This window comes from Mytilus galloprovincialis, chromosome 4 (genome assembly GCF_965363235.1).
Source record: "Mytilus galloprovincialis chromosome 4, xbMytGall1.hap1.1, whole genome shotgun sequence".
Classification (NCBI taxonomy): domain Eukaryota; kingdom Metazoa; phylum Mollusca; class Bivalvia; order Mytilida; family Mytilidae; genus Mytilus; species Mytilus galloprovincialis.
Window position 1 is genome coordinate 20,245,914 of NC_134841.1, and position 72,089 is coordinate 20,318,002.

At 31.2% G+C, this 72,089-nt stretch overlaps 2 protein-coding genes and 1 long non-coding RNA gene across 6 annotated transcripts in view; 1 reads left to right on the plus strand and 2 right to left on the minus strand.

Annotated features, from left to right (window-relative positions):
- Nucleotides 1-1,334: 1,334 nt before the first annotated feature.
- On the plus strand, nucleotides 1,335-12,725 carry LOC143071579 (uncharacterized). Its single transcript, XR_012976920.1, has 4 exons — nucleotides 1,335-1,591; nucleotides 4,335-4,352; nucleotides 8,666-8,875; nucleotides 10,457-12,725. It is a non-coding gene; the product is annotated as an uncharacterized LOC143071579 (long non-coding RNA).
- A 7,531-nt stretch (nucleotides 12,726-20,256) lies between these two features.
- Nucleotides 20,257-41,510, minus strand: LOC143071580 (mucosa-associated lymphoid tissue lymphoma translocation protein 1-like). Of its 4 annotated transcripts, none has more exons than XM_076245979.1 (13): nucleotides 41,492-41,510; nucleotides 35,958-36,229; nucleotides 34,061-34,212; nucleotides 33,549-33,732; nucleotides 31,383-31,489; nucleotides 29,278-29,391; nucleotides 28,299-28,695; nucleotides 27,819-27,920; nucleotides 26,980-27,095; nucleotides 26,234-26,377; nucleotides 24,631-24,803; nucleotides 22,146-22,220; nucleotides 20,257-20,520 (listed from the first exon to the last, which is right to left on the minus strand). In XM_076245979.1, the coding sequence occupies exons 2-13, from the start codon at nucleotides 36,152-36,154 to the stop codon at nucleotides 20,395-20,397; spliced, it is 1,887 nt and encodes a 628-aa protein (XP_076102094.1). In that variant the 5' UTR covers nucleotides 36,155-36,229; nucleotides 41,492-41,510; the 3' UTR covers nucleotides 20,257-20,394. The 4 variants fall into 4 exon arrangements, with proteins under 4 accessions (XP_076102094.1, XP_076102095.1, XP_076102092.1 ...); XM_076245980.1 differs by lacking the exon at nucleotides 41,492-41,510 and adding an exon at nucleotides 40,029-40,148 and having other exon boundaries at nucleotides 22,146-22,211; XM_076245977.1 differs by lacking the exon at nucleotides 41,492-41,510 and adding an exon at nucleotides 40,029-40,144.
- A 3,813-nt stretch (nucleotides 41,511-45,323) lies between these two features.
- The window catches only part of LOC143071582 (mucosa-associated lymphoid tissue lymphoma translocation protein 1-like), a 28,845-nt gene continuing 2,079 nt past the window's right edge, over nucleotides 45,324-72,089 (minus strand). Inside the window, exons 2-18 of the mRNA XM_076245981.1 lie at nucleotides 67,215-67,400; nucleotides 64,625-64,788; nucleotides 63,634-63,817; nucleotides 62,973-63,088; nucleotides 62,346-62,381; nucleotides 61,807-61,964; nucleotides 61,000-61,108; nucleotides 60,410-60,445; nucleotides 59,972-60,100; nucleotides 59,258-59,413; nucleotides 58,016-58,406; nucleotides 57,047-57,142; nucleotides 56,415-56,530; nucleotides 55,413-55,565; nucleotides 54,115-54,281; nucleotides 50,796-50,882; nucleotides 45,324-50,387 (exon numbers count right to left, since the gene is read on the minus strand). Of these exons, the coding sequence (XP_076102096.1) occupies nucleotides 50,238-50,387; nucleotides 50,796-50,882; nucleotides 54,115-54,281; nucleotides 55,413-55,565; nucleotides 56,415-56,530; nucleotides 57,047-57,142; nucleotides 58,016-58,406; nucleotides 59,258-59,413; nucleotides 59,972-60,100; nucleotides 60,410-60,445; nucleotides 61,000-61,108; nucleotides 61,807-61,964; nucleotides 62,346-62,381; nucleotides 62,973-63,088; nucleotides 63,634-63,817; nucleotides 64,625-64,788; nucleotides 67,215-67,387 (2,421 nt within the window). The 5' untranslated portion in view covers nucleotides 67,388-67,400 and the 3' untranslated portion in view covers nucleotides 45,324-50,237. The remainder of the gene's footprint in view (nucleotides 50,388-50,795; nucleotides 50,883-54,114; nucleotides 54,282-55,412; nucleotides 55,566-56,414; nucleotides 56,531-57,046; nucleotides 57,143-58,015; nucleotides 58,407-59,257; nucleotides 59,414-59,971; nucleotides 60,101-60,409; nucleotides 60,446-60,999; nucleotides 61,109-61,806; nucleotides 61,965-62,345; nucleotides 62,382-62,972; nucleotides 63,089-63,633; nucleotides 63,818-64,624; nucleotides 64,789-67,214; nucleotides 67,401-72,089) is intronic.

Here is a 72,089-nt window from a genome sequence, read left to right on the forward strand (position 1 = left end):
CTGGTATTTTTCTCTCTTTTTTTGACATGACATAGTTAGCTTATTTCTGTCGAATCAGTTTGAATATCACTCCGGCGTCTTTTTTATTGTTACTTTTTTTCCACCTTTATGATGCGCATTTATTCAATAACGAGAAAGACCATATTGAAGAGACTTTCACCAATAATTGCAGATATTTAAACATGACATGTTATTTGTAAGTCCGTCCAGATATTTCTAAATAAAGGGAAAACATGTCCCATCATTGATGTATTTGATTTGACCTCGTAATAAACTTGAAATCGTACTGTATAAATATTTGATGGACAGCATCTGTTTTATTCAGATTCCCTTGACTTAACTCTTTCAAAAGACGATGTTATACTTGTTCTTATTTGGTAAATATATATAATTTTCTTTTGATATAATATTTATCAAAGGTACCAGGATTATAATTTAGTACGCCAGACGCGCGTTTCGTCTACACAAGACTCATCAGTGACTCTCATATTAAAATATTTATAAAGCCAAACAAGTACAAAGTTGATGAGCATTGAAGATCCACAATTCCCAAAAGTCGTGCCAAATACAGCTTAGGTAATCTATGCCTGGGATAAGAAATTCATAGTTTTCGGTGGAATTTCCGTTTTGGAAAAATATTTTACAAGATAAAAAAATTGTCAAACATTGATCTGTGGATATTCCTATAGGCTGATAATTCCTTTGAATAAAAAATCATAGTGAAAAAATGACGTTGTACAGGTAAATGTCTTTCGTAATACATATATGTATGATTTACCGCTTTTGACCACCTGTCGTTAAAAGAATTGAAACACAGAATTTTAAGGTTTCTCGGAAAATTATTCTAATATTTCAGCTTTTGCTACGAGCGGAATATGATCACTGATTTTTTTCTTTTGATCTTAAGATGTTATATACTGATTGACCACTGTAATAACTGATACTACTAATTCCAATACCATTTTGTGAAAATGCATTATAAAACGAGTTTATCTGTCTCCTGATTAAAGACGTCTTACATTTGACTTTCTGTGAGGTTCTACCAAAGGTGAGTACCATACAGACCGTAAAAGTAGGGTAAATTTCCTAATGTCAATAAAACTTTTTTAAATTATAAAAGATAACTTTGCTTTTGCGGGACAATTTGTGTCTGACGTTCCCGTATAATCAACCTATTCGTATAGCAACGGGGATAAAAAAAAACAACTTTATTTACAATGTATATCCGTAGATTAGAACGTAGATTACTTCTAATGTGTAGCTTTAACAAATTAATTTATAAAGCCGTATTAGGGAAATTGGCACTACGTACTGGCACTGTATCATTTTCAAACTATGCGAAGCAACACAATTGGTTTATTTTGAATCTAATTTCCTTTAAATCTATTTTAGAACAGTTCAGAAACCAGTTGATGTAACGAACGATTTACAGAGTACAAAAAATGGAATGTAGTGACGTTAAAGCCGCTGAATTTTCTACAACACTATAATGTTAAACACTTGATCCTGTCTACGAAAATGAATTGGAGATGTATTGGTATTGTTATGACAATTATTCTATCTATATCGACACTTTTCGTTACCTTAATTTGTGAGTAATTGTTGTATTTTGTTTACTTTCATTTGGGTCTTGAATGCAATGCATTGATTTATTTTAACTGCGACTTTGAGAGGAAGAACAGCATTAAGAGTATTTATTATCGAGAAGGTGTAATAATTGTTCTCAATGAATCCCCCTATTCCTACTCTTGTTTTATCTCCCCTACCAGGTTTTTCAGATACTTGGTAAACAAACTTTTATTTAGAAAGGTAACTGAACAAAGTTGTATGAATAATTGACTAGATAAACTGAAAAAAAATCATAAAAGGATTTACTACCAACAAATAGACTAAATGTTTGTGGGATTTCTTTAATTTTCGCCCAAGGATTAATTGGTACATAGCAGTAAGATAGACATGACTACTCTTGTTAATGGCCCGATCATGGATGACGGATGACCTGTGGTCCTCCGCTTCACCCACGTAGCTCATACCTTCGTATTGCCTTGCTTTGCGCTTGGTGATCTCCGAATAATCTTAGTTTAACCCCATAGATTAAAATTCATATCTATCAATTATGCTATTTAAATGCATCAGTTTACTAAGTGACTGGGTTGAATTGCACTTGAAGCACCTAATCAGACTTTGTAATTAAACGAGAAAAATACTGGGGTTCCCAAAATTTGATGAATCAGCTTTCTGTTTCTTGTGTGTCATTCCCTTAGATAATATCTAAGTACAAATGACCACCTTGCATAACAAAAACGACAAATTTATAGCTGTTTAGATAACAAAACTGTCTGAAACAATAAAATGTTTCCAAGAGAGAGTTCAGTAAAAATAAGAATGCACGACAATCTAGCTTCCAGTGTATAATGTCTAACCAAGAATGTGCCGTAATGCTAACAAACAAAGGGAAAAATTTATTGTAAACTGTATTGAGAGTAAAATATCCATCGCAATTAATGTAGAGCTGATAATGGCTTTGATTTATTGATATTTTTTCCAAATTGATTCATACATTTTTACACAAATAATATGTATGTATCAATCATCTAATCTTACAACTACAGGGCGGTTCTAACAGATATTTGGGAATTCAATGTGTCGCCGAATATTAAAAACCAATAAGAATGCAGAGTGTTAGCGCATGACGGTTTCGATGACATTCCGTTTCTTAATTATTAATTCATTCATTCAGTATACTTTTAAAGCCGGAACTGTTAACTGCAACATATATGCATACATTAATCTCTCCAATAGAGATTTAATATTTCGCATATTATACATTAATCTCTCCAATAGGGATTAATTATCCAGTCAACTTAATTATATATTAATCTCTCCAATAGAGTTTAATTATTGTAACAAATACTGCAACACTTATCTCTCCAACAGAGACTCTGATCAGTAATACAGAATCCACTTATTCATTATATTGCCTGATAACAGTCGTAAACAGGTTAACGTGAGAACCTTAAGATAATGTCTATGAAAAACAGACACATCAAGTCTCGTGATGAAATCACCCATTATTGCATACCAGAAACACAAGAACTTGAAAGAATAAATAAACATCTTCTAAACTTAAAAAGAATGTAGTAGATTAAGCTATATCACAATATTCGCAATTTAATATAAAGAAAACAGAAAGATGATTCACTGAGTGTCGTGCCCCAGAATTTTCGTTTATTTTTATCATGTTGCTGTAAGGCTAGGGTACCTGATGAGGATAATGCCTAGGTAATATAAAACCTAAACCGAAACACCAGGTGAAATTACATCATCAAATCAATTATTTCTTACAAATATCTATGCGTATATGATTTTACTATTGAAGTAATAATAAATAGATACTTGCCTACATGGTTTGGTTCAAAACGAAACTAATTGTTATATTGACAGACTATTTCAAATATTCAAATACATGAAAATAAACTATATATGTATTGAATGATACGATAGGTCACTGATTCTCTGAAGATATATACTGTTACAAAAATAGAAGAGTGTGTCCTAGAGATAATATTGAGATGTTTGGATTGCTTAAGGACTCGTTATTCAACATCTCTGAAGATTTATGTTGTTACAAGAAAAGGAGAATTGTGTCTTAGGAGTTGTATTGAGATATTTGGATTGGTTAAGGACTCGTTTTTATTTAAACCGAATAAATCTCAGCATATTTTGTTAAGTAAACACGATACCATGTTTCAAGGTCATACCAGACTATTGTTTTCTTGCTGTCTAACTGTCCCTCATAATGTCCCAATCAATCAATCTCAACGATTTTAATTACAAATATAGGGTTAACTTTGATTTAGGACATGCAATTCACGATTTATTTTTCAAGTGATTTAATTTAGGAAAGAAGTTCTGCAAACTGTTTAAAGGCGTTCATATACATAATGTTGAAACATTGATTTGCATTGAAAGCTTGACTTCTTTTTAAATTGTATTTTTGAGTTTACTTTACTTTAAAAACTTGAATATTCTGCGACTTTCAAGCAATGGTTACAGTTTGACTGAGCGTAGATTTGCATGGCGGGTGATGCATTGATAGCAAAACATATTAATTGTGTCGACGTACCTGGTCTCGCATCTTAAAGAGTTCATATGATTACCTGTTCTAACTCAACGTATAAAATCTGATTGTTGGTGAATTCATTTGACTAATTTATTGACGTATACAAATCAAAATTTTCAGATCCCATCATCGTATTGTAGCACAAACAACATCAAGAAAAAATAGATGCATATGCATGTTCTAACATAAATATTCATTCTATATATTTCAGGTTTCAAATATGTTTATGGTAAGTACAAACACGTTGGGAATATGCTAGACTTGTTTTGAGCTTGCTTTTGCTGTGTATGTTTCTTTTTTCTTTTTTTTTAAGCTTTTTTTTATTGGTACTTTTCTTCAATTTCCTTATTTTATGCAGTAAAACCTGTTTGAAGAAACCATATAGAGGAGAAATAAAACGTGTTCTCATAAGACAGATGGTCTTTTTGTACAGGTTAAATCTATATAAAATGCATTATAGAGGGACATATATACACTTGGAAAAAAGTATTGCAACACCTTGAATTTTTAAAACTTGAAAAAATCAGCCTCTTTTTTTGGATGGAATATGATAAAATATTTGTAAAATAATATTGAACCATATAGTTTATGGTATCTATTTACCGGATTTGTAATCACATAAGCAACACGACGGGTGCCAATGTGGAGCAGGATCTGCTTACCCTTCCGGAGCACCTGAGATCACCCCTAGTTTTTGGTGGGGTTCGTGTTGTTTATTCTTTAGTTTTCTATGTTGTGTCGTGTGTACTATTGTTTTTCTGTTTGTCTTTTTCATTTTTAGCCATGGAGTTGTCAGTTTGTTTTAGATTTATGAGTTTGACTGTCCCTTTGGTATCTTTCGTCCCTCTTTTATGATAACATTGGCATTTAAACGAACAAAAAAATGAATGAAAAAAAAATGTTTTATCTAACCACAATTTTAATAACAAAATGAACTTTTTTTGTACAAAAAAATGCATTTTACAACTTTTACTGTAGTCGAGCTTTACAATGTCAGACATTTCAAACTTAATCTTAAGATTGTTCACATCATGGTTGATCGTTATACGCCAAAGAATTAGTACTTTGTGAGTAGCCTCCATTCAAACGGATAAGGGCCTCTTAACGCGTTCTAATTCCTGCCATTAATCCACTAATTTGTTTCTAAGGTAGCAGCAACCATATCTGATGAAGATCATTGTTTATTTCATGACGTGTTTGAACTGGGGTGTCCTTTCGCGTACTTTACGCCCAATAGTGTCCCATATATGCTCAATATGCTTCAAATCCGGGCTATGATCGGGCCAAGGAAGATGAACCGAATTCCATTGGAACAATGGATCTTCCTCCACAATGCTAATTTCCAATTTTGGCGAGCTCTGCACTTCATTTGATATGGACAACTGTGTGTCTCTTCGTAAGCAAAGGTCCCCGAAATGGTCTTATCACACGATAACCAGTACCGATGAGTCGATCTCGAACAGTTCTTGTTTAAAGGCTCCTGTATGGCCACCACTCTCTTTTTTTAATTGTATTGTATGCAATGGGTTCATTCTGACCAACCTTCATTATGCTCGATTTTCCCTAGCAGATGGTATAGGGGGTCTTCTTGATCTCGGAAGGTCTTAAACATCGTTTGTTGCCTGATTTTTATTCTCAAAACGACTTTCAGAGGAATAGTGGTGACCAACAATGCGTGCAGTTGTCACAGCGACATACCTACTTTTCTTATGCAGATAATCTTTCATGTTGCTACAGTTAAGAGTTGTGGATGACCAATTACATGGTGTCAATCCCTTAACTTTATAAGCTTGGTTATCTAAAGTGTTGAAAACAATGAGGATAAAAACATCTGTTTTGTTGTTTACGGGTCCAGTAGCTGCATATGCAGATCAAAACTTTTAGAGTCAATATTTATTGATTAAACATGGGTGATATGTATATAATGTTTAACTAGTTCTATTTCAACAAATTATATCACAAAAAAATAAAGAGTGTTTTTTCTAATTTCAATTTCAATTTGGTGTTGCAATACTTTTTTCCATGTGTATAGTTAAAGGTCTTATAATCCAGTTCTTTTATTAAAAAAGTAGTTAAACATTAAGAAAGATTGCCTTGCATACAGAATGAAGTGGATGATCATTTTCCATCATTAGTTTCATGATATAAGACTGCTGACATGGAAGCTATCATACCAATTGGTAAAGGTACCATTGCTGGTGGACTGATAGTTACTGAGGGTATTTCCATCCGAATAGCCAGTACTTTGATACTTTTGTACTGGCATGAAAATATGTATTTTGAAGTCATCCCTTTGAAATGTGTTGGTTGATCATAACGGAATATCTATGTCACAAACTACCATGCTTATGTTGAATTTGTCTTAACCACAATTCTGCTCTCTGTTACATGATTAAGCCATAATAAAATCAACCGTACTAATTCTGTTGCACCAGATGCGCATTTCGACAAAACATGTTTCTTCAGTGATGCTCGTGGCCAAAATATTTTGAAATCCAAAGCTTATATAAAAGATGAAGAGCTATAATCCAAAAGGTCCAAGATATATAGTCAAATTCGTGAAAGGAATCAGAGCTTTGCACGAGGGAGATACTTTCTTTAATTTATAATAATTTCTAATATTTTGTAACAGCAAATTTTAATAACACAAAAAAATCCGTATTTTCATGCCAGTACCGAAGTACTGGCTACTGGGCTGGTGATACCCTCGGGGACTAATAGTCCACAAGCAGAGGCATCGACGCAGTGGTAGTAATAAAATCAACGGTACTAATTTTGTTGCACCAGATGCGCATTTCGACAAAACATGTCTCTTCAGTGATGCTCGTGGCCAAAATATTTGAAATCCAAAGCTTATATAAAAGATAAAGAGCTATAATCCAAAAGGTCCAAGAAATATAGTCAAATTCGTGAAAGGAATCAGAGCTTTGCATGAAGGAGATACATTCCTTAATTTATAATGATTTTTAATATTTTGTAACAGCAAATTTTAATAACACAAAAAATCCGTATTTTCATGCCAGTACCGAAGTACTGGCTACTGCCTTGCACAACTTTTTGGAATTTTGCGTCCTCAACGCTCTTCAACTTTGTACTTGTTTGGCTTTAAAACTATTTTTATCAGAGCTTCACTGGTGAGTCTTTTGAAGCCGACACTCGAGTCTGGCGTATTAAATTATAATTCTGGTACCTTTGGTAACTATTGTAAGACTTATTACCGGATTTATATTTAAAATACCATTGAGACGGATGCCACATATTGAGCAGGAAACTGTTACCCTTTCTGGAGCAATTGCGTATACCCAAGGTTTGTTGGTGAGGTTTGTGTTAAATCTCTTGTTTTCTATGTAGTTACTTGAATGTGCTCCAAGGAGTTATTGTTTAAGATTGACATGAAATAAAATTGATACGTTTTTGTATGTCCCATGTTGATCATTTTTTTCGTGTTTTCGAAATATTAAGGTTTTTTACACAAAGCCATAATTAGCCTAAGCTTTATTTGTCAGAACTTTTCGATGGTCGTTTGGTGTCCAATACTCTACAATTGTTGTTAATTGCCTTCAAATTATTTCTTGACGTCAGCGCTACTGATACTAGTATATACTAAGATAGACGAAATACATGTCTATCGAATCACATTATAAGCCTGATTTTGCTTTACAAGTTTTGAAACAACTAGCCCGTTGCTTATGCTGCTGGATTTTTCGTATTCATCAACAAGAATCATTTTACGTTCATTATCAGTAAATCTAATGTTCTTAAACTATACACTATTTAAAACACTTAAGTTATCTACGTCATGCATGGAAAGCTGTGATTAGCACTATCTTTTTGATTTCTATGATTGTATCGTCCTCTGACTTCGTATTTGATTTTGCGTTCAAACCATTTTGATCATTCATAAGAATCTTCATTTGATAAGTTTCTTGATAAACATGATAAAGTATTTGCTTTTATTGGAATAGTTTTTCTGCCAAACTAAAGTGAATCAATTCCTGAATATTTGAATCTGCTGATCTTTACAACCTAGATATAAAAAAAAAGATGTGGTATGATTGCCAATGAGACAACTCTCCACATGAGACCAAAATGACACAGAAATTAACAAATATAGGTCATCGTACGCCGTTCAACAATTAGCATAGTCCATACAGCAAAGTCAGCTATAAAAGGCCCCGAAATGACAATGTAAAACAACTCAAACGAGTAAACTAACGGTCTATTCTATGTACATAAAATGAACGAAACACAAATATGTAACAGATACACAAACAACAACCACTGAATTACAGGCTCCTGAATTTGGACAGGTAGATACATACAGAATGCAGGTTTAGCGCAATATGTTAAAGGAATACAATCAACGTTCTTGTCAAAAATTACTTTCCTATCATAAATTATTAAACATAGTTCAAAAGCTTATATTTATATATGGAGATCAAAGATGTCACCCCACTGTCTTCATTTAAGCTTATGCCCTAGTTCTGATTGATATAACATATGTTTTAGAAAATAATTGTTTTCTATAACATATGTTTTTAGAATACCAAAAGAAAGACGATCAATTAGCAGAAGATATGTTAAGAATATCTCGTCAGTTAGAAAGTTTATCAACAGAAATGAGAACTTATTTTCCACAAACAGATGGACAAGAAAAAACTGAAAAGTGCAACAATGATTATCTTTACTATATTCTTCAATACGAAAATAGGAGACTTAAAACTGAACTTCAACATGCAACTGTCGAAAAAGGTAATATATAGTTATGTTGACTTATCATCGTGTATAAAGAAATAAATTTTGTGAACCAAGTAAAGAAATATTAACCTCATATAAAAATAGTTCAGCGTTGATTGTCGAAATTTTCCAATATGGTAATGATATATTTATATATTAATACGATAAGAAGTAAACGTTGGTGCTCCTACAAGTGATGACTGATGGACGAACCATTAAAATTTATGTGTATTCTGCTCTTCGTTAAACGTCTTTCCTGTTCTGATGACAGTTAATATTATACATTTTCTGTAAAATGATGAAAATAAAGAAAGAATTCAATATAAGCATTCGACAACGACAGATATTTGTGTTAATATTGTAGAAAAAAGACACCGTTGACATCATATTATCCCCTGTAAATATCTTTATGCTAAGCTTGCTATAGAACAAGGTTTAACCCAACGTTTGCATTGGAAAATGTTTGTTTGAAGTTTAAGGATATGACGGTTGTTTCCTTTTTTTTCGTTCTGTTAGTTAATACAAGTAATGTTTGATTATGTCATTTTTAATGAACTATAGTTTGGAGTATTTTGTAATACCTTTTAATTATTTAGTTATGTAAACTAATTAAACCCATGAGCATTGAACATTTTTAAGAAGCTACCAGGAGCATCTTATCTTGTGTTTTGTGTTTGTTCTATTTGTCTCTCAAAGAAAAAACGAATTAATATGTGTTTTACTGACGTTTTCAAAACTGGAATTGTAGCATACTTTTTATATATATAAAGCATCTCTGTTTGAATCAACATATATGCTTAAAATAACAATTCAACTTCCAGATGAGTCATAAACTTGAAACAAAAACACATCACTATTAAACCAGTTTTTTATCCTAACATCTATTTAACAATACATCATTAAGTCATGTAAGTCTTAGGGTTTAATTACACACTATCCACTGCTGTAAGTAAAGTGCTGCTTAGACCGATTGCTTCCAACCAATTAATATTAGTTATATTTTTAGTTCATCAGAAGCTGCATTTTCCTGCACGAATTAAAATCATACTTTATTGTCTGAAAATATACTTAATACTTACTAGTATTTCTCTTATTAAATGGCAATTTAACCCTTTCAGAACGCATTGTATAAAAAAATATCAACGTGTGGTTGCCGGTGATCGCAGAATATGATTGATGAGTGTGAGGGTCATAACCTTTATAAGCTCTCTTATTGAATAAATAAATGTGAACAGGTGTCAATGAAATTGACAACTTTGTAGAATGTTGAAGGCACTCAAATGGGATTTTCGTTTAGCAAAAAAAAACATTTTTTTAATCATTAAAGAAACAGATTCTTACAAGGTCAATCGTGAATTGTCGGATTTATCTAATCTCGATAGGTAAATTATGAATTATAAAGTCCTCGACGAGGCTTGACTTTAAAATTAAAATCTTAACTATCTCCATGGTAAAAATCCAATAATCCATTGCTATCAACGTAAGAAGCTATATCAGTTTAGCAAACTTGTGTTTAGAAATCTTTAAACAAAGAACGATACATTTACATGAAGTATGTCATTTTATGACGTTTTATTGTGGTCTGCATTTTTCCAGATACAATTGCATATACAAAAGCCAATATTAAAAGAAACAAGAAAGAAGACAACAACGAACACCTGAGATTTATTTGTCTCTCTGCTCTCAGTTCAAACACCCATATGTATGAATGGGTTTTCGGAAATAGAAGTCTAACTTTTGGTAGTTCAGATCAGTTTGATATCATTATAACTTTTCAACTATTATATCCAGAAATTACTGATGATGGTAAAATACTATTTGAGTTTGGTTTGACGACGGCAACGATTCTTTTACTTTCTGATTGTCCAAATATTGTTATCAGAGGTCAAAGATGTGACGAGGATCTAGGAATATGTCTATATGTACTAGAAAATGAATTTATAAAACTGGAAAATGGTATTTTTGAACTAAGTTCAGAATATGTACGAGGACAGCTGACATTGAAACTTCATAAATCTCATTTTGTCGTGATGTCTACCCATAAAATTATCCATATATCAAAGATACTCAATATTTCTAAAGATGTGAAACTGTGGCCAGTATTTACATTCTACAACGTACATCTTATTCATATATCACACACAATTGTGTCCGAAGATGACATAAGCTTCAATAGAACAACAGTTGATCCGCATTATTCTATTTCTGAGGACAATTACACTATTTCAAACTGTAAATTCCAACCCAACAAGATGTGTCTTTCGTATTCTGATGTTGGCCGAATTTGCATTCAAATTGCATTTTACCTTTTTACTGTAGCTTTTATCTGTTTTTTTATTTTAAATACTTATGTATTCATTAAGTCATTGTAATATCACTGGGGTAAAGCTGATGACCGTAACAGCATTCACGGTCATCCCAAGATGTCGGATGAAAAATTAGGTCAGTATCTGTATTGTCTGTTATAGTGTTTCTATATCATTTTCTTTGCAAATCATACATTGATACGATGTAAATTTATAAAGATTCACACGGAAATCACAAATTACTACCGAGAAATGTGCATGAAACAGGAAATTCGATTTGAAAAAATTGCTCAGATGACCGTAAATCACAATCTAGATGACCGTAACCAAATCAGCGATTCATAACAAGGATGACCGTAATTGGTTGAAAGATGACCGTAATTGGTTGAAAGATGACCGTAATTTGTAAAGGATGACCATAATTTATAAATGATGACCGTAACTTTTAAAGGATGACAGTCAATTCTAAGGAATATCCGTATTTATAACTATTTTTTTATATCAAATAATTAATCATGTTGGTATATTTATATGAGAGAATTATCCTATGGGTAGAAGAAAATAAGACGTGCTTCAAATACATAGTTCACCATATGTATCTTTTTTACGGTAGAGGGTATATCTATACTATTAAACGAGAAGACCTCATTTTGGGTGTCGCTTCTCTTCTTTCCACAATAAATTGATCAACACGCCTCTGTTTCCTATATGTACAGTGCATAGTCGCATTTGTCATCCATTTATATGATTATTCAGATTGAGTTATTTTGGGAGAAAAACGAGAAAAAAGGCATCCGGATATTATCCCGTCTTTGGACGAAATTTTAAGTCAGATTAGACTTCCGGTTTGCGTTTTTCTGTATACTTTGAACATACATATACTACGAATAAAGTGTATTTTAATTATATCTGCTATCATTTTCAAGTTTACTATCCACGGCGGTCACAGAGTTTATTAAATGGAGAGGGTCTGTATACTATATCAATTGACCACCATGGATCGATTAGTAAACTTGGAATTGAAAGTAAATACACTTTATTTATTTAGCAATGAATGTTCATAATATACAGATAAGCGCTAAAATTATTCATGTGAACTTTTGATACCTTTTCTGAAATTCTCCAGTCATTAAATCTTTTACAAAATTCATTTATTACAACAACAAAAAAAGATGTGGTATGATTGCCATGTTGAGAGAACTCTCCACAAGAGACCAAAATGACACAGAAATTATTAACTATAGGTCACCGAACGGCCTTTAACAACGAGCAAAGCCCATACCGAAAACTCAGCTTTTAAAGGCCCCGAAATGACGATGTAAAACAATTCAAACGAGAAAACTAGCGGCCATATTTATGTACAAAAAATGAACGAAAAACAAATATGTAACACATAAAGAGAGACATATAATACTTTTATATGTCTCTGACATAAACAAACGACAACCACAGAATTACAGATTCCTTACTTAAATGTTCATAACATACTAAATGTATGTTCGTATTGAAATTGATAGAAAACCAAAAATTGGGAATTTTGGAAATGAAGAAGGGGGGATGGGATAAAAAAACATTTTCCTGTCCCCAACAACCTTTGACTTATGATACATTTGCTGAAATTCTCCAGTCATTCAATATTTTACAAAATTCTTCCAATAATATTTTACATACTTTAAACTACGGTCTGAATGCCCGCGATTTCGCGGGTGTGTTCTAGTTTTTTTTAAAAGAACATACAACAAGACATGCACATGAACAAGAGGGGAAAACATGCAACAAAAGCGCGATTAAATGACACCTTACAAGTTTTATATTTAAAAAAATGCGGTGCACAGCCTCCAACTACAAATCAAAAAATTTGTTTTTATTTCTGGGATTCTTTTCACGGAAATGTAATAAATACACATTTTTGAAAATGCCAAAGCTTGTACACCCATTGATATTATATCGTCTTTGATTGGTCTCCTATTTTGTCTTGCAAGTAAAATAACAAAAAATGTTTTTAAAATACTACGACCAAACTTGTGACGCTAAGCTCGGACAGCATAAAAGATCCTTAAAATAGTCTTGTACGAATAGCGTATCACAAGGGGGAACCTTGTCAATTTGTATATACAGAAATGTTATTTATTTATCAATACAAATTAACATTTTAAGCTGCTTCTCTGGAGCCATACACAGGGCTCGATTACTGGATATTCGTATGTTTAATTAATTATAGTTTATGCTCCATTTACGGGAACTATTTTTTCTGGTCTGTGTGTTCGTTCGTCTGTCCGGCTTCAAGTTAAAGTTTTCGGTCGAGGAAGTTTTTGATAACGTTGAAGTCCAATCAACTTGAAACTTAGTACACATGTTCCCTATGATATGATCTTTCTAATTCTAATGCCAAATTACAGTGTGTACTCCTTTTCACGGTTCATTGAACATAGAAAATGATAGTGTAGATTGGGCAATATCCATAATGCGCCTCCAACTGAGGAACGTACACATTTATTCTTAGGTCCTTTACTTTCAAGATCAACACAAATGGTTAAACTCAGTCACTTGTTAAAAACTGAAACATGTCGAATATCACTACACAGAGATTTTTTTTTACACAAAAGTTACAAGTGACTAAGTTTGACCATTTGTGTTGATCTTGAAAGCAAAGGACCTTAGAATAAATGTGTAAAAACTATAAAGTAATTTTGTGTATTCAAAGTATTAAATTTGCAAAGAAATTATTGTGCGAAAAAAGGGACTTTTCACCATGAAGAGCCGCATTACGAAAGGATTTTCCGGGTATGCTAATTTACGGGAAAATGAATCACACTTCGTACTCCGAAAATTTAACCACATATGTGAAAATGTCTCAGCTTCGAAACAAGCCATCATTCATATACAAGTTTACGATAGGGACTGAGCTACAGAAGAAAACGTTACCATTATCGCCTATGGAGAAACAATTGCGCATATTGCCCCAGATGAGGCATCCGTGTACTAGGGACACATTCGTGTTTCTTCAACTTTTCGTCGTATCGCTGTCAATTTGTACTAAAGTTTTAACGTCCATATCAATAAATATTTCATTGTTTACGATAAATATGCAATTTACTATCATTGTCATGAACTTAAAATACGGCAAATAGTTATAAAGAAATTGATGAAACATATGTATTTCCTCTAACTGAGACAAACTCAACAAAAAGCTATGAATATAAATGCGGATATTTCTTAGAATTGACAGTCATCCTTTACAAGTTACGGTCATCTTTTTACTAATCACGGTCATCCTTGTTATATGTTACGGTCAACTTGAAAATATTTTGATGACGATTTTCGGTCATCTTAGCGATTTTTTTTTAATCAAATTTCCTGTCTCATGCACATTTCTCGTTAGTAATTTGTGATTTCCGTGTGAATCGTTTTTAAATTTACATCGTATCAATGTATGATTTGTAAAGAACGTGATGTAAAAACACTTTAACATACAATACAAATACTGACCTATTTTCCGTCCGCCATCTTCGGATGATCGTGAATGCAGTTACGGTCATCAGCTTTACCCCAGTGAATATGATCTTTATCAATACTTGTTTTACTACCTTTAAATTATTAAGGCAAGTATTAAATGTTAAGAAGAAGCTGTCCTGTACCAAGTCAGGAAGATGGTCATTGTTATATATTGTTCGTTTCTCTTTGTGTTGCATTTTAACGTTGAGTCGTTTGTGTTTTCTCTTATTTTTGAGATATTGAGATAAGACGTGGCACGGTACTTGTCTATCCCAAATTCATGTATTTGGTTTTCATGTTACATTTGTTATTCTCGTGGTGTTTTGTCTGATGATTGGTCTGTTTCTGTGTGTGTTGCGTTTCGATGTTGTGTCGTTGTTCTCCTCTTATATTTAATGCGTTTCGCTCGGTTTTGGTTTGTTACCCCGATTTTGTTTTTTGTCCATGGATTTATGAGTTTTGAACAGCGGTATACTACTGTTGCCTTTATTTAAATGTTAAGAAGAAGCCGCTGAGCCAGCCAACGTACTTTTCTTGTTTTATTGTTACAGACAATAATATCATTCCACTAATCTTACCTTGTTTTATTGAAGAAAATTGATTGAGGAGATTTAATCATTGTTACTTCTTTTGGCTCAATCACAAACTAGATATATTTCTAGTTAAGTAGACATTTGGTTTTTTTTTTAAGAAATGTGTCTCTACGAACCATTTCTTTCAATGATAAAATTGTCGTTGTTTACTTTATCATTCAATAAGATAAGATACCACACTGGTACATCATTTCTCTCAAACATTGCACAATATAGACCGGGTACCTTTGGTAACTAATTACAGCACTGGTTCGATGACACTGCTGGTGGACGTTTCAGTCCATTAGTCAGCAGTTCTGTGTATACCTGAATATTAGTTATATGGTAATTTTTATAAATTAACTGTTTGCAAAAGAGGGATGAAAGATACCAGAGGAACAATCAAACTCATAAATCGAAAATAAACTGACAACGCCATGGCTAAGAACGAAAAGGACAAACAGACAAACAATAGTACACATGACACAACATAGATACTAAAGAATAAACAACACGAACCCCATCAAAACCTAGGGGTGATCTCAGGTGCTCCGGAAAGGTAAGCAGATACTGCTCCACATGTGGCACCCATTGTGTTGTTTATGAGATAACAAATCCGGTAAATAGTCTAATTCGGTAGGGCACATTCATGAAACTGTATCTGTTGTATCCTGTATGCAATGTATGAACTTATCGAAATACTAAGGATTTTCTTACCCCAAGCAAATATTTATATTAGACGTATTTGGCAGGTTTTGGGGAGTTTTGGGTCCTCAATGCTCTTAAACTTTATACTTGTGTGACTTTTTAACTATTTTGATCTGGGCGTTACTGATGTAGACGAAACGCGGTTCTGACGTTTCAAATAATGTTGGTCTCAATGCTCTTCAACTTGGTACTTTATTTGGCCTTTTTAACTTTTTTGGATTCGAGCGTCACTGATGAGTCTTTTGTAGACGAAACGTGCGTCTGGCGTATATACAAAATTTAGTCCTGGTATCTATAATGAGTTTATTCGATACTCTCCGAAATCCCTCAAAAATAAAGATGTTTATCAAAATTTAACCTTTCGGTCTTAAAAGTCAGTATTTACCACAATTTTGACATCAGGGAACATTTTAAAATGCATATAAAACTTTACTTACTTTTTCAATACTTGTTGGAATCCATATATAACCAGATGCTCCGCAGGGCGTAGCTTTATACGACCGCAGAGGTTGAACCCTGAACGGTTAGGGCAAGTATGGACACAACATTCAAGCTGGATTCAGCTCTAAATTTGGATTGTGATTAAATAGTTGACACAGCATAGGTTTCTGACACAGAATGAATGTGTTCTAATGAACTTAAAATTTTTGTTTCTCTTAGAGCAATTCACTATGCTGTTGAATATTAATCCTCTCAAAAAAATGTTTGAAGAAATTTTCTTTTTTATTTATGAAATTTCAAATGAGAAAAATTGAACCCAATTTTTTTAATCACATCCCCCTTTCCCTTATTCCAAAACTAATCTCAATTAAAATTTCTAATGGAGTTTGCAACAATAACTACTCATTTAAATACATCATAAAATATTAAGATGTAAAAAAACTGCTTGTTATCACTGAATGGTAAAGATTATTTTAATTTATCAGTTGGTAGTAAAAAGTGAATATACATTGTATATTGTATATAACAAAGATTTAAGTTGATTCTGGACAAAGAAAGATAACTCCAATTAAAAAAAAATCTTGCTATTGCACAATATTTTGCAATTAGATATTTCTTGCTTACTATTCTGGACAAAGAAAGATAACTCTAATTAAAAAAAAATTTGATATTTCACAATATTGTGCAATTAGATATTTCTTGCCATTGCGCAATACTGTGCAATTGAAAAGACTTGCTATTGCACAATACTTAATATAATAATTTTAGATCCTGATTTGGACCAACTTGAAAACTGGGCCCATAATAAAAAATCTAAGTACATTTTTGGATTCAGCATATCAAAGAACTTCAAGATTTCAATTTTTGTTAAAATCAGACTAAGTTTAATTTTGGACCCTTTGGACTTTAGTGTAGACCAATTTGAAAACAGGACCAAAAATGAAGAATCTACATACACAGTTAGATTTGGTATATCAAAGAACCCCATTTATTCAATTTTTGATGAAATCAAACAAATTTTAATTTTGGACCCCGATTTGGACCAACTTGAAAACTGGGCCAATAATCAAGAATCTAAGTACATTTTTAGATTCAGCATATCAAAGAACCTAACTGATTCATTTTTTGTCAAAATCAAACTAAGTTTAATTTTGGACCCTTTGGACCTTAATGTAGACCAATTTGAAAACGGGACCAAAAGTTAAGAATCTACATACACAGTCATGACAGTTAGATTCAGCATATCAAAGAACCCCAATTATTCAATTTTGGTGAAATCAAACAAAAGTTTAATTTTGGACCCTTTGGGCCCCTTATTATGTTGGGACCAAAACTCCCAAAATCAAACCCAACCTTTCTTTTATGGTCATAAACCTTGTGTTTAAATTTCATAGATTTCTATTTACTTATACTAACGTTATGGTGCGAAAACCAAGAAAAATGCTTATTTGGGTCCCTTTTTGGCCCCTAATTCCTAAACTGTTGGGACCTAAACTCCCAAAATCAATACCAACCTTCCTTTTGTAGTCATTAACATTGTGTTTAAATTTCATTGATTTCTATTTACTTAAACTAATGTTATTGTGCGAAAACCAAGAATAATGCTTATTTGGGCCCTTTTTTGGCCCCTAATTCCTAAACTGTTGAGACAAAAACTCCCAAAATCAATCCCAACCGTTCTTTTGTGGTCATAAACCTTGTGTCAAAATTTCATAGATTTCTATTAACTTAAACTAAAGTTATAGTGCGAAAACCAAGAAAATGCTTATTTGGGCCCTTTTTGGACCCTAATTCCTAAAATATTGGGACCAAAACTCCCAAAATCAATACCAACCTTCCTTTTGTGGTCATAAACCTTGTGTTAAAATTTCATAGATTTCCATTCACTTTTACTAAAGTTAGAGTGCGAAAACTAAAAGTATTCGGACGCCGGACGACGACGACGACGACGACGACGACGACGCCGACGCCAACGTGATAGCAATATACGACGAAAATTTTTTCAAAATTTGCGGTCGTATAAAAAGGTTCTTCTATAAACTTGTATTTTGTGCCAATAACATACCCGATATGTAAAATGAATAATCAATTTTGAACTTCAATCCTACCACAAAAAAAAGATTCTTATGCAATTTGTACGTAACAATTTTTTTCATTGGCTAAAAGTTGCCGTCAAATCGACAGTTGACCAGGCGTAACTAAGGAGGAATCCGCCATTTTGAATTGATTGAATCAACAAATGTTCGATTACTACTATTTAATCGAAAATAAAACACCTTCCACGAATTTGCTGTTTTAATATAATTTTATCCGAATTTGAATCGTGCAGGTAACGTTATAATCTTCAGTTTGTACGTTTTCATTTGTATGACGTCACGTTTGGCCATGACGTCTTTGCGCCAAAATTATTCATGAAGTTTCGGGGATTTATTTTTAATTGTCAAATTTATACATTTTTTAAAAGTTTTATCGTATTATTTCTTTTTTTAATGCATTAGAATCGGAATAACAGTACTGTATTTGAAGAGTTGCCACCGTCAATTTTGATTTGACGGTCGCAAATCTCCGTTTTACTGTCTCCACTATGCGTCGCCAGTAAAACTGCATTTGTGACCGTCAAATCTACAATTGACGGTGGCAACTCTTCAACTACAGTACTATTATTCCTTAATTATATAATAGATTGGTATCAAGTAATTCAAAAACAGATTTTGTCGACACCTGGAATTTACTCGTAATAGGTTCTCCTATCTCTATATACATGTTTATTGACGTTTTCAACAAAATATCACGAAAAGAAAAAGAATTCATGGCGAATAGTTTTCTGATTGTTTATCATAGTTGACAGTTTTATTTTAAATTTTAGCACAAGAAAATGCTTCTCAAAATGGCATTTTTTAAAACAAACACTCCTTTCGATTTTTTTTTGATTTTTTTTCAGTTTCGAAAAACGAAATTTCCTTTCACATGAAGACACTGCACATGAAAATTTGAAAATATTGATTGAGACCATCTTGACTTATAGTTCGAATTTCTGCCTAACTGACAGAATGATTAGTAAACGACACTTGTCGACGAAAGTGAAGATGTTTACCATTTCAATAAAACTCCTTTCAATACATGGAGGCTAAATTGTTTTTGATATTCTTGTGTTACGTTTTTGTTTTTATTATGATTTGTCTTTTCAATTGATGTATGAGATTTAAAAATAAGTAAACTACTGTTGCAAAATAAACAATTGGGGAGTATATAATATTAATATATCTAGAAAAGATAAACGAGAGGCGAAATATACCAATTGTACATTCAGTATAAAAAAAAACAAGATGTGGTATGATTGATAATGAGACAACGCTTCATAAGAGACTAAAATGATGCAGAAATTAACACCGATAGGTCACTGTATGGCCTTCAACAATGAGCATAGCCCAAACCACATAGTCAGCTATAAAAGTCAAACTCATTTGTAGCAAACAAAAAGACAGTGCCATGGTCTTAATAAATATTATTCATATGATAAAATAAATAAAGTGTATATCACATTAGTTTTATCATATTATGACATTACAGTAAATGATTGAAGAAGTAAAACAAAAAGTTTAATACTGTCAATAATCTTGAAGTATTCGCCGGACATGATTCAAACAAATGCAACTACATAAACTTCAACATGATATAAAAGTAAATTACAAATAACACTTCTTCACAGATCTCCAATAACATAAGGCCCTTGAAGATAACCTGACTTTGACAATTTTTATGATAATATTCTTTAATATTACTTCTTTTTGATTAGTGTAGTTTCATTGACGGCGCCTAAACCAGGAAGAACTAAGAATTTCGATGTCAAAACTGAACGATGAATACTAGTCGATTAAAAAACTCAAAGAAATATTTAATATCAAAATATAAGTTATAGGTTATGGGCCAAAGGTGAAAGTCAATTAAATAGATAATCTTGGAATCAGAAGTAATTTCCAATGTTTTGAGTAGGGTTATTCAATACAACTAATCATCGCAATTCATCTCTTCTCATGACTAGTTTTGATATAAGTGGTTTCCCCAGGCTGATATCAACATCTCCGATTAAATTATTTGCTTTTTTATTCCACAGAATAATCTTCAACAACATATCATCCTGTAATATAAATTCAAAGATATACTTACGTCAATAAATGTGACTAATATGGTACCACAGAAACTATCTACTAGTAAATACAGTCTTCGTTTATTATACAATACCAGAATTCAAATTATACACAAGCTCGTTAAAATGTCGATAATGTTCAATGGCATAATAAGGTGCAAATGTTTAATATATAACTACCAAATCGTTTAGTGGTAAAACAACATATAGTTATAAACAAGGAATGTCTATCCTTAAAAATCAAAAGTCTTAAAAGAGGGACGAAAGATACCAAAGGGACAGTCAAACTCATAAATCGAAAATAAACTGACAAAGCCATGGCTAAAAATGAAAAAGACAAACAGACAAACAATAGTATACATGACCCAACATAGAAAAATAAACAATAAACAACACGAACCCCACCAAAAACTAGGGGTGATCTCAGGTGCTCCAGAAGGGTAAGCAGATCCTGCTCCACATGTGGCACCCGTCGTGTTGCTTATGTGATAACAAGTCCGGTAAATAGTCTAATTCGGTAGGTTACATTCATGAAAGGAAAGGAGAATGTAGTTACGACGTAAGGAACATATCCGATATCATTTGTGAAACGGTTATTCCATAATGGTCAACCAACTCGTGATGGCGGCCGTAAAATTTACGAAGCGATGATTTCAACTTCACTATTTGGAACTCTTGGTTTAACAGCTTCCTTGTGAGCAGCAACCCTCTATCAAGAAAATCATTATAGGAAATGCAAGCACGGGAATATCGTATCAATTGGGAAATATATACCCCGTATGCAGGTGCTGCTACAGAACTGACTGTGGAAGATTATAGTGATTTTTTTATAATTTTTATCATTTTACCATTTCTGAAGTCAAAAACAAGGAAACTTCAGCTCTTAGATAAATGCTTCATATTGTACATTTTTAAACAAGTATTTTATAATCGGATAATGTTATCAATATTATGAAGATATGAAAATCATAGCAGTATATATTACTGCATTGGTACAGTAATTCGACAATATATATTATCGGTAGTCCACGTCTTAAGACCAACACTCACATCGTAGAGTACATGGAATTCACTTCAAACCTGTTAGTTACAAACTATACATCGGATTGAAATAGTTTGAATCTGTTAAACTTTAAACGACCCGATAAGAATAAGAGTAGCCTATAAGACATAAATCACCCAATATGCAGTTGTAAGCTGTATTTTGTATGTATTTACTCTTGTTTCACATGTGAATGTGATGGACAGTTTTTGAATAAAGCATTTTGAGATTGAGTTATAATTATGTAAAAATGTTTGCCCCTAAACTAGTTATTAGTAAAGATGATATACCTCTTGTGGTATAATGAGCATACAGTACCATGATAAAGCAACAATGAAATAATTAAAAATAGGAAACAAGAAACTGATAAATCTCTTTCAAAACAGATGGGATGGTTACCGTCTTTTTATTTTTGAATTGACAGTAGGTATTTCGGGGGTTAGTTGTCTTGTTTACATTTTTGGGGTAAGTTATTGTGAATATTTTAAAAAAGTTAACATTTCATCCAATGTTTAAACATTCTAAAACATTACGCATACTCTTACCATTAAACACTGCTTAACTAGTCACTCACCTGAAGTTTTTGAATATTTTTTATCTCAAACTTCCCTCTTCCGCTGATCATAGATACGCTTTTTATCTTGAAATTCTAAAATAACAATCAGATATCACAGTAAAATAAATGACTATTTCATTGTAATTATGATTAAGCCATAAACATCAGGTTCAACCCACCATTTTTCTCAAAACGTACTGAACCAAGTCAGGAATATGGCAGTTGTTATCAAGTAGTTCTTTTTTGTATATGTTGCATTAATGTTAGTTTTTCTTGCACTTCAGTGTTTCTGTTGTTTTTCTCTTATAGTTGATGCCTTTTCTTTGATTACAGTTTGTAACCCGGAATTGTTTTCTCTCAATCGATTTATGACTTTCAAACAGCCGTATACTACTGTTGACTTTTAAAAAAATCATTTGTATAAAATAAGTAAATTATGTTACCAAAATATTAGTATTTATTGAGTCAAGTTTCTATGGAAAAATCATGCATCATTAAACGGTAAAAAAAATTCATCAAATTTTCCGTAGTATTTATAAAGGCAACAGAAGTTTACCGGCGTACATTAAAATTGTTTCAATTGTTTCAATCCGTCATCGTAGTGTCACTACAACACGACGAAACTATGAAAAAAATATTAAAAAAAACATAGAATAATTGTATTGGTTTTTTTTGTATCTTAAGATCATATCTGTCAATCTAGAATTTAGGAAATTACAACGGCGATATGATTTCCTCATATAATTTTCAACAGCTTTATCAGGGAAAGGGTTTTATTGCTGTTTTCTTATTAATGATGTGTATGCCATATGAACGTCATTGGTTTGCCTTATTAACATTAACGGTATCAATTTTATTTCTCCAGATCGCTTACATCATTGAAAAATCAATGAACTATATACTTTACTAAATTGATTGATTGATTGATTGAGAATAAGACATTCAACCAGCAGTAATACTTATACAATTCTAGTGGTGTTGTATTCCTAATTTGCAGTGCACACCACACGAATTCAGGGACCTTATACCGTCGATCACTAATAAAGCATTACTTATAACAATTAAAAACCAATTGTTCAGAGAACAATTGAAGGTCTTTCCATCAAAACAATGTATTTTGATATGAAAAGTTGTGAAACTAAGTTTAAAATGTCATTTCAATCGTCAAATGATAGCTCCTAGTAAGCTGATTCCAAAAATATATTGTTTCCATACATTTTTTTTAAATAAGGGAGATAATTTGTTACTTCCGGTTTTGAAAAATGTTACTTCCGATTATATTTGAATATTTACTTGACACTAATTCCAAAAATATCTGCTTCTATATACTTTTATATTAATAAAGTACAAAAAAATAGCTACTTCCGGTTTACAAAAGGTCACTTCCGGTTGTTTTTTTTCAAGGTTAAATGGTTTGATACCTTTTTCTAAAAGTTGTATATCTTTATCATGTATACATATAGAATAAAAGCAAAGGTCAAAATCTAGAACGCCAAATTAAGCTATGACCTTGAGATCAATTTCAAGGTCATAAACCAAGGACCTCAAATCAAAAGACCATAGGTCTTAATTATATTTAGTTAATGAGTTATATCACCAAACGCGTATTTTTAAATACAAGAGGGGAGAAAACTCCCTTTTACATTCAACGTACGCTTGCAATCAAAATTTAAATCTTACGACATGTCGCAACTAACAATTTAGTAAAAATAATTTGTTGATATCTTATACAGTCTTTGGATATAAGTGAAAATAAGCCAAATTCAAATATTAGAATATGACCTTGACCTTTGACCTTGACCTAATTTTTATTTTTTGGGACCAAGGACCTCAAATCAAAAGATCCTAGGTCTCTATCACTTATGATTTATAAGATAGAAATTCATATCACTTATATCAGATGCATAAGGGGAAATAACTCTCATATGGAGCGGTCATATCGCTTTGGTCAAAACAGGACAAATCATGCCAAGGATATAACGAGCAATTTTGTAAAATAAATTTGTCATAATCTTTAACGGTTGCGAAGGAGATGCGCTAACAAGGAAAACAGTGTTTGGGGAGATAACTCCTACAAAGAAAAGTATTCGTTTACGCAGGGTAAATTTCAAAAGCGCATAAACTGTTCGATATCATATACAAAATATCTAAGCGACATATTGCGAAACAAATGTTTATCGCAAGAACAAAATTAGGCGGAAGAAAAAAAAAATAATCAGAAGAAAAACAATAGGTCTTTCCACAGAAAAGTGGAAAGACCTAATTATGTACTGTTCGTTGTAATTAAGATTGAACTGATATGTGTATCTGTCGATAGCTGGCACATTAAAAACTTTAATATTTTATCATCAAATTGTTACATACAAAAGGGCAGAGTTAACAATATTTAAAAAGTTTGTGTACCTTTTCAAGTTGAAGAGTGTAACATTGTTATGTGTAGATCTCTAAATACTTTTGTAAACAATACCTTACTTCTTGTGGAATGCATGCATTTAGTACTTACTGATGAAAAGGTTTCCACAGCAATATCAATGTCATCTAATAAAGTAGTGTCACACTCTTTTATTATTCTAGTGTTGATATAAATTGTCATCATGTTAAGGGTATCTGCCTGACATTCTATAGACAGCTTGATATTGGCTCCAGGTACAAATACTTCTCTTGAAGGAGGAGGTGCTACGTATAGAACGTATATGATATATGATTATATTATCAATCGGGATATGTGACGTCTTGAAAGTTTCAATTAAAAGATTTGAATTGATTTATATTTTCTTGTATTCAAGCACACATTTTGTATCTTTAACTATTTAAGGAATGGTTCAGGATTTACAGCAAAGTATAAAAAACTTTAATGCGTCAGCTTTTTTACAGAAACATGGCATCGTGCTGTTAAATAAATACTAAATGAGTGTTCAAGAATTATATATAGTCAAACCTGAGTCAAACTTAAGGAAGAGCAAAAAGGTGGTCTCTAAAGACTGGTGGTCTTTTAATACAGTTTCAATTTATATGAAATGTACTACAGAGGGGTCTGAAATTGGCGGTCTTTCAACAAAGATTTTTGCTTAATACAGATGGTCTCTTAAGGGTCGGTTGAAAACAAAACTTTACGACAAAAGAGATGATTTCAGCTTTTCAATTGTGAACTTTCCATTTCTAAGTAGCAACATTCCAGCAACACCTGCATACGGGGTATATATCTCCCAACTGATACGATATTCCCGTGCTTTCATTTCCTATCATGATTTTCTTGATAGAGGGTTGCTGCTCACAAGGAAGCTATTAAACCAAGAGTTCCAAATGGTGAAGTTGAAATCATCCCTTCGTAAATTTTACGGACGCCATCACGAGTTGGTTGACCGTTATGGAATAACTGTTTCACAAATGATATCGGATATGTTCCTTACGTCGTAACTACAATCCCATTCCCTTTCATGAAGGTGACCTACCGAATTAGACTGTTTACCGGATTTGTTATCACATAAGCAATACGACGGGTGCCACATGTGGAGCAGGATCTGCTTACCCTTCGGGAGCATCTGAGATTATCCCTAGTTTTTTTGTGGGGTTCGTGTTGTTTATTCTTTATTTTTCTATGTTGTGTTGTGTGTGCTGTTGTTTGTTTTTCCTGCTCAATTTTAGCCATGGCGTTGTCGGTTTGTTTTAGATTTATGAGTTTGACTGCCCCTTTGGTATCTTTTGTCCCTCTTTTAAACAGTTTTGACTGTATATATATCATGCATCGCTACATGTATTGCTGTAAGTTAATGATATATTTACAATAATTTAGTTTCAATAAATTTTCTTTCTATGATGTTTTTTTTCATTCTTTCAATGGACAGAACTTATTCCTAATTTATCAAAATCTACTGGTGCAGTTGTAAGTCCTTTTGTTACAAGTTCTGAATTTGTTTGGGTTTCCGGAATTTTTCCATTTGGTTGTTAAAATCGAATACTTTAAACACGAAGCCGTTATACTGCGATGTGATTTTAAAAAAAAATAATGTCTAAATAACAAAGTTCAGTATTTCGAAGATCATTTTAATGGTAGGACGGGATTTTCACATGTATAAAAAAACTGTTTTTGTCATTTTTGTACTTACAGAAAACAGCATTAATGTGGTCATACACTTTTGTTGTTTCACAGCAAGGACTAACTATGTCAGCAAATGATCTTGGTTCGTTAAGTGTTGACATGAACTGTGGTGTTTGATTTTCTTTGTATTTCTTCATTTCCTTTCCCATATCTACAAATCATATGAAATATATATACTGTTTACCGACTAAAATGTTAAAACAGCAGGTATGCAAGATAAGTTATTTATAAAACAAATATGTACGCATAGGCAAAACTAAAAGATTAAACCAATCTTTTTAAGACGTGAATTAAAATAACTAGAGCAAGTATCGCTCATCCATGTATATGTGCCTCTTCAACACAGTTACTTTACCTAAATAGCAATAACTCCAAAAGGATGTCGTCGGACAATTTTGTCCATGTTGGCTTATTTTCAGATCTGAAAATTTTCTCCTTTTCTATCGTATAATAATTTTCACGATAAAAGGCAAAAATTAAAAACATCGGTTGGATTGGTCATTTAAGGGCAATCAATTACTCTTTAAAAAAAAGTGGTCTGATTATTTTGTAAATGTAAATGGACAAACCGATCTCTGTTTTTGTTTTGTTTTTTGTTATGTGGGGTCGGTGTGAATTGCAGTTTATTGTCTTTTACAGATGTAATAAAATTTCTTTTTTTTTGGTAAAACGGTCATCTCTGTCCAAAAACAAATCTCGCTTCATGACTGCTCACGATAAGAACAAGAGTTATATATGAAATAACTATGTTACCTTCCAGCACATTTTGCATAACACTAGTTACATCGGTTTTCTGTTTTATTCTCTGATTGAAGAATGTTGCCAAAAGTCCATTTTGATTGTTCTGATATGCAGACATTCCTCTACTCCTAAAAAACGAAAAAAAGAAAAGGTTTGATTGAAAAATTAAAGGATACGATGAGATGATCAATTCATAAAATAAAGTCAATATGTAACCCTTTTAAGTTTATCTGAAGTTACTAAATGACTCCTAGCACTGTTTTTTTGGTACAAAATTAGTGATATATATTGAGGAACAACACTGCGTGGTTGTTTTAACGCCATGGTAAAACAGGTACAAACACTGTTATAACTTGTCAAACATAGTTTCGTTTACATCAACGTTTGCTTTAATTATTTGGTAATAGTTATTCTGCCGAACTGCAGATTTACGCGTCGCGAGATAGTTATTTGCCTAATATAAGCGAAACTAAGAGCGACCAAATACGTATTTTTATCATATACTTAGTATAAATAATATATGAGTTTTACTGTATGATAATAGCATTAAATTAACGTAAATTCCATATTTTTCGTATTGGTGCTTAGCGGGCTGATAGGAAAAGTTTATCTCATGCCTCGATTGTTTTCACATAACAACGTTATCGCATGGCAATCCGGTGATACTTTGCCAATTCCGGAAAATACACCTCAAAGCTACGTTTTCAGTAAAAAAACATTACAATCACGTGGATTACTGTCGGATGCTGGAAGTGCAACATAGACAGTATTTTTACCCTAGTGTACCATCTAGATCATAAGAATGAAAAAAATAAATAGTACAATTTGTCTTAACCATATTTAAATCTTACGTAGAATATAAGATAATTGTGTTCCCATTTGTTGCTGGTTCATTTAGACTGTCAAAGGCCTGAGATTTAGCAATCTGTCGAATTGGTTTTTCATTAAAATTTCTAAAAAAAAAAATGATATGCAAATGTCATTTCTATGCAACAGCTGTAAAGATAAAGAAACACTAAAACTTAAATTGGTGTTTGAAGGTAAATTAGTGTCGTTTTCACTCTAGAATAGTATCTGCGATAGTTCACAAAATGTATTAGTCTTAAATACATTTCTGTAAATTGCATAGCAGATCTAGAGAGTGTTTGCATAAAATAATGAATTCTTCTACCTTTTGCTGATGTGAGAGGTTCAAAGTCATACTGCTATATATCTCTAATTAAAATTCAGCATCTCAATTCACGGTACATAAATTTTCGAACACAATTAAGACTTGATATATACAGAAAATAAAGAAAAAATAATTTTAATACTTGAGCTTATTTCCATACCGTATTCTGCATGTATCTAAGACCATAACCAGTAGAGCTGGATCAATATGTCGTTGAAATTTATACAAAACGTCATCAGCACAAACGCAATCATTTGTCGTATATCCATGCGCAGCGTCGGTTGGCACAAGATGGCATTTCCTTGATTCTTCAAAACCATGACCAAAAAAGCAAAATACTACATACACATCTTTTCCCATTTGTTTAACAACATCAATGAACCAATCTATAGTAGATTTCATTTCCGCTTTGGTTAAATCTAGATAAGAAAATACACGGAAACCAAGATCCTCAAATGTGGACTTCATTAATCTTACGTCTGCCAGTGGTACATTTAACAATGGTTTGTCTGCTAGGTAGTCGGCATTACCAATGATAAGTGCAACCTTTGCTTTTGCTGTAATTTAAAAACTTATATCACTACATTTATACATGCAAATAAGAATATATGGTATGATTGCCATCAAACGACTTTCCAGGAGAGATTGAAGGACCTTGTAGTCTTTATATGTTATTTAATCTGTATAGTTATGTCTTTATATCATTTGTATAGCAATTGAATACAAATGTTTTACGTACATCAAATGTTACAAACAGAAAAACAAGCGAACTCAAACAATTTTTAAAGAAATGGTTAAACATAGAACTTGAATTAGTCCTTTTGGTGTTTTTACACCTGTCGTCCTTCTGATATAAAAATCATTACAAATATCTTTTAAATAACGGACTCTAAAATTTCAATTTGGTTGGAACTAATGCTCCATAATGACTGTTATATATTCATGAGGAAATAGTATAAAAGAAACAGATATTTTTTAACCACCCATAACAGGAACCGGATTAAAGGTCTATTTTGAACTTGAAATGAGGTTCGAGGTTTGCCAATTTTAAAAATGCTGATATTTACAAGTTGAGCAGATTCTTTTATCTATTAACTTTGAAAATTGTCTTTTTTGTGTCTTTCTCCCTCAATACTCACGTTCAAATCTTGGACTTTCAGGCATAACTTTCTTTGCAGATGTGTCAGTGCTTTCTGTGTTTTCCTGTCCTTCGCGATATGAACGAACATCATACAAAATAACATCCCTTTCTTCTACAAGTTTGAATAAACGTTATAGTGAAAGAACATAAATCAAACATTTTGAATCTTTAAATTCTTTTATTATTCTGAAAGATGCACATGTGGTACAGAAAATATTTTCTAATCATTCCGAAGTCGTAGTGAGCATAGGACCGAGCAAGATTTGGTATGTATCATATGTTTTTTCGGGTAGTAAAAGCAAGGAGTTTTTCATGTGTAGCTCTTCACTATTCGTTTAAATTGTACTCCATTCTAAAAATTGATATCATATGAGATTTGTTCAATCAATTATCAATTTAAAAATAATGATTTATTTAATCACGTTAATAAATCATCTAATTCAAAATGTATTGCTGTCGATTCACAGTTTACCAATTTTTGTTCAAGTAAAAAATATGTTAACCAGTATGTCTCTCATTAAAATATATCAAGAAAGACAATGGCAGGTTATGGGGTGAATATTACTTTTGTTTTCCATTCGTTTAATTTGTTGATCCTTTTGATTATGCCAGATGACTTTATTTTCCTCGGAATTGTTATTTTTGCTATTTTTGAATTTCACATACAATTTAGTTCTATGATGTAAAGGAATTCCTCTCGGTCAAGATATTCCTATTTTTTTACGATGGCTCAAATATTATTAATTTTGTTTTGGGATGTTCAAGATATTATCATTTGTTTTGCGATAGTCAAGATATTATCATTTTGTTTTGCAATGGTCAAGATTTTATCTTTTTGTTTTACGATGGTCAAGATATTTTATTATTTGCGATGAGTATCCTAGTGTTAATGACAATTGGATGACTCTTGTGATAATAGAAAATTACTACAGGAAACAAATTGTCACGTCGTTCCTATTTAATTAACACGAAATATACAATAAGCTGCCGACATTTTGTTTTTTTCAAATTAAATTTCAGCGAATTGTCTACCCTATATGACCATACACACTTCCTGTCTGTTGTTAATAAAATAATTACAAAAATAATGTCCTTGTTGCATGCATCACTCTTTTAATTTAAAGTATAAATATGCCAAAGGCTTGCATGATGAGTTTGTTTGAATGTTATTGTTTTTTTTTTTCTCGTTTAGAGTCTCCACATCACGAATAGCAAACAATGCATCGTTTGTAATCATGTTACCGACTATCGAATAATTGTTTAAGGAAATGTAAAAATTGAAATAAACTGATCAATTCATAGTAAGATGTTCGGTTGCTTATTAATTAAGATGAAAAACAGGTAAAATTATCTATTTTGATAAAAGAGGTACATTCAAACTCATAAATGTCGAAAATAAACTGAAAAGGCCATTGCTAGAAAAGAAAAAAAGACAAACAGACTAAGAATAGTAAAAAAAAACATAACATAGAAAACTTAACACTGAGCAACACGACACCAACCAAAAACTGGCGGTGATCTAAACTGCTCCGGAAGGGTGAGCAGATGCTCATGTTATAACAAACTCAGTAATAAGTCCTAAAAGGGGGACGGGATTGTAGCTACGACTTAGGGACATATCCGTTATCATCGGTAAAACAGATATTCCATAACGGTCAACAAACTTGTGATGGCGTCCGTAAAACTAAGAATATTTTGACAGTTATGATATTATATAATTACAACAAGGAGGCGACATATCACTAGACAAATAGCGGTAAATACTCGGATTTCGATGAAGAACATAAACACCAGCTTTTAATCAGTCTGCGTTTAGGCATTACAAATAAATAGAAATAATAATTGCAGATTTATTAGAAGTGCAATCCACAGTTATAATAAATGAAGTCCCCGAAGAGACATGTAAATCAAGTATGTATGTAGGTTTTCACTATCAATTTTTTGAATTATTCACATAGTCTGCTATTCTTACATTGAGGTGATATCAATGGTGTTCATTTAACATTGATATGACATCTTTCTCACAGTTGGGAAGCATATGTAACATATGCATTTCCTATCGCACTTAACGAAAGTAGGTAAGTTTTGCAATGGTTTAAATACCTTCAATAGGTGGTGTCACCGATACCGAGGTTCGAGATGTGAACACAACTTTATGCCGTTGATTACCATTCTGAAGCCTACAACAGTATGTGCCATTATCGTGTTGCCTATAATACAAATGCATATACTAAGTATTTTTGTATTGTGAAATATTTGCCAATTTTCATTGTAAAATATATTTAACATAAATATGTTTTTAGTAAATTGATATAGATTAGTTGTAAAATGTCTGCTTCCAAAATATATATATATAGGAAGATGCGGTATGAGTGCCAATGAGGCAACTCTGCATGCAAGTAACAATTTATAAAAGTAAACCATTATAGGTCAAGGTACGGTCTTCAACAAGGAACCTTGGCTCACACCGAACAAGCTATAAAGGGCCTCACAAATTGCAAACAATTGCTGAATCTTAGAAATCACTAATATTCCAAAGGGACATAACCTATATGTAATTATCAATTATCAAAGATTTTCGTAGATACACGAAGATGTGGTAGGAGTTCCAATATAACAACTCTCCATCCAAAAAAAAGTGTTAAACCAGTTTAAGATGCATATTTATATTAGTTGTTAGTGGCGTTGAACTAGCTTCCAGTAACTGCGAGTACTTTTCGATCTTTCGATAATGTCTTTTTTTATGTTTAGATGTACCCGGTCACTTTCACTTTTTGTTTTTGTTAGATTTATTTCTTTTTGTATCCATCCGATGAGTTAAGCCTTTTTTAATTGATTTTTTTAGTTCGTTCTTATGTTGTTACACCACAATACCAGGTTAGGGGAGGGTTGGGATCCGGCTAACATGTTTAACCCCGCCACATTTTGTAAGTATGTGTCTGTCCTAAGTCAGGAACATGTAATTAAGTGGTTGTCGTTTGTTGCTGTGTACTCAAATTAGTTCGTTAGTTTTCTCTTTTAAATTGTTTTACGTTCGTCATTTCTGGGCCTTTTATACATGTAGTTGACTATGTGGTATGGGCTATGCTACTTGTTAAAGCCTCTACGGTGATCTATATTTGTTAACTTCTGTGGTATTTTGGTCTCTTTTGAAGATTTGTCTCATTGTCAATCACATCCTTTATTCTTTTTTATAAACAAGAAAATCAAAGGTCTTATTCATATTAAAAACATGAAACGAGAAACACTTGTGAACCTTATCAACAAACGACAACCACTGAAAAAGCGGTTCCTGAATTAAGACAGGTACAAACAAATTCAGTGGATTTAAACGTTTTAAAAGGCGACAACCTTCATCCTAACCTAAATGTAACATCACAGCATACACATTATAAATGTCAATTGAAACGATTTAAAACAATCAAAAGACGTATTAACAAAAAAAGTAAACAAGTACACATACACAGAAAGAGTAAATTTGATCTATGTAAATACAATATCAATAAACAAAGGGCGAAGATGTAAAACAATATCAGAAAGACAACAAAGATAACCTTGGACAAAATGACGTTTAATAATATAACATACACAAGTAAATATGGTAATTTTGTTGTAAGGGGTACAAGGAGAACGGAAATATTTTTTTCTTCAAAATAGATAAATATAGCTTATGTTAACTTTTGACAAAATTCATCAGACTAAATTGGGACGTGTTGAGCAAGATAACGGTGAATGCCATGCGTCCAAAGCGCTTTTCTATATCAACGTTATTGGGAATGCATAAATCAAATGATTCAATAACAAATATATACATACTTGTATACATGAGGAGACTATAACCAAAAGTACCTTAATCTTGCCTTATTAAGTCAGTACTTTTAAAAGAAGCATACTTCCCCTACAAACATTGATCAACTAAAGTGTCGTCATCGATGATATTGACAGACCAGTAGTTTATTTTTTTGTGTTGATATGAAACATCATTGAAATATGTTCCTTTTCATCAAATTTAATGTTCATGAACTATATTCTACCCTTAACATCGTTTGACATAACAGTTTATTTCCGCAATTTTCTGATTTTGATGCTCTTCATCGTCTGATTTTGACTTCCAACTGTATTAATTCAAATTTAGCACGTGAGTTTTTATAGACGCACATAGAAAGCTATAAATCTGGTATCTTTTTTTCAATTAGTCAAGAAATAAATAAAGATATATGTAATCGATAGTTCGTACATGAAAGTATTACAGAAAAGGGCAAAATGTACCTTGTGTTAACTATTTTGAAAATGTGGTTAGTTTCAGCTCGTAGTTTCGCCCATTCACCGCTGATATGTTTAAACCACTGGTATCTTGGGTAAGGAAATCCTGTCCCTTCTACGTAGAGATGTAACCCTGCTCCTTCATCAATGGTTTTATGCGATGGTGGTTGCTTAATTATGACAATAGGTTCTGAAATTAAATATGATAAATATTACAACTTTGAAATTGGTTTGAACTTTTCGGCATATCCATGTTGTCCTATAAGACTTCCATATACTTAGTATACGTTAAACCTAAGCTTACACCACTGAAGTCATTAAAAAAATACTAACTTTTCACCAAATGTTTTTTCTATGGCTTACTTAATAACCAGAACTTGTTCTACCTTTAGTTATACATATATACCAAATGTTCTGTCAATTTTAAAGAGACGGTTGAATACAAATAGTTAAAATGGAAATGGATCAACTTTATTAATAATATTTTTTTTGTATCAGAAGAATTAAACACTGCATACCATATTCTTTGATGTCCATCAGTAAACTTTCTAGCCGTAACTGGTCGAGTAAATGGACAAGTTCAAAAGCTACCATTCCAAAAGAACCCAATCTCCATAGCATTGTTTCACTAGGACTATTGCTCCTTGAGAAACCATTGACATCTAAAGTACTAAAAGAATAATTTATATAAGATTGAGAATGGAATGATTTAAGTTATGAAAACAAACGCATTACATATGCTATAATATTCAGTCTATCCCCTCTGGAATAAAAACAACGACATTTTGTACCATGGCATGAACAATGTTCTATAATTGAATTCTAATTATTCTAAAACTTTAACTACTAATCAAATCGTATTTTAAACAAATCGATGAAGGCGTGTACATAAAACTACATACCTATACTTTTTCCAAGCTGACCTGGATTTTAAAAACAAATATTTTCAATTGAAGATAAGACAAAGAAATTTCTGGCTGTTCCTTTGATGAAATCAGATACAGAACATGAAAAGATCACTAAGTATTAACAAAGTTGTTTCCATTCAGCAAACCAAGAATATGTAGGCTTGAATTTCCTAAATCGTTTAAAAGATACAAACTATGATGTCATTTACTTTTTCCTTTAGTAACCCTATAGTCCTCCCAATTTTATGATTTCTTTCGCTCTTGCATAGCCATATATTTTTTCCCTATACTTACATTTAACGTCCTCGTTCTTTTTTTGACCAAACAAAAATCTCCGATATAACTCTGAGTTATGTTTAAAAGTACAAAAAGCAGTGACATCACCAACTAAATTGGATTTTCTATATCATTTAAAATAATGGTACATGTATTCCTTGGTAACAAAGTTGTTTATTAGAATCCAATTTTACAGAGAAAAAAAATTGAGTTTTTCTTTACAATGCTTTCTTACTTTTAGCTAGGTTCCTTAATATCAAAATAAAATAAAAGGGTACCTAAAAACCAGGGCAAAATTGATGCTTGAAACTTATACAACTCTTTTCCATTTTAAAGGAAAAATAATATTTATATCTGATATGTACAAATTATGCAGGCATACTAAAATCTGACAGGAAAACTTTATGGTACCGCACCAAGTGGCTAGACCAATAATAACATTAACGGTACCAATTTTTCTGCACCAGATGCGCATTTCGACAATACATGTCTCTTCAGTGGTGTTCGTGGCCAAAATAAGTAAAATCCAAAGCTTATATAAAAGATGAAGAGCTATAATCCAAAATTAAATAACACAAAAAACTGGAGTACTGGCTACTGGGCTGGTGATACCCTCGAGGACTAACAGTCCACCAGTAGAGGCATCGACCCAGTGGTAGTAATAACATTAACGGTACCAATTTTTCAATAAACCATGTCAGATCCTAAAATCTAATTTGATTGACATTTAAGGTATTTATCAATTCGTTTATTAATTTTTAGTGGGGCTAGATTGATTTTACATGCTCTTTTAGTGTAAAGATTTAAAATGTTTATTGTTTAAAATAGTTCTCCGTGCGTTCCGAAGTTAGTTTGTCAGTATTGATGCCGTAATTACAGAACAAAGTTATTTCTCTAAATTATATCCAATTATGTTTACATGGATATTCCATTAATTGAAATGTATGAACTTATTACATTCTCTTTCAAAACAATATTTATCTCAAAACCATGATACGTTTTAAATTTTGTCTTTCACTGATTCAAGAGTATCGTCACTGTGAAGTATCTCAATTTGCATATATACTTATGTCGTATTTGTTGTGGTGTTCTTCTATATATTTGGTCAACAACGTACTCACTAAAGTCGATATTTCTCACACACTGATATAAGAATCGAACATCAGGGCTGTACCTGAACTGATTTGATTTTGTTCAAAATATCAAATTCATGTTTTACAATTTATCTTACCTTACATTGTAAATTGGTTTCAATTCTGAAGCCTTTGCTACAAACTCCTTCCAGTTACATGTCTCTGGATTTCGATCAAGTGTTGTGCAGATATTCGATGTTATAGAAAATCTTAGTTTAACTATATTTGTATTTGGATCTACGTCTTTCAGATGTCGACATTGCTCCAAAGTTAATCCATTTCTCCTCATCTTCATTCAACGAACAATCAAAATCATTTTACAACAAATTGTACAAGTCCAAGTAGCTCCTTCGTACCACCATTATTATGGCTGAAATTATAGAACAGTTCATCTTAACATGACTCTGAAATTGAATCATGAAAACATAGTACAGATATGAATCTCAATCTTGTACAAATTAAATGAAAAAGATTTACTAATGTTTCTTAGATGAAAATGTTGTCCTTTTCTAAATGAGGTTTACATCCCCGCATGCAAATCAATAAATACTATCTTTAAACAAGTTTTAATATAACACCCCTGCATCTTTTTGGAAAAGAAGACTAACTTACTTATCAATAAACTGATGATATCCAACCATTTGTTTGTAGTATTTTGAAATTACTGCAGAGAAATAAAACGTTTTGAGATGTCCCACTCACACACAGGTGGCTAAATCATATTATATTCATGATTATTATTACATCTTAACAATTAATGCATTATTGAATAGATATACACGCATAATTAATGGCTTTCATTTATCAACTTCTAGTCTATATGCATTTTAAAATTTCATCCAGTTGATCCAGTGATACCGAGTAACTATGTGTATTCATTTAATCCAATTGCACTCTATTTCGTTAAATCCTATCCTATTTTACCAGGTGATTTTGAAATGTTAAAAAAAATGTTTCTGTTGTGTATCTACGTTTTCTTGGAATTTGAGACGTACAAAGTGTACAAAATAATGTTCAGTCAGTTTTAAGGAAGATTTATTTCACTTTCACTACAATACACAAAGTCTTTCCACAGAAAACTTCAATGTAGAATTAAATCATGATTTATGAACTCATATAGTGCATTTAAACATGAAACTTATATACTAACAGTCAGTTATATAACTCTTATGTGGTATATAACATGGATCATATACCTTTTGGTTTTATAAACGTTCGGTTAAATGATAAACTTGCAATCCAGACAGTATTTTGATAGAACTGCACTATCACCATCTAGCTATAAAACCAGGTTTAATCAATCATTTTATACCTAGGAAAATGCCTGTACAAAGTCAGGAATGTGACAGTTATTATACATTCGTTTGATGTGTTTGAGCTTTCGATTTTACCATTTGATAAGAGACTTTCTCTTTTAAATTTTCCTCGTATCCAAGTGGTTTGTTTTTTTTTTTTACATTTTTTATAATCTATTATAGTGTCTTAATATGAAATTGGTGCAGTTAAGGATACTGAAAACAGAGAATAAATTTTAAAATCCAGGTGTTTGCGACACGTAGCTATTATATTACAATGTTTTCTTTGTACAAACAAACTAATCAAAACAATAAAGGTCTGTCCTGAACAAGACAGTACCATAGTGGATTTTTTTGTAAGTAGTTAAATGTAGTAATATCAATTAAAATACCTGTACTTGTTAAAGTCTGGCTTCTTGAATTTGTCAGTTGAGACAACTCATGTACAACACGAAAATTATTACCAAAAGGTTTTATTTTCTACGCAAATAATAATGGAACATTACAATACATATTGGTACGGTGTCCAAAATTGCCTTTTTTGTTAAAAGGTAATTTGACATTTTGACGGTTAATCATTAAGACGGTCTTTAAAGCATTAAAAATGTCAAGCAAAACTAGAAAAATAAAAATAAAACAAGAATGTGTCCAAAGTACACGGATGTCCCACTCACAATATCATTTTCTATGTCCAATGGACCGTGAAATCGGTATAAAAACTATAATTTGGAACATATATACTAAGTTTCGAATTGATTGGACTTAAACTTCATCAAACACTATCTTAACCCAAAACTTTAACCTGAACCAGGACAAACGGACGAATGAACTAACGGACGCACAAACCTAAAACATAATGCCCTCTACAATAGAAGATGGGACATAATAAAAACAAATATTCCAAAAATATAGACTTTTAGTATACATTATAATCCTTTCCTTTCACAGATACCAATTTGACGGAAATATGGTAAATATGGCCAAAGCATTGATTTAAGAAGTATTTGCAAATATGGAACTACGTATGGTCGCAACTTATAATAATATATTGAGAAAGGAAAAAACACTTTATAAATTACGTGCATCCGAAGCACTTTACTGTATTTACCTTCATTAAGAACGCTGAAACTTATATATTTTATACCCAAGGATGTATCAAACACGCAGAGTAATATGACCAAAGGAAACCTAAAATAGCTAAAATCATCTAATGTTAACTGAGTTTGAGAGAGTAGAAGCATGAAAGAAATATATGACAGTGGGTCAGTCTATAATATATTAAAAGGAAAAAACAATGGATACTCATCTTTGTCTAAAACTGAATTTTAAAAACAATAGCTTAGAAGGTTCGCCCTAAAATATATTCAATGGTTTCAAGTAGTGGCCATTGATTGCCCCTCTAAAGTAGCAATCATTAAAATATATCTTGGCCATGAAGTTGTCAGTTTGTTTACGATCTCTAAGTGTGAATGTCCCTCTTGTATCTTTCGACCCTCTTCTCCAATATAACTATAAGAATGCAATGACGGCAGAGAAAATAATAGTTTTATTCTTTTAAATGAATGTAATATTTTTGTTATGCAATCATTATGTAATCAATTATTATGCAATTTATGGCACAATTTTGGACAGTTCATTTGAATTAATTTAGCTCTATCATCTTAATCAACACAGCAGGAACTACAAAAGGGTGTCTCAAATTTTCGCTATTGTATTCCATTCCATTCTCTCATCAATCTGTAATTAGTGTAAACATCCTTACCACATAAAAGTAGATAATGTTTGATTAGGTATAAAATTTGATCTATACATATTATCCGAAATCTGTAGATAATGACTCCAGAAACAACATAATAAAATCAACCCTCTCAGGATTTCCATGAAGAAGAAAGTGGAAATTTCTTGTAAAATTTTGTAGACACAGTTAACTTTAAAATTTATTACATAATTGTTGTATTATACTAAAATTGCATTAATTTGAAAGAGCAATCTGTTAGCTATCTATAAAAACCACTTTCATAAATTTTCTAGCATTACAAAGAAAGTTAAAACTGGGGAATTGGAGGTATAAAATCTTTGTATCGTGATACCTTAATATCACATGGAAACTATAGCACTTATGTTCATCTCCTAGACATAGAATATTTCACACACGTCAGTTTGGATTAAGATTTGTTACTAAACTTCGACGAAATGAGCATGAAAAGTAAAATTACAAAAAAATCTGAACTCTAATGAAAATTCATATCGTAAAGTCCCTTATGAAATGGCAAAATCCAAAGCTTAAACACATCTAACGAATGGAAAATAACTGTGATATACCTGACTATGTGTATCCATTAGAAAATGGTGGATTAAACCCTGTTTTATAACTAGCTAAACCTCTCATTTGATTGAAAGTCGCATAAAATTCCATTATATTGAAAACAATGTGTGAACAAAACAAACAGACGTAATAGGTAAAAAGGGGTACAGAAGTCAAAATTGTGTTATAAGCCTAATCACTATAAAATCAAACAAATGTGTCAACGACAAAAATCATTGCATAAAGACAAGGCACACGAACTTATATTATAGACAAAAATACAAAATATGACCACAGCAGAAAAACTTGTTGTCGGGATGAATACGTTTTTTAATCATTGGTGAAGAAAGGATTTCTAAAATTCAACGAGAGATACAGCGACATAATTTGCAAAAAAGAAGGCGAATTTAAAAATAGCAAATACTTCTTTGGAACGGCTCCCGTAAAATTCATAAAACAAAACCCACTGTATGCACTTGACAACATTCTTTTATACGTTTGTTTAACTTTTCAAATGTAGCTCCCAATATCTGTAATTTATACTTTTAATAACAAACAATACAACTTACTTTAACTGCTGATATTATACCATTTGTATGCAGTGTTGTGTAATTACTTCCAGGAAGCCAATTCAATTTGGGAATTCCCACTTAAATACACATTGTCATAATATAAAAATATCGTATATTCATCAATTTCATGACTATCATTTAATTTTGACAAAACAAAAATAGAAAACTAAATCATAAACACGTGCGTCTATTCACGGTAGTATTAACTTTATTGTTTGCTTATTGTGAACTTCTTTTTATGAACTTTCAGTTCTCCGCTGCACACTTACATGACTGAATCAGATGTGGTTTTATTTTAAATACATGAATTGATTTTAAACTGTTCTCCTTTTTGACCATGTAGTTTGAAAAGAATGAGTATTTAGGTTATTATCTGAGGTATTTAAATGTACTAATAAACTTGAGAAGTATTTAATATAAAACTATTTTAAATCATATCGGTGTGGGTTCATTTTCCATGTTATTATTACAATAAATTGCATCCCACAAACCATTTTGAGAACTTCATTATGAACTATTAAAACGTTTAATGCATTTATAAACTCTGAAAAGAGGGAAATGTAACAATAAATTATAAAACTAAGGTGTCTAATTTAATAAAGGTATATCAGGCGGGATATCTCTACAACTTTGACCTAATAATATATTCACTTTTAATATGTACAGAGAAACACAAGTTATATTTCAAATGCACGCATAATCTGTTTTTTTTTTAAATGCATCAGGTGTGACATCTTTTAAACAAATGCTTGTCTTACAAATACTTATAATAATTGAATAAAACAGCGATGGAATGAAAGTATGCTTGACTGGACTGAATAATTCAGTAGTTATTTGTCGCAGGTCTGGGGATTCAACCATTTTACTTCAAAAAGGGGGGGGTATGGCTTTTTGGTTATTTGTTTGTTTTTGCGACACATTTATAACTAGCTAAACCTCTCATTTGATTGGAAGTCTCATACAATTCCATTATATTGAAAACAATGTGTGAACAAAACAAACAGACGTAATAGGTAAAAAGGAGTACAGCAGTCAAAATTGTGTTATAATCTTAACCACTATAAAATCAAACAAATATGTCAACGACAAAAAATATTGCATAAAGACAAGGCACACGAACTTATATTATAGACAAGAATACAAAATATAACCACAGCAGAAAAACATGTTGTCGGGATGAATACGTTTTTAAATCATTGGTGAATAAAGGATTTCTAAAATTCAACGAGAGATACAGTAACATAATTGGCAAAAGAAGGCGAATCTAAAAATAGCAAATACTCAGCAATTCAAGCACCCCTTCTTTGGAACGGCTCCCGTAAAACTCATAAAACAAAACCCACTGTATTAACAACTTACATGACTGAATCATATTGACAACATTCTTTTATACATTTGTTTTTAAATGTTGCTCCCAATATCTGTAATTTATACTTTAAATAACAAAAAATACAACTTACTTTAACTGCTGATATTATACCATTTATATGCAGTGTTGTGCAATTACTTCCAGGAAGCCAATTCAATTTGGGAATTCCCACTTAAATACACATTGTCATAATATAAAAAATATCGTATATTCATCAATTTCATGACTATCATTTTAAATAATTTTGACAAAATAAAAATAGAGAGGAAATTAAATCATAAAACACGTGCGTCTATTCACGGTAGTATTAATTAACTTTATTGTTTGCTTATCATGCTTATTGTGAACTTCTTTTTATGAAATTTCAGTTCTCCGCTGCACACTTACATGACTGAATCATATGTGATTTTAAACTGTTCTCCTTTTTGACCATGTAGTTTGAAAAGAATGTGTATTTATATTGTTATCTGAGGTATTTAAATATACTAATAAACTTGAGAAGTATGTAATATCAAAATATTTCAATCATATCGGTGTGGGTTCATTTGCGATGTTATTATTACAATAAATTGCATCCCACAAACTATTTTGAGAGCTTCATTATGAATTATTAAAACGTTTAGCGAATTTATAAACTCTGAAAAGAGGGAAATGTATCAATACATTATAAAACTAAGGTGTCTTATTTAATTAAGGTATATCACGCGGGATATCTCTACAACTTTGACCTATTAATGTATTCACTTTTACTACGTTCAGAGAAACACAAGTTATGTTTCAAATGCACTCATAATCTGTTTTTTTTAAATGCATCAAGTGTGACATCTTTTAAACAAATGCTTGTCTTACAAATACTTATAATAACTGAATAAAACAGCGATGAAATGAAAGTATGCTTGACTGGACTGAATAATTCAGTAGTTATTTGTCGCTGCTCTGAGGAATCAACCACTTTACTTCCAAAAGAGTGGTATGGCTTTTTGTTTTTTTGTTTTCGCGACACATTTTTTAGTTTTTTAACTTTATCAATGTATTTTTTCATCATCAATTTGGAAATCAGAATATTTTTTTAAAAACAACCCTCCGCCTCCCCTCCCTTTTGAAGTTAAATTGCCATTCCATAAGAAGGCTCTTTTATCTTTCAGTACTAATGAGATAGAAAATGAAAGTACGAAGTTGAACATTCCGATTTCCACGTAATTGAAGTTCTTTAAAGGTTATGAAACAATAAATTTTCATTTTGACTCATTTACAACGCAAAACCAAGTTGACAAGGAACCGAGGCAGCTTGAAGAATATATCAATACGCTCAAAATTTCGTCATCTGTCAGCAATAAAACCAATTGCCTTAAAAAAAATCATTTCCATGAAAGTTGCATCATCTGGCCTACATGTCAACAGGCCAAATGCATGTCTGGCGTAATAAATTAACATTCTGGTATCTTTAATGAGTTTCTACATGTACGATTGATTTAAGCTAAAAGTATTATAAACTATGATATAAAACTAAAAGCTAAGGTTTCTTATCAGGGATAAAAATCAAATGCATGGTGGCGTAAATTTACAGTCATCGCTCACTTTTTATCTTGTCAAATGTAACTTCTGTTTTAGAGAATTAAGCAGTTTTTACTTTTGTGTTGAAGAGGCAACGTCTAACTGTGTTTTGACTCCCGGACATATATTGCATTTGGGGAATTTCGGAAAACTTCAAAATTTCAAATAGAGCTCAAATATTTACTTTGATTTTATCAGCGATCTCACAACGAAATGGTAGTATATCAGATAAGGTTCTTCATCCTGAGAGCTTTGTGTGTTCAATAAACAATAACTAAGTCATATTCTACTTAGTTAAAGTGAATTACGTTATACCAGCATGTCATCAGCGATAATTATTGATTTTCCCCTAAAGCTTTTAGCATATAGGTCTAGTTTCAAATAGATCATATAAATGTGTGTGAGTGTACTTTGTATTAAAAGAAATAAAAATAAAAACAAAACAAAACAAAACAAAACAAAAATAAATAAAAACAGACCATAACAACTATCTTTATTCTATCCTTTTTCATTAACCAATATGTATTTGAAAACTTCCGGATTCAAATAAAAACACAATTTCGTACCTTCTTACACAGGCAAGTAACGCGATTTCAATCGTAATTACTGGTGCAGGTGAGTCCTGTGGTGCGATTCGGACATAAAAGAAGAAAAACTGACACCATGGGTAAAAAGAAAGCTACTAACAGACAAACAATATAACATAAAGCACAACAAAAAAAACTAAATACTGAGCAACACGAACCCTACTAAAAACTGGGGATAATCTCAGGAAGGTTAAGCAACCCTTGCTCCACGTGGCACCCGTTACATGTTAGTATATACCCTGTAAAAAGTAATATACATACGGTTGTACTATCAACGACCAAATCAAAATTGGTTGACCACCATATTCAAATATACCATCTATTTCACCTTTTTAGATGGAGTCTCTTTTATAATAATTTGTTGATGTTTGTGAATTTTCCAACCAGTTTTACACATTTGTAATCACTGAATGGTATAGACTACTTTAACTGATCAGTTGGTAGTAAAGTGAATATTGCATTGTATATTGTATATAGCATTGATTTAAGTTGATTCAACTACTATTCAGGACAAAGTAAGATAACTCCAATTTTCAAAGAAGATTTCATAAAGCATAGGTTTTAGGTGATTCAACAACCATTCTGGACAAAGAAAGATAACTCCAATGTTTTGTCTTGAAACTACAAAAATGCTTGTTTTGGCCCCTTTTTTGCCCTTTATTCCTAGACTGTTTGCCCACTAACCCACAAAGTATATCCCAACCTTCTACTTATGGTATTAAACATTGTGGTACAATTTCAGAACAATTGAAATACTTATACACAACTTTTTGTACTGACACTAGATAAATGATTGTTTTGGGCCCCTTTGGGCCCTTAATTCTTAAACCTTAGGGACCATAACCCCAAAAATTAATCCCAAGCTTCCTTTTGTGGTTATAAACATTGTGTTAAAATTTTATTAATTTCTATTTACTTATACTAAAATTATTATCTGGAAACAATCTGTCTTTGGACGACGCTGACAATGACGACGACCATGCTGACGGAGACGCCGACGATGTAATACCAATATACGACCGCAAAAATTTTAAAAACCACGAGGAAAAATTCTAAATGGCAAGTCCTGAGCAAATGGCAAAGTAAAATGTTCAAACATATCAAACGAATGTATAACAACTGTCATATTCATGACTTGGTCATGTTGGTACAGTCATTTCCTTATGTACAAAATGGTGTAATACAACTGTTTTTATAGCTAACTAAACCTCTCACTTGTAAGACAGTCGCATAGATTTCCATTATATTGTCAACAATGTGTGAACAAGGCAAACAGGAATAATAGGTAAAAATGTCAAAAACAGGGGTACAGCATTCGACATTGTGTTATAATCTTAATACTAAAAAAACAAATCTGACATGAAAAACAGAATATATTGAAATTTATCGTTTTGGTCTTTTTACACAAATAACAGTTTAAAAGCTAGAAGATTTTTTATCTGGATGGTAGGTGGCATGATGGCATTGCTCCCGTTTAGAAAACGTTTATAGATCTGTAGTATAATATATCTGCAAATCATTGTGTCTTCAAATAAAAACATTCAAAAGCTGGATTCTTTTTTAAACATCTTTCCCCTATATATTAATATCTGTTTGTTGGTTCTTATAGATAGTTGTACCATCGGTAATCACATCACCTGTTTATAATTTTTTATTCCAAGCAAAAGCACTTTCAAGTCATGAAAATGTTCCTTCTTCGTTTGAATCATAGACATCAAAATTATTGTGAAAATAGCCCTTCTTTCAGCTGTCGTAATGTTTTTTGAATAATTAAAAAAATGCTGAAGTATGTACACATTTATTCTCATCACTGACTAGTTTTTATCAAAGGTTATTTGTAAAATAAAGTATGCAGTAGTTTAACAGTCTTCTACTGAAAGAAATAATACACAAGAAAATGATATAAAAATTTACATTAAATTGTTCATCATATTTTAAAATCATAAATAATATAATAATGTCCATAGTCAGCTTGATGCTAAGTATACTGAAATCTATTTGAAAGATTTGATAAAGTGTATCTCATCATGAAGAGTGTAATAAGCAGGATATCATATAAAAAATATCAAATGCAGCCTTCTTGAACTTGTAGTGAAGTTAGAATGTTTGCTCTCTGCTGAAGGACTCACTGTGAATTTGAGGTATAATAAACAGCTGCACCATGAGCGCATGATACGCCCGACGTTTTATGTGGAAGTCTAATGCAATAATCATAAATAGTTTCTGAGAAAGTTTTAAGCATTAACCATATATTGTTTTAGAGACACGGCGAGACATGTGAAACCCCCCACCCTGTTTTTTTTTTACAAAAAACTAAATATTACCAAAATAAAATTTTGAATCAAAACCAAAACGTATACAGATCTTTAGATTTTTATAACAAAAAAGTGTGTAAAGTTTTAAGCAATAATCATAAATTATTTTTGAGATACGGCACGACATGTAAAAAAACCCTCCCCCTTTTTTACAAAATACTAATAACTCAAAAATGAAATTTTGAATCATCACCAAAAAGTATAGAGATCTTTAGATTAATATAACAAAGACATGTGTAAAGTTTTAAGCAATAATCATAAATAGTTTTTGAGATATGGCATGACATGTAAAAAAAAACCTCCCCCTAAAATACTCAATAACTCAAAAATAAAATTTTGAATAATCACCAAAAAGTATACAGATCTTTAAATTAATAGAACAAAGAAGTGTGTAAAGTTTTAAGCAATAATCATAAATCGTTTTTGAGATACGGCACATGTAAAAAAACCCTCCCCCTTTTTTACAAAATACTAATAGCTCAAAAATGAAATTTTGAATCATCATTAAAAAGTATAGAGATCTTTAGATTAATATAACAAAGACATGTGTAAAGTTTTAAGCAATAATCATAAATAGTTTTTGAGATATGGCATGACATGTAAAAAAACCCTCCCCCTAAAATACTCAATAACTCAAAAATGAAATTTTGAATCTTCACCAAAAAGTATACAGATATTGAGATTAATATAACTAAGAAGTGTTTAAAGTTTTAAGTCATAATCAAGAATCGTTTTTGAGATACAGTGCGACATGTGAAAAAAACACACCCCTGTTTTAGTTATAAAGTGCCGTAACTCAAAAAGTTTAAATCTTATTTTCACCAAAAAGTATACAGATCATTTGACCATCATAAGAAACAACTATATTAAGTTTCATGAAATTTGGATAAGTCGTTCTCAAGTTACGGTGCGACATGTTTACGCCGGACAGACGGACAGACGGACAGACATATGGTATGATAGACGGTACAACAGATGGACACCGAACATTTGTATACCATAATACGTCCCGTCAAAATTTTGACGGGCGTATAAAAAAACAATAAATGTGATTGGCTTGCTTTTTGTATGTGCAAGTAGCAATTTTTTGTCATTAAACAATAATCAGTATTTGTTCTTTTAATCTATTATAACTTATTTAGTCCATATAAAACTTTACTTTCCTTACACCGAATCCATTGTATCTTAGGGTTTTTTTTATTAAAAGAGGCAATAAGTGATCTTTTTACCCTAAAGAATGTAAAAATCCTACCTCTTTGTTTCATTTTTTTCTAAATCTCAATACAAACATTGCTGCTGGCCATATATTAACCAAGAACAGTAACAATGTAAACAATAACAATTGTTAGTCAAAGACTCAAAATAGGGAAACCCTTGAGCCATCATGAGAAAAAGGAACTTCAGGTTATTGAAGGATCTAGCTCAGAACTGTTCTAGCGAGTTGCTAAATCACAGGCAATTTGTATTCCTTTCATTTTCAAAAAAAGGTGATTAAAACAATTTGCCATTATTGTACCTTTGATATTGACATACAATAAGGAGGATGAACATATAGCTTGTTTATTTTGGTTACCAGAACTTCACAAAATCATTATAACATAAAACAAAAAGCAGACTTGTTTAGAGGTTCCACTATACACCTTTCTAAAATGATAGCAATCATCCTTGCTGTAAAAGATGGGCTTCAAAAACAATGAAAGAGGTAAACTCAACCAGCAGTAATATACATTGATTCTTAAAAATTCTATAATTTCATTACACTGTCATTTACATTTAGCAATAATGTCAACAATAGTTCTACACTTAATACAGTTTTTTCTCATGCTCAAATGATAAAATCAACATCAACCCATTAAAGTTTTTTTTACTAAAAATAAAAATGTTAATACGTCAAACTATAACCTTTAACCTGAATACCAGTTTCTCAATCACCTACTATTATGTATGGGTAGGAACATACCACCTGCTCCATTATAAGGTGTTCACATATCTCTTTTGATGTGTTATGGCATGTTTGATCATATTATGAATGCTTCACAATTAGGAGTGTTTAAATAAAGCAAATTTTATTCAGCAGGGTGATTACAAAGAACTACTCTAATTGACTCTACATGAATTTGATGGTCATACTCTCGAATTGGTTGACTAATAGAATGTTTGTGTTACTCAACTCATTATTATAGATATGGTTTAGATCTAAAAAAAAAAAAAAAAAAAGCAGAAGAATCATCTGATTTGAAAATATTCTAATTCAATTCTGTCATGATATTTTGACTAAGCCAGAATTTGCATTGTGTAATGCTTCTAATGTATGATTTGATTTGGTTTGATTTTTTTGTGTTTTTAACGCCACTTTTAAGCACCGCATTTAACCTATTTTGTGGCTGCCAGTTTTTCTTGGTGAGGGAAGTGTAGTGCCCGGAGACGAATCCTAGTCATTAAGATTGGAGTAGAGTCCACCTGCACAAGCATATTTCGAACGCACAACCTCAGTGCTGACTGGCTAGTGTTTACAGTAGTAACTACTTAGACCACTTGGCACCAAGGCCCCTTGTATGCTTAGAATGAGATGATTATCCTGTCAAAGCATCCAGTATTGGCCCTTTCAGAGCTCATGAGATCATTTTCACTTGATAGTTAAAACCTGGATCAACTCATGGGTTGCATTGTAAAGACATAAAATAGTTGAGACAGCTAATCATCTATTCCAATAATGATTGGGTCAACATTTTCCACATTATTGTTCTTTTAACACATTAGAAAACACTATAATTTTATATGCCATTAGATCCTTTAAATGAAACAGATAATCTATCAATAAACAATATACAAAACAATAACAATAAAAATATAGTTAAGCTTAAGACAGACACATTTAAATGAGGAGTGGTTAAACATTTAACTTTGTTCTGTTTAACAGGATCATGTTGAAAATGAGCATCTACATGTATTCATTTAATAGAGCTAGATAGAATTAAAAATTTATGAAAGTGTCATAAAAATTCAAATACATTGGAGCAAAAAATATCAAACATACAACTGACCACTGGATGACAATGATATACTTTGACATGACCTTAACAATTTATCTTTAAAATTTCAGTAGTTTATTATAAAATATATATGTCACACTGAAAATGAACAACCATACAAAGATAGTATATCTATTTAGTGATATAATGAGCTGACATATATATGATTACTTAAAGGGTGATATGAGGTATGGTGCTTCACAGAATATTCATTCATTAAAAATAAATGGATATATACATTGACGCAAGGGTTTGTTATCCATTGCAGAAAACAAACCCCTTTACAAAAAGAGTTAGTTTTCTAACATAAAAAAATATATAAAGTTGCATTTTAAAAGTAAATTTCCCAATAACCAATCATCAAATAAGACCGTCAAAATAAAATTCTGTTGTAGTTAGTTCTCAGGAACATTAAAGAACTTAAAAATACACTGTAAAAATTTGAAAATACATTTCATGTCTTAAATACAGTGATTTCATTGGCCATCATTATACATATCCTTATTTTATACGGTTTACCCCAGTACAACAATTCTGTAACTACTGTTTCTCAAATTCTTCATCAATTTATCCCTTTCTGCACCCATTGTATAAAAAAAAATCAACGTGTGGTTCGTTTGATCTCAGTTCTTCATTGGTTAAATTCTGATTATGACGTCGAATTTTCTTGTGTTCCTCTGAATTTCCTATTGTGACGGCATGAAAAAAGGCGACCATGCCTGATGACGTCACACAGAAAGAACACATCTTTTTGCAGATCAGTTGCAAAGAAGGAATAAGTTTGCCTGCATATTGTTTGAAAATCATTAAAGAAACAGATTCCACCACCAAATCTTGTGTAATACTATATTTATCCACTCTCGACAGTTAAATTTTAAATATTTAAAAGGCTCAGCGAGCCTCGCGTTTTAAATTTGAAAATTTAACTGTCTCTAGTGGATAAATATTGTATCACACTTGATGCAGTGGAAGAATCTATATGTATATATAAGTAGCATGGTAGGAAATATGGACAGATCTCTTTGTTTAGAACAGATATTGACTCATTCTAACTTTTGAAAAATTAACATCCCCCAAAAAAGGCAGGAATGTCAAAGTTGGATTGTGAGAGCTTTTTAGCATCATTTAGTTAATACATGCAATTCTAATGTCAGATATAAACCAGTATTTACCCTTCCTGTCAGATTTTTATAAATATTATATCTAATACAAGTCAGTTATCTGACATATGTCAAATAAACCATATTGATTAGGCTTATCTGGTGGTTAGTCACAATAACAAATGCAGTAAGTCAAATTGACTGATACTTTATATTGGTGGTTGTTGTTGATGTTTCAATAGTAACTATTTACATTGATTCACTACATTCGATTGGTTGTCGTCTTGGTTTCCACAAATCTAAAATTCCAACTAAAGGTTTGCCTAAGTTGACTTTTGGTCCTTCATATCTCTGTTTTGTCTCTGTATTCACAACAAATACTTGAACTTCTAAATCTTTCTAAAATTGAAAAAAACAAATTTTGATATGTTATTACAATGAATAAATAATAATAAGTTGGGATATTTTATAGCTTACTACAAAGTAGGGTTATGTTCATTGCTAAAGGTTATATGGTGACCTATATAGTTGTTTACATCCTTGCACTTGTGGTTAATGGTGGACAGCAATTTTATTGTCAAAATGCCACATCTCTTATTCTAAATGTATCTGCCATCATTTAAATTAATAATTAAAGGCACTGTTGTAGGATAATGTCATTTCTCAGGACCTTTTTATGGTTGATTTGAAATTCATTTATGATAATAGAGATAATAAATCTATCATCTTTTAACAAAGGCAGCATACATTTTTCTACAAAATTTTTCACACTTAATTATCAGAAAAGTTAAATTTTTTTCTACATACTGTTAATTTCTGCAAGTCTTGTAAAACAATCTTTGTCTTAGGTGGGTCATCATGAACCTGACTAACACTCCCAAATATTGATATCGTCTGCAAATATATACAAACTTTCTAAATAAATACACTGCCTGCCTCCAACTTGTTTTAGCTTGTAAATATGTTTTTCAGCTAGATTTAAATAATATTTAAATGCAGAGTTATGTAAATTCTTCTGTGTTTGGTTTACAGTCAGACCATCTGTTAATAATGAACCAATCATGTGTAATTGGGTTGCTGTCACAAACGTTTAGTCCTTATATCCTTTAAATATCTACCTATGAATAATTCTGATTCATTTTTCCAAATATTTTTGATAAAAAACATTATATCTATAAAATATTGTGAGCATATACATGATTTGGCTTGTTTAGGAATTTGGATACTTATCAAAGCATACACAGTGTAGTGTGAAATGTAACAACCATTTTGCCAAAAGAAAAAGAAAAGAATATCTACTCATAAGATAAGAACTGTAGTGAGTGATAGTTTTCTATACACCACTTGCATAGCCCAAACCTAAATCCAAATCCCCAACCAGAATGACAGATCATTTTAAGGTAATTTTATCAATATTGATGTAATATAGCTTCAATAATTTTATAAAAATCCAGAAATTATTCATTTGGTAGATTATAAATTCGTTTTTACGTTTTGGTTGAGTGAACTAGAATTCAATGAATTATTTAAGACAATTAATTGTCAGCAAAACTTGACAAACCATTCCATCAAAGGGATATTGCAATCACATCGAGGAATACAGTTCTGAGCACTATATTGTATTGAAAGAGCTTATGACTCAAAGTCAGTTCTTTTGGTTTATGTTCATTTAATTTTTTGAAGCATAAAAATATCAGATTTCTTAACTGCCAATGATAATCTATTAATGGCATACTGTTGCTAAAAGTCATATTAAGAGATTTTCTTTAAATTATAATGTTATGGAAATCAATATTGTATATGTATATATTGAACAAACACATAATTTTCTTTACCCTAATTTACATGAAAATAAGTGAAATTAGACATGCAATAGCAATACTCAATTTGTTTAAAATATATTTTCCATGCATTTCTATTTGTTAACTAAACTGTTGTAACAATTAATTGATTTGGTGTATTAAAATTTTCTTTCGAAATCCTTTTTCACATTTTATATTCCAGTGATGGTTGCTTACATTCCTTTCACATTTCCCCCGTCGGATCTGCACAATGTAGTTGCAGAAGTTCTTTCCAGAGGTCCTGTGTTTAAGGTCAATTTATACAGAAAAGCTATCGATGAATAAGCGTACTGGACAACAATAGTTAAATAGCAGAGCATTTCTAAAGATTTTGATTAAATAAGGATTTTCTTGTAATGAAAGTTTATGTATATGTGTTTTATATAAAAACTGTGTCTCATTGGCATCTTTCCACATCTTCTTTTTTAAATTAGCTATTCAAGTATATAAAACATATGACTTTAAGTTCAGCTTTTGACACCTAAGTCTGATATTATTCATTTGTTTTGTACAGTTTTTACTTTGTGTATTTTTACATGATATTCTCTGTGGAGTATTCTATTGTTCACATATCCAATATTACAAATAAATAACCATTACAACAGATAATAAATAACATAAGCAGTACCAATTTTTCTGCACAAGATGCACATTTCGACAATTAATGTCCCTTCAGCGATGCTCATTTAAAATATGAAGAGAATAAAAAACAAAAAAGGACCAAAAGTAAAGACAAAGCAGTGGCGAATCCATAGGTTCCAGGGTTGGAATCCCCCCTTTTTTTTTGGACGATCAATGCATTTGAATGGGAGCATATAGTTGGTACCCCCCCCCCTTTACTCAGGGTTGGGAACCCCCCCTTTTTAAAATGGCTGGATCTGCCCCTGCAAAGCCAGGCAAGAAACCAGAGCTTTGCATGGGGGAGACATATTCCTTAATTTGAAATAATTTCCAAAATTTTGTCAGGCAAATTTTAATAAAATTAAGTCTATTTTCATGCCAGTACCACATTACCAAAGTACTGACTACTGAACTGGTGATACCCTAGGGGACTACCAGGCAACCAGCAAAGGTACGACCATAATTTATGTATGACAGAGGACAAATCTGGTTCATTGTATTTATAAAGTTGACACGGATGATTAACTGACGGTTTGTAAACACTTTATGTCTTCCCTGTGTGAAGGATAAATAGAGGATAGAGTGCATGAATTTTCTTTTTTTCTAAATGAAGCTCATTTTAACTTCCTAATATGGTGTTGACAGAAGGTGTTGAAAAATTTAGAGATGAAACAATATAATATAGTCAATAATGTGTTAATCACACAATTATAAGTATTAATTAAGCACATTACACCTTACCAGAAAAACCTGAAACAGCAATTGTATGTCACAATTTGTTCTTAAATCAATTATACATCTTTTAAAGCCTTCCCCCTATTATACATACATGGGGGTAGGAGGGGTCCTGATCCCGAAATACCGGTCTTAAAAACATGAAATCCAGAGGTCCCGAATTTAGATAAATTTAAATCCCGACATCCCGACATGGGAATAAAGAAATGCCAGATCCCAAAAGGGTCAATCCCGAAATTCTGATCTTAAAAACACCCGATCCAAGAGTCTCAATAGAGGTCCTTCCCCCCCCCCCCCTTATATATAAATAAAAGAAGATGAAGGGTATGCACCAACGAGACAACAAGCGAACAACACAAATACCCCAAAAGACATCTAATGGAACAATACTAAAATTGCGTTTAGTACCCATTTTGCATACAAAATGACAAATATCGTATATGTTATTCTGAGAGACTTTATAATTTGTATTTTTTATAATTTATCTACATAGTTTAATATTCTTAAAGATACACAAAACACTCATCCTATATCAACTGATGAAGTAGACCGAATAATCTGTCTCTTGTGTGGGTACATTTGTCATTTCATATTTTCTTTTCATCATTTGTCTATTTAATTTTTTTTTTATTTTTTTTTGTGTCCGTGTGGTGATGAAGTCTCCAGTTAAAAAAGTTAAAGACAGCAACCCAATGACACACAAAAAAACAAAAACAATGAGAGGTCAGATGTGGAAACAAAAAATGTGTATTTCAGTCTTATTTGGCATAAGTTTGGCTAAATGATAATAAGGTTATTTCTAATGATGATTGACATAATTATAAAACAAGTGTGTAGATAAGGTTAATCATCAGTGACTGTATAATATACCACAAATGTGATCAGCATGACTGTACACCATTATATATGTCAGAAAATGATTAATTTACCTTGGGTAAATGAGCAATACATCCTAAATGATACTTTAGGGACTTTCCCATTGTCATTGGCATAACTGTACAGAATATTGTCAGCATATTAGAGAATTCTGTCTGAAACTCTAACAACACTTTCCCCTTTATTGCAGGAATTTCTATCTCTTTTGATGGTGGCTTTTCTAAATAAAAAAAAAATTTATAATTATGTTATTACCTCTATCAAATATACTTGATTCGAATATGACGTGCTTCTTCCTCTTTGTGAATAAACCAATGCTCTAAATCCAATAAAACTTGTTTGCACATCATATATTGACTACTGCAGAATAATGAATTTTATCAAATTGGCATGCATTTGATATATTTCATTAACTTAAAATACTTCCAAACTCTTTTAAATGGTGCACATAGTTGTTACTAATTCATTTATTATGATGGTAATGTGTTGCAATTGGAGATTGACATATTTGACCTAGATACGACATCTGTTCATGCTGGCTGTTTACACCCTCTGAAAAATCACAATGCCAGTCATTTGCTTGTTTACAAACAAAAAAGGGAATTTCATGGAAGAGCCTACACAAACCTTCTACACTTATACACATCGGACATAGAAATTACCTAAATTGTCCTAATCAGAATCGAAATTATTGATGCAGGCTATTCTTTAATGTAGTTTTAACATAAGTTAGTAGGCATTATATTAGTGTTATTTTAGCCCTTACTATCGCTCGGGCAAAAATAATCACGAATATAATCATGATAATGCCTACCCATGTTAAAATTACAATAAAGTATAGCTTGCATCAATTATTTCTTAGATAGAATATTATTTCTTTTGTATGTGTCCTTTATACTTCAAATGCAAATTCTGGTGATGAGTTCCCATATAACACAGTTAAATATAGTATACTTCAACAGTCATTCTTCGTAGGATAAACTAAACTATGATGACATCATTGTCATCTCTTCAAATTCATATTTTATTTCAAACCACTATCACAATATTTCTATTATCAAAGTCGTAATTCTGTCCTTCTTACTAATGAAAATATGCCTTACTCTTGAAAACTATTAATTCAACATTCTGAATGAGAAATTAACAGATAGGTGAACAAGAAGTGTTAACCATATGCATCAGTTGGTTTATCTTTTAACATGTTAACTTAATATTTTTAATTGCCGTCAAACTTTTCTTATACTTCTTCCCAATTTAGGCTAGCATATTAGTTTAAGGTTTGTGATGTATACTTTCAGAGAAACCATTTATCAGTCCAGGAAAGGTCTAGGTCCAAATAAGTAAGACTCACCATGAGCATTGTTCCACAGTAATGTTCTCTGATTATAAGCTTTAGTATGGCCTTTTGTAGATATCCTATCTGCGAGCGATCGTCTAGGTTGTAATAAGTTAGACTTAATTTCTGGTATCTGAATGTGATAGTATTGAGATTCCTTTCCTATATCTGAAAAAGAATTAATCAAGAATATTATATGGCTGTTTCAATATCACATCTCTATCCACTTGAGACACCAATATATTCAAAAAGTCATACCATATACACTTAAATATATACTTTTAAAACACAGGTGTTTTTATGTTGTGTTTTGGTAAAGCATTCCACCTGGAACTGATATCAAAAGGTGGTCATTGCAGAAAGATTGACACTGGTAATATAATATGCATACAATCTTCTTCCACCTGAAACTGATATCAAAAGGTGGTTGATACAGAAAGATTAATACTGGTTATATAATGCATCCAATCTACTTGTATTCACTATTTGGTATGTAAAAAAATAAAATATTTACTGCATAAAAAAAGCAAAATAAAATTTCAGTGTGTTTAGTTTTAACAAATTGTAATTCAGCATGTATAGTAAATATTTTTTTTTATAAAAATATTGATTTTTCTTTGAATCATGCAATACAACATAGCAAAGTTCCTTCATTACAATGTGCAGTGGTTGTCATAAACATCTAAAATAATAGTCTGGATGGACAGGAATAAACATGAAAGGAAAATATTGACAGCTATATTTGTCAGTTTGGTTTTGGATGTACAAAAGGATGCTTAAAGGCTGTAGAGTGACCTATAGTTGCTAGCTTCTTTGTCATGTGGTTTCTGGCAGGAGTTGTCTCATTGGCTTTCATACCACATTTTTTGAATTTTTATATCAATGGCAAAACATAAACACAAACTATATACGTTGCCCTGGATACCCTTCTTAACATGTTTTTCCTATTTTACATTTTCCCATTCTAAGGACATGTACATGTTGAAGTATAATGCTTTGAAAATCTTTGAACCATACCTTCTTGAACACTTGTGAAAACATCTAAAACACTCATCTGTTTTGGAAGATATTTCTTCAAATATTTGACTAATATTCCATTATGAATATCTTCATAGGCGTACATTCCTTTGCTCCTATAAAGAAAATAAGTGTGAATACTAATGATCATGACTAAATTATAAAGCATGTAATGGTTAGCACGTCAAATTTCATTTCAGGTGAAATTTAAGGCCAAATACAGAAACATCCCATTAGAATTAATGAAAAATTTGTTGCTGTATTTCTAGATAGATTTTATACAGTTGCATCATGAACATAGAAAAAATTATCTTGTGCAATGATCAAAATCAATCTTTGCACAGAGTTTTCATTTAGTGAAAAATAGTTGAAATAAAGTAGTTCTTTTTTATACTGTAAATAGACTATCAAGATATTTCTCAAAGAATTCATTCTGCACATATTACCAATTTTCACTTTATTCAAAACATTTGTCAAAAGTCAATTGAGCAAAAATGATAGATTTGAAAGACAAATTGTTGCATTTTTGCTTCATAAATAATGTAATCATTAAAAGATGGTTAAATATCTAGAAATTATATCTTACATATATTCTAATCCTCTTATAATACTGTGAAATAACTAAATCTTACGTGGCATAGCAGAATACTGTGTTGCCTTTCATTGGAATGTTGCTTAGATTAGAACACATTGCATCCTGCTCTCGATTTGTAGGTGGTTGCAAATTCCTGAAAATAAATCATTATCTGTATTAACCAGTATTATAATACAACAGATTATCATTTATGGATAGATCTTTTTAAAACAAAGAAGTACCACATAATAAAAACATTACAAAACAAGAATGTGTCCATAGTACACGGATGCCCCACTCCCACTATCATTTTCTATGTTCAGTGGACCGTGAAATTGGGGTCAAAACTTTAATTTGGAATTAAAATTAGAAAGATCATATCATAGGGAACATGTGTACTAAGTTTCAAGTTGATGTAACTTTAACTTCATCAAAAACTACCTTGACCAAAAACTTTAACCTGAACTTTGCACTATCATTTTCTATGTTCAGTGGACCATGAAATTGGGGTCAAAACTATAATTTGACATTAAAATTAGAAAGATCATATCATGGGGAACATGTGTATTAAGTTTCAAGTTGATTGGACTTCAGCTTCATCAAAAACTACCTCGACCGAAAACTTTAACCGGACTGACGAACGGAGGCACAGACACACGGACGGACAGACAGACGGACGAACGGAGGCACAGACCAGAAAACATAATGCCCCTCTACTATCGTAGGTGGGGCATAAAAAAGATATGCAGTCAAACCTGTTATAAAGGGCACTTCTATGGGGTGAAAACATGTCAGTATGGTCACCTTTTTTGTAGTAAAATCTATGCATTGTTAACCTAAATCCAAAGGTTACCTCTATGAAAACGTCAGTTTCCTCAGGGTGACCTTTCATATTCATGTTGAAGTGTGCAATAGAAACCAAGAAAAGATTTTCAGGTATACAATATGACATACTAAAGTTGGAATTTTTATTCTTTACAAATTCTACAGTAAGAGGATGATACTATAGGTATTTAAGATAACATACCTGATTCTACAGATGTCAAGTATGAGTACGATAAGAGCTGGTGATGTTTCTGTGTAATTCTGCATCTGACTTAACACATCCTCAGCGCATACACAGTCTTCTATTGTATATCCATGTCTAGCATCAGGAGGAACGAGGTAACATTTAGCTTCCTCCTCAAAACCATGTCCACAAAAATAAAATACAGCATATACCTCACTACCTATCAGTTTTACAAATTCCTCAACGGCAGACTGCATTTCCAATTTTGTTAAATTAAGAAGAGAAACGACTTTAAAGTCTAAACTTCTGAAAATTTCAGCCATGGTGTAAACATCAGACTTCGGAGCACTTAATGGTGACTCACATCGATAGTCAAAGTTTCCAATAAGTAGAGCAACTTTGTCACTAGCTGAAAAGATTTTTAAAATTCTGTTATAATGTTGCATCAATAGAGGGGGGAAAAGCACTTCTATTATAGTATAATTTGTATAACTTTTTTACCAAACAGTTTAATATAAACAGCTATATATATATATATATATATATATATATATATATATATAGAAAATCATAATCTATTTTTTTTTTGGAAATTGAAAAAAACATAATGAAAAACAGTACCTTTTTGCAATTACTAATCATTAACATAATTAACACTTTATAGTTAATTCTGAACAACACATTTTATAATGACTAATAGATATATACTATCTAAACTACATTTTTGTACCTCGACCTCTACTACAGTAGACTGATAGACGAGTAAAATAGTTTTTTTAAATGGTTATGTTTTACACAGCACATATCTGGTAATCTAATTTGGTACTTATTATTTATTAATTTATTTGTATAAAATATTCTGTCCTTCTAAATTCAATCTACTGTTATATCATTATTGTGTATTTGTATATTCCATTCAGTATGTGAACCAAAGGGTAGATAACTTTTTACCTAAGGGATAAGGTTGAGTTGTTATTATAATATTAATTTCCATGAGATGTATACCTGCAAGCATATAATTTGATCACAATCATTGCCACACTATCTTACTGAGAAAGAAACAACCTGCTGAAACCAAGGATTTTTTTCAGTATCAGTTTTCCTGCTTAACCTGAGTAGTTTGATAAATGATTTAAGTCTATATACATGTATGTGTTATACAGTGATTGCATATGAAAGTCTTTTTTTAGGCAAAATGAGCAGCTCGCTCTGTATTTCTTACAATTAAATGTATGATGTTTTATTGTCTAGGGTACTTACGATTGAACTCTGGTTTATCATTGGTCTTTATAGATAGACTGGCAGGGTATGACAACCTGATATTTTTTGTTCCTGGTATGGAAACCATACATGTGTACAAACCCTGGTGGTCATAATTCTGTATTTTCTTCAATACTAGAGATGGTTTTATTTCTCCTAAAAAGAAAAACAAACAAAGTACTAGCTAAGTTATGAACTTTATGGATTGTAGTGAAAGAAAGTGATTTTTGTCATAATTAATTTGTATAACCTAGCTTTTGGTTTTGTGATGACTGTGATTTACTCAAATCCTAATGATTTTTGGTAGGCTAATGGGCACTGCAACCTTGACCTTTGAACTACTGACACAAACAACTAGTGGTCTTGTGTTTGGTAAAGGTTGGATACATAGTTCTAAAGATATAATTTGGAAACTAAAAATGTGGTGCAGTTACAGTTTACCTCTTGGCTCTTAGTGTGGCAATTTTGTAAAACATTGCATGATAGCCAAACCAAATTTTTCTTTCGCTTATTCATATCATACTTTGTTCAGTGTGATGTGACAGACATCTCTGGACTCAACATCTAAGAATATAACTTATAAGCTGCATTGCTTTTTGAAAAATAACTTGATATGTTCTACATTTGCCTTTACATCAAATAATCTTATCCTAAATAGGAACACCATCATTTAACTTATCATATAAGAGTTACGCAAAAACTAGTAAAACGTACCCTCAATAGGAACACCATCTTTTAACCACTGGTACACTAGAGGTATGCTACATCTTGCCTCACAACTAAATAAACAATCCCCACCGAACTCTATAATAACTGTTTTAGGATTAGATATAATCTCTATCTCTGTAACAAAGAAATGAGAACATTATAGACACAATTTGTCATTTTGAATTAGTAGTTTCCATATGTATGGTAAAACAATGGGTATACAAATGAGTCATTACTGGTAAAACATTAGGGATAAAATTCAGTCAATATCGGTGAAATGTGAGTAAACAAATCAGTCAAACATCTTCTTCTGTTATTTCAGAAATCCATGTTTTATTGTAATCATTGACTTACTTTTATCATTACAAGAATAGAGAATGTTAGTTTTATACCCAACAGTCTTTCTTAAAAATTCTGAATTTACTGTAATATTCATATACTGACCTGTTGGTCCTACAGGGTCAACTAATGGCTCTTCAGCTGAAAATAATAAAAATATTAAATTTGTTATACAAATGAAGTTTCATCAGCTATTATTAAATTTTACCATAAAGTAGATATTTTCAAAGGACACTTGTCTCAATTCTAATTTGGTTTCTTAATTTTTATTAGCTATTTAGGGCTTTGCTTTTATTGTAGTCATTCTGGGTAATATTTTCAAAATTTCACATCAAATCATTATAATTGGTTAACACTTATATTATCAATGAACATTCAACAAATGGTATAACATGGTTATCATCTGGTGCACAAACAATACAATCACCACTGTACTTCAGAATCAGACAGGTGAATGGAACATTTCAGTCATAAATTTGAACGTTTTCCTTAATGTGCTATTTTCACCCACAGAAATGTTACTGTAATTTTGATTTGGACCATTCATCTACAAAGGCAATTAAAATGCTTATATATAAATATTCACAGTTACTCTTCCTTTTTAGATAGGAGCATTCTGAATGATAAATTGTTCTCATGTACATGTATCAGTATTTTCTTATCTTTCTGTATTGGCAAAATACAATAAAACTTACTTTTACCCAACATAACTGTTACTTTTACTACATCACTCATTGTTTCACCTAACTGGTTCCTGGCTCGGCATTCATATGTTCCCATATCTGCTTTATATGCAGCTTTCACCTGGAGCAGACACATTCATTAGTTTATCAATTTGTTGATATTTAATATGAAATAATAGAATACTAGTTACTTTTACACTTCCTGTTAACTGCGCATGCCTCTGCACTTTATACTTTCTGAACAATTTTTGGTTATGATACTTAAGTTAATGTGTTTGAGTTTCACCAAGTTTTTATCACTTCAATTCAAATGATTTGCCAGACAGACACATTTAAATGTCCATACTTATTGCTTTCCTTTATCACATCCAGCTCGGGTTTGTATTTTGTTTTTCTACAGTAAAACAAATTTGTTTATAACAAAAGCTGTGTTTTAAATCTTAGGAGTGAATGCATATGACTCAGAGCTGTTCTGTTATCGTAGTTTTGTATACTCTTTCTTGTCATTATTGGAAGGATTCTTAACATTTATCTGAGCACTTCTTTCTTGTAAAAAATATATTTTTGCATTTAAAACAAAACAATGTTAAAAACTATTCTGAAAATCTGAAGTATTTCAGAATTTTTTTGTTGTTGTTTATTTTCTGATGCTGTGTAGTTTTTCTGCATTCAAATTATTTTTTAAGTCTATTAAAAGGCTAAGAATTATCACCAGGTGCTGTTAATTATGAATTTTCGCATTTATTTTTTATGTTTGTCATTCTATATTTTTTTTCAGTCTAAATTTATTAATTTCTGGAGTGTTTACAAATAAATTACCTCATAAAACGGCTGATCAGATCTTTTAATTATTTCATGGTTTTTATACCAATCATAAATGACAGGATATTTACTAAGAACTCGACATTCTAGAATAAAACCATCACAAATCTGTACAGTAACATTCTTAGGTTGTACTTCAAATGATGGAATCAAATCTGTAAACAAAAAAAATAAATATATATATTACTTTTCAGTCTTTTTTTATCTTGGGTCTCAATTCCTATCAAATATATTCAAACTAACACTAACCCTTACACTTGTCCTAATTCTTCAATCTTATCCTCACATAAAAAAAATGTAAACTTCTTTCATTATTTTGTACATTAATCAGGCCATCAGGTTTTTCGTTTGAATTGTTTTAATCAAAGGTGACAGATGCTTGGGTCTGTTGTTAACATGAAGTGATTTGCTAGTTCAAAAATTTTCTTTCAATCAAAAATATAAATTGATCTGATATTCATGTGATATTGCGCACATGATATCTGCGATAGCATTATTTGTGAAGTAGGAATTATCATACACATTTAAAGTCTTACCATATCTAGATGGTCTATCATCAAAGGTATCTCTATCTGTAATACAATAAACATGATATTATCAAGTTTTATATGTAAAAGTTTAACATTTCTTTACATTCAGAATATTTGATAAAGTTACTTTTACTTGTTACTGTTTGTCCTATTCTAAATAAACAAACACCAATTGTGTTAGAAAATAATAAGGATACCAATGTATGTGTGCAAAACATGTTTCTAGAACAAATTTCATCAGATATGTGCGATAATAAAAAAAACTTCGGTAAAAATAAAATCCAAACTGCCTTCATAGAAGAATCTAAACAGTCTGAAGTGACTTCATCTGTTTGAGCTACAACCTTGAATTAAGTACAATTACATTCACTACAGATATAAAATTAAAACCTTTATTCACTAGAATTGTTAGTTTCTGCGGAAGGTTGGTAAATCTCCCAAGCACCTCTGCTTCTTCCATCTATAAAAACTGTGAAATTTGCCCATAGTGCTAAAAGAGGTGTTTTACAACAACTAATCAATCATATTGTATATAGCTTTAACATTAAATTCCTCCAAAGTTTAAAAGAGGGTCACATGTATGGAAGAAATATGTTTTATTGTGTTATGGAGTAAATATCAGTTTATACGTACATGCCACAGGGTCCTTACTCATCTCTACAACTACTGTAGACTGATCTGTGAACTCTACTTGTGAGTTAATATCTCCATTGTGTAGTCTACAACAGTACACACCTGCATCTGATGTACTGTAAGGGATAAACAATATCATTTTACATTGTAGGCATGTATAACTTTATGTTATAAACAAGTATAAATGTATGTTGTATACATGTCTTCCCATGTGGTGTACACGTGTATAACTATTTGTTGTTATGTTGTACAAATGAATAACTACATGCTGTTATGTTGTACACATTTAGAACTAAATTTGGGCACATGTATAAATATATGTTGTTCACATGTATAACTTTATTTATCTTTGTAATGCTTCTGACCGTGCAAGATCCTCATGGATATTTAAGGTTATTAAACATCCCCTAGTATTAGCAGTTTATATACTATATGTTGTACTGTTTACACATGTATGCCTATATACTGCAAATATGTATAACTGCTCAGAGTTTTACATGTCATGAATAACTACATGTTGCACACATGTTTGACTATTTAACAAATGTAAAATATACAAAAGGGTAATTTGTGATTGAATGTGTCTAATAGCATGGTCACTAGTGAATATTTTTCTATATTTGAATTCTTCAATATTAATCTATAACTGTGTATATCATACCTGACATTTCTAATTCTGAGTATGCTGCTTTTTTCTTTATCTAAGATATCCCAGTCCTTTTTATTCTCTTTGAACCACTGGTATCGAGGATAAGGGAAACCTATAGCTTTGACTTCTAGTTCTAAAACTTCTCCTTTGTTTACAGTTTTTCTTTCAGCTGGTTGATTAATAATCACAATTGGCTCTGAAATTTACCATAATTCATACAGTGCAAATGTATTGTGGATTCATAATTACTGGATATTCGTGGAATACTAATTTTAAGATGTACAGATAAACAATGAATTTAAATGTTTAATAAATTTTGCATTTGAGTTCACAACAATACTACATATAATGGATAAAAATATATATTGAACAGTACAAGACCACATCAATAATCAACCTATCTTTATTTTACAAAAATTTCTGCGGGTATAGATAAACAACAAATTTGATTGATTAACAACACAATGAAATCAAATATCCACTAAAATGAAAGTTTTCTTCAATCCAGGAAAATTGGAACCCACCGAAATAAATGAATCCACAGTATTATGAGTAAATATTATATCTCTTATTATATTTATATAGATTGTCCTATTTTGATTTATGATATAGAAATGTATGGTAATTATTTAAGTGACCTAAAAAACTGCTTTTGGAACTATCCTCATCTGCTACTAGTTAATCAGACAAAATTTTAAGGAGTAAAATATCAACATATAAGGGTATAAAATGGAAAAATAACCATAAAAGATAGAAAAGTAACGTAACAGGAACTATAAACTGTTAATTAAGATATTATTTTTTTTTAAATGGACAGAATGCCAGATTATTATGATTTATTGGGATTTGAGGAAAATCCCCATGCATACATATTTATATTTAAAAAGATATCACATTGTGAGTTCTTATTATTGTGATTTTCACCTAGCCAGGATGTTATATGCATTAACAAAAAAATCACAATAATTTAGAATTTAATACAATATAATTAGTCTTAACTTACCATATTTCTTTATATCCATAAGAACACTTTCCAACTTTAACTTATCTAGACAGTCAACTAGCTCAGCGGCAGTCATTCCCATGGATCCAAGTTCCCATAACATCTTATTGCTGGGACTACCATGGTAAACTTGGCTTCCAAACTTTCTCTCTACATCTGCACTACTGTTTGAAGAAAATTGGGGTACTCAAATAAATCAATTTCAGACATTGTAAATACCTATAACTATGTGTATGATGGAGATTGATGGTTGTCTTAGAAGTTTGGTAGATATTTTCTGAAATTTTTTATGTTTTGTACACTTATTACAATGTATCATAATTGTGATAATTTTCATGTTTTGTACACTTATTACAATGTATCATAATTGTGATAATTTTCATGTTTTGTACACTTATTACAATGTATCATAATTGGGATAATTTTCATGTTTTGTACACTTATTACAATGTATCATAATTGGGATAATTTTCATGTTTTGTACACTAAGTCTTATTACAATGTATCATAATTGGGATAATTTTCATGTTTTGTACACTTATTACAATGTATCATAATTGGGATAAATTTCATGTTTTGAACACTTATTACAATGTATCATAATTGGGATAAATTTCATGTTTTGTACACTTATTACAATGTATCATAATTGGGATAATTTTCATGTTTTGTACACTTATTACAATGTATCATAATTGGGATAATTTTCATGTTTTGTACACTTATTACAATGTATCATAATTGGGATAATTTTCATGTTTTGTACACTAAGTCTTATTACAATGTATCATAATTGGGATAATTTTCATGTTTTGTACACTTATTACAATGTATCATAATTGGGATAATTTTCATGTTTTGTACACTTATTACAATGTATCATAATTGGGATAATTTTCATGTTTTGTACACTTATTACAATGTATCATAATTGGGATAATTTTCATGTTTTGTACACTAAGTCTTATTACAATGTATCATAATTGGGATAATTTTCATGTTTTGTACACTTATTACAATGTATCATAATTGGGATAAATTTCATGTTTTGAACACTTATTACAATGTATCATAATTGGGATAAATTTCATGTTTTGTACACTTATTACAATGTATCATAATTGGGATAATTTTCATGTTTTGTACACTAAGTCTTATTACAATGTATCATAATTGGGATAATTTTCATGTTTTGTACACTTATTACAATGTATCATAATTGGGATAATTTTCATGTTTTGTACACTTATTACAATGTATCATAATTGGGATAATTTTCATGTTTTGTACACTTATTACAATGTATCATAATTGTGATAATTTTCATGTTTTGTACACTTATTACAATGTATCATAATTGGGATAATTTTCATGTTTTGTACACTTATTACAATGTATCATAATTGGGATAATTTTCATGTTTTGTACACTAAGTCTTATTACAATGTATCATAATTGGGATAATTTTCATGTTTTGTACACTTATTACAATGTATCATAATTGGGATAAATTTCATGTTTTGAACACTTATTACAATGTATCATAATTGGGATAAATTTCATGTTTTGTACACTTATTACAATGTATCATAATTGGGATAATTTTCATGTTTTGTACACTTATTACAATGTATCATAATTGGGATAATTTTCATGTTTTGTACACTTATTACAATGTATCATAATTGGGATAATTTCATGTTTTGTACACTAAGTCTTATTACAATGTATCATAATTGGGATAATTTTCATGTTTTGTACACTTATTACAATGTATCATAATTGGGATAATTTTCATGTTTTGTACACTTATTACATGTATCATAATTGGGATAATTTTCATGTTTTGTACACTTATTACAATGTATCATAATTGGGATAATTTTCATGTTTTGTACACTTATTACAATGTATCATAATTGGGATAATTTTCATGTTTTGTATACTTATTATGATAAGTTTGATGTTTGGATGTTAATTATATAATTTTGATATATTCAATTTGGTTTTTGATAGATTTTTATATTTATTTGTAACTTTACTTGGCCTTCATTGTTGAAGATCAATATTATTATTATTTTCTATTGTGATCTGTATCATGAAGATCTGCCACATATGAATAAAACAAGATGCAGGTAATAAAACAAAAACGAGACAGAAATCTTAACACAATAATAGTTAGGACATATTTTTCCATATATTTTATTTACATAAAAAACCAGAAAACTTTGCATTTGAATGAAGTTTTGCCTCTAATTGTTGAAGATGATTTTTTTTTACACATCAATCACTGTTTGTTATAAGGTAGATCTATCTTTTGGATTCAAAATCTCTTCATTATGATTGTATTTTTAAATAAAATTAAACAAGAAAGTACTGCTTATCAAATCATATTGCAACATGTGAACTGTAAATCTAAAGATTTTATTATATTCAGCAATAAACAAATTTCCCAAATCTATGTTGCAAATGAACCAAGTGTGAAAAATCCAAGAAGATAGGAGCCATATATGCCTTTATTCACCTGTGTATATGTTCCACAGGACGGCTGGACCATCATCACATTGAATATATATTATACAATAGTTACCTAAATCTATAATTTGGATTATCAGCTGCCTTATCTAACAATGCTCTCCAGTTACATGTTTCTGGGTTAGAATCTAGATCATCACGTAATTTGAGCATAAATTTACTTGATAATTCACCAATATTGGTATCTGGGTGGACATGTAGTCGTCTACAATGCTCACGATTCATCATAAATCAAGCATACCTGAAAAATAGAGCATAATTTAAGTACAGTATACCTTCAGAGCTCCAGATAAGAATTCACAAATTGGGTTTTTTACCCACCATTTTCTTATATAATTGGGTGATAAAGTTTTCTAATTGCATTATCAATTCCAATTCACCCCTCATATTAATATTGCGTTTTTCACCACAAAGCTCCTTAATGTATTGGGTTTTTTCATCAACACAATATTGAATATTTAGGCAATATCAACCCCAAATTTTTTCCCATCTTAAATATGTTTCTTTCTTTAATTTGTTAAGCTGTTTTATTTGGTTTAGGGTTAGGGTTAGGGTTATTTGCTAGCTGTTTTATTTGGTTTATTCACTGAGGAGCAATTGTAGGTTTAATTTGTGTTCCGTTTCAAACCTTCTGCCAGTTTTGTATTTTCTCATATAAACTGTAAAAATCAAAGTGATGGATAGCACCTATGGAAAGTTTGCAACTGTATATGTGTATTATTTCAAATAGGTTATAGACGTGTATTATTTCAAATATGTATTTAACCACAGTGTTGATTTTTCAAACTAAACCTTTGTCTCGCCAGCAATTTCCATTTATGGGCATTATGTTTTCTGGTTTGTGCGTCTGTTCGTCTTTCCGTCCTTCTGTCCGTTCGTCTTTCCCATTCGGGTTAAAGTTTTTGGTTGAGGTAGTTTTTGATGAGGTCGAAGTCCAATCAATTTAAAACTTAGTACACACTAGAACACACCTGTGATGTCGCGGGTCTGTGACTGAATTAAAGTATATAACTATGCGTAAGCCTTATTTTAATATTGGGATTATCATCTGATAAAGTCATGCCGATTATAAGATGCACAGTTTTCTCTGCTTTCAAAATCTTTCTGTTTGAACCTGTCGACCTGGAACTTATTAATTATTGGTAATATTAATTATTTGGAAAACAAAAGGTCCTGGAATGGAGTATTTTTTTTAATCAACAGCATTGTCCTATATTTATTAATTTAGTTATAAATAAAGTTGAATTCTTTGAATCGCTGTTTTATGTTATGCCCGCTAACAAATTGAAAACTGTACCTAAACGCCTTATTTTAAGTCCAGATTTTTAGTATTCGTATTGTCATCTTAGAAAGGCTTACTGCCTAAAATACTACAAAAGGGAACAATTTGACAATGGTTGAATTTATTAGTGTCCTATATTTGATATATATATAAAATTGAAGTCTTTAATTTGTCGTTTTACCCCATGACAGCTGACAAATTGGACCTCGTTATTTTAGTATTATAAATGTTCCCTATGATATAATCTTTCTAATTTTAATGCCAAATTAGAGTTTTTACTCTATTTTCACGGTCCACTAAGAATAGAAAATGATAGTGCAGATGGAGCATGCGTGTACTATGGACACATTCTTGTTTTATATATCTATACTTCTAAATCTAAAGACCGTTTTTATGTTCACTTGATAAATGTATAACTGAAGAAAGCTACAAGTCAAACTTATATATAAGGGTATATACTTGACAGGGTGTACTGAAAATTTCACCCCTTTACATCTAGAATGGTAAAAGTGACGCCAACAAAATTCAAACTTGACTTGTGGTTTTTGGTTATAAGCATTGCGTATAAGTTACATAAAATTTGGTTCAGGCAAACTAAAGTAAGAGAACAGAAATCTATTTTGGGATGTATGGACGTACGTACAAGTAATTATTAAGGGACGTACATACTCACAGAAAAAACAAGGATAAAACTCAATATGATGGGGCACTGAACAATAGTAGTATGACCTCAGGAATAAAAAGTTTATATACACTAGATTCATACAATGTTGATCTAAGGTGCTTATTACCCTGTAACACATTGTAGTTGCTGCTGTGTAATTACCATTGAGGCAATGACATTTGAGATTTTTGTTCTAAGCCATTTATTTGATATACTAGTAATCATTGCCTCTGTGTAAGGACGACACATTGTTAATTATAGGTCAATCTTAAAGAATCATGCTGCCCCAGGAATAAAGTGTGAGGATAAAACGTTCTGGATCCGTCCACTGCATTGTTAAGCACTAAGAAAGTCATTTTGCTAGTACATGGACAAATGTTATTAAATCATTTTAATAATTTCTACAGCACTTGTCTTTAGCTTGATCTCGGTCTTGATACACTGAACTATAACATTCTAAGAAGTAAATGATGACTTGGTTGCTTTTAAATTATACGGATGCTATGATACTAATTGTCATTTAATAAGATAATGTTTTTCTGTTGTCAGTTTGATCCATTTGAGCATGCTGAACGAGTGAGGGTCCTTATATCCACATTGGAATGTGAAACAGCTAGTATTTAAATAACGGAATTAAAAGTTTTCAAGTTATTTTTGGCATCAAAACTTTCAGATCGATGTCAGTTTGACAAAAACAATGCACTTTTCTATTAAAGCCTATATTTAACTTTACTCGTCCTTGGTGTGAGACATAAGCCATATAACTATCAATTATTTTATATTCTATCACCTGTGTATTGTTAAAATAAATCAAACCATTATCACTTGTCAATTATCCGACAACTTCGTCAAAGATCAACTTGTTCTCGCATACCAGACTCTTTCGATACACTCGGGCTTTTACTTATTCAATAATAAACAGTTGTAAATATTGTACATAGTAAAAAATAGTACGGGAAAATGTTCATTCATGAAATATTCATGAATTAAACGCTGTCTCGCGTAGATTTCTTTTGATTTTCTCTTCAGCCAATGTCCGATCCGCAAAGTGTTTGTGTTACTTATTTTCAAAATGAAGTTAAATTTATCTGAAATGTCGGTGAACATTTATTCCTTTTTTATTCAAGCTGTTATATTTTCAAAAGAGTAGCAACTCAAAATATCCAAGAATCAGAATTCGAACACTAGTACTACATTATCTTGGAGCAGAACATTGTGATAGTCTGTCTCACCGGAAGTTGAGGCTGACGCCTAAGGAAAGTAGCTATAGCTGAGACCAGTGCCTGTGTGTGTATTCATTAATTAACCGTAAAATGAAGAAAAAAAATAGTATATAAACTCTAATTATACTTGAATGTTTTTGTTTTATTCCAATTTTCATAAATCTGGGTTTAGTTGTCTTTTATTAGAACTTTTTGTTTCTGATGCCTTATCATGTCATAACTGATTTGGCCTTTCATTTTTTCCAACTGATTTCGTTTTTGAGGAAACCCTGTTTTTATTAGCAATGTTCTCGTTAAAGTACGCACACACGCCTGTGTGTTCGATGGATGCTTCCTAAAAACACTGGCTGAGTCTTGTTATCATCATAACTTTTCCTCAGCTTTTCAAAAGAAGCAGAAAACATGATTCTATTCAATATTTTTACCGGACATTCACTTTCGTTATTATTCAATGTATTTTATGATAAACCTGAGCAATGCGAAAAAAATATGACTACATGACACATGCTAATTAAATAAACGCCAAGAAGATCAAAATGTTTTCAAAAACATGTGTACCTATTGACAATGGAAAACTCTAACAGGGACCCATTTCAGCTACTTGATGCAGGGATCTATTTTTAGAACGAAAGGAAATTTCCAATTATAAATATTATAAAAATAGTTTACACGATGACTGTAAACAGATAAGGGTGAATAACGCAAATGGTAGCCAATAAAAGGGTTGAGAACTCATGGTTTTGGCATATAATTGGGTTTTCCTTTGAATTAATTGGGTTATTGAATCCTGCAATGGGCAATTGCATTGGTTTTTTTTATTATTTGTATTGTGTGATCACGCAAATACGCAGCTTATCTGGAGCTCTGATACCTTTTTCTCATTTTTTCTAAATTGAAATTAAATAGAAGATTAATTGAATGATTGGTGTTTAACACCACCTAAAGCATTTATGTTCATTTGTGTTGGCCAATTTTTATTCATGGAGAAAGCCTGTAGAGAATCCCCAACCTTTAGATGGAAAACTAACATTCCTAGTCAGCTAAGATTAGAGTTGACACACCTGCCATGTGTGGGATTGGAACTCACAACCTCAGTGTTGTACACGTATGTATAGACTAAAGATATGAGAGAGGTAAATTTTACAGAAAAAAAAATGTTCTACTGCACCAAACTTGATTACCTAATAATAGTTTGTATGTTTATTTTTAACAATTTCTTTACAATTAAGTTAAATTGTACAATTTAGTTAAATTGTACAATTTAGTTAAATTGTACAATTTAGTTAAATTGTAATAAAATTGTTGAAAAATAAATGAGGAATGTGTCCATCATGTCCATGGGACACAGACGATGCCCCTGATTACATTTATAAAGTTATAAAGTTATAAAGGGACATAACTGAAGAGGTAAACGGACAGAGTCACAGGACAAAAAAAAAAAAAAATTTGACAATTGTTGAAATATTTTTTTTTTTACATATATTCATTTTTAAGTAAAGGAAATTGCTAAAAAAACAATGATTAATGAAACTGTATTAAATTTTAATCATGCAAAGGATATGTCTATCTGCAAAATGACATTTTGTTTTCATAACAATTATTTGATCATTTTTTATATTTATTGAATAAATTTTAATTACAAAGTTGCTTCATATTTAAAAAAAAATCAAAATAAGTGTTTTCTTGTTCAAAGAAAAATAATCTCAAAACTGAATTGTGACTTTTTGTCCTGCGACTTTTTGTCCGTGACTTTTTGACCTG

Bases quoted from the DNA above. Each gene is read 5' to 3' on its own strand.
- LOC143071580 (XM_076245979.1), bottom strand. From the start codon at position 36,154: ATGAAGATGAGGAGAAATGGATTAACTTTGGAGCAATGTCGACATCTG. The intron at 33,733-34,060 runs GTATGCAGTGTT...ATTTAATTTCAG, and splicing joins GATGGACATCAAAGAATATG to AACCTATTGTCATAATTAAG. The intron at 24,804-26,233 runs GTAAGTACAAAA...TTCTATACGTAG, and splicing joins CCACATTAATGCTGTTTTCT to CACCTCCTCCTTCAAGAGAA.